The 68,239-nt window shown below is 36.2% G+C and overlaps 3 protein-coding genes and 1 non-coding gene across 8 annotated transcripts in view; all 4 read left to right on the top strand.

Moving 5' to 3' along the window:
• Nucleotides 1-1,478: 1,478 nt before the first annotated feature.
• ZBTB6 (zinc finger and BTB domain containing 6) lies at nt 1,479-6,854 on the top strand. Its single transcript, XM_012771845.2, has 2 exons — nt 1,479-1,594; nt 2,784-6,854. Exon 2 carries the CDS (start codon nt 2,793-2,795, stop codon nt 4,065-4,067), a length of 1,275 nt encoding a protein of 424 aa, XP_012627299.1. The 5' UTR covers nt 1,479-1,594; nt 2,784-2,792; the 3' UTR covers nt 4,068-6,854.
• Nucleotides 6,855-8,414: 1,560 nt separating this feature from the next.
• RC3H2 (ring finger and CCCH-type domains 2) lies at nt 8,415-60,512 on the top strand. Of its 4 annotated transcripts, none has more exons than XM_012771811.3 (21): nt 8,415-8,671; nt 15,428-15,725; nt 18,291-18,408; nt 22,282-22,515; nt 29,643-29,818; nt 33,327-33,527; nt 33,992-34,124; nt 34,243-34,361; nt 35,638-35,750; nt 42,934-43,242; nt 45,776-45,990; nt 46,673-47,106; nt 47,727-47,897; nt 49,716-49,862; nt 50,193-50,406; nt 50,648-50,732; nt 50,999-51,080; nt 51,183-51,317; nt 51,582-51,689; nt 51,792-51,940; nt 52,860-60,512. In XM_012771811.3, the coding sequence occupies exons 2-21, from the start codon at nt 15,495-15,497 to the stop codon at nt 53,053-53,055; spliced, it is 3,570 nt and encodes a 1,189-aa protein (XP_012627265.1). In that variant the 5' UTR covers nt 8,415-8,671; nt 15,428-15,494; the 3' UTR covers nt 53,056-60,512. The 4 variants fall into 4 exon arrangements, with proteins under 4 accessions (XP_012627265.1, XP_012627267.1, XP_012627266.1 ...); XM_012771813.2 differs by having other exon boundaries at nt 51,792-51,921; nt 52,860-53,022; XM_012771812.2 differs by lacking the exon at nt 47,727-47,897 and having other exon boundaries at nt 8,434-8,671.
• On the top strand, nt 33,802-33,912 carry LOC142874741 (small nucleolar RNA SNORD90). Its single transcript, XR_012922375.1, has one exon. It is a non-coding gene; the product is annotated as a small nucleolar RNA SNORD90 (small nucleolar RNA).
• Nucleotides 60,513-67,987: 7,475 nt separating the features above from the next.
• PDCL (phosducin like) overlaps nt 67,988-68,239 on the top strand; it is a 9,861-nt gene continuing 9,609 nt past the window's right edge. The window contains exon 1 of one of the 2 annotated variants that reach the window (XM_012771808.3): nt 67,988-68,239. This exon is cut by the window's right edge and continues 70 nt beyond it. The gene's annotated coding sequence lies outside the window, so the exon portion shown is untranslated. The other variant, XM_012771809.3, reaches the window with a different exon arrangement.

Genomic DNA, 68,239 nt, shown 5'->3' with positions numbered 1-68,239 from the left:
CTTGACTTTTTTCCTTTGCTTATACATATTTGTTAAGATTATATTGCAAAGAGGTCAAGTTACTAATATCAAGTACATTTTATAGAGGAAGATGGCTTTCAAAATTAGTCATATTCCTGTAGAGGAAGAAGATTCTTAAAACCTTAGTCATTCAGCATTTGCATTTTATGGATCCCCAGGATAACTAAAAAAGAGAGAGGACTCTCTTTACCATAGTTTGGTTTTTGAAAAAAATTACTGTGTCACAGTTATTTATTTATTATTTAATTTTAAAGACAAACTCTAAACAAGTGACTCTGAGGTAAATCAGATGTGATTTTAATTTGTTTTAGTTTCTTTATTAGAAGATCTATAAATGGGAGGTGACCAGTGTCACTGCTTCTAACATATTGTCCTAAACAAGCCAGAACATTTTATTTCAGCTCATGAATAGCTGTTCTAAATCTGTTGTATGTTAGACATACTATGAACTACCTCTTCACTTATTATGGGGAAGTTTCCTTAATAAAAGTATGACAATTAAAGCTTTGCTGTCAGTGGTTTATTTCTCACTCTCTCCCCTCCTGCTTTCCTTTTTCAATGGCATGAATATGAATTCAGGAATGCCTTCTTCACTTCTTTTCTTTATAATACGTATTAATCAGGCATGCTGAGCTTGCCTTCAGAAGAAAATATGGATTAACCAGAAATTAGTTGTTTTTAGAGTCAGTTACTTCCAGAACCTGTTGACTGAGGGAGTAGAGCAACTGCTTTAAGAACTGGTTCAGACATCCCTCCATTCTGCAAATACTTGATGCCTACTAAGTGCTAGATTCAGGAATGCAAAGATCAATAAGCTGCTGTCCTAAATAGGTAGGCCTAGATGGGACACAAATAATTTCAATACAGTTGTGATAAATGCAATAATGAAGGCAGGCAAACAGATTACAGTTCCCAAGTGGGAGCCAGCTAATTTAAGGGTCAGTTCAGGATGGCTTCAAGAATGATGTGATTTATAAACGGGGTCTTAAAAGATAAGTGGGAAGGAGATTAGGACGTGTTAGAGGACACAGCTGGGCCAAAGTTTTAAGGGTTGAGTGGATTGAGTGATGCTAGTAGACCCAGAGGTTGGGGCCAGATCTTGATGGGGCACTAGCTAGGTATTCTCAAATGCAGATCGCTATGGTAGTCTCTCCTTTCCTCTGTCACTTCAAAGTTGTGAGTGGTGCCAATAAAGAGAGGACCTGCCCAGTAATAATCGCTAAAGGCTTTCCAACAGTCCCAGCGGAGGGTATTCTGACAGACGTGCCGTAAGCTAACCTCACGCCACGTCTCCAATTCGGATGTTCAGGACGGCTCACAAAGGGGGAATGGCTAGCGCTGAAACTGGGACAGGAGAGACTGGGCTTGCCAGTATTCGGGCGCCTTTCTGTCATTTCAGGTGCGGGGAAAATAAGGAAGGGAGACGTTCTCAAAATGTCCTTCCGGGGCGCCCAGATGGCCCTGGTTAAGAATAAAGCTGGTTGACACCGGATGTGTTTCCTCCCAGGCTAAGTCCATCTTCCGGCCTGGGCCGCCGCTGCCGCGGAAGCCTCCACTCTAGTTTTCTGAGTCGGTAAGTGAATACGAAGGTGATTCGGCAGGGGGGCATGCCTGAGAAAAAGAAGGAGGGCTACTGGGTGCGGGCCGGAGTGGCTAATCTCGTGCTGCAACCACTTGTCCAATAGGGCCCTTGGCCCTTGGCTGGCTTGACTCGGGAAAACCTGTGTGCCGAGCTGGAGGGATATTCCAGGCCACCTGGGATCCGCTTTCGGTTCAACAAATGTTCCCTGAGTTCCTTCGGCTGGTGTGGGCCCCTGTGCTCAGTGCAGGAACACAGATGGATCAGGCACCGTCTCGCGGTGCTCAAGGAGCAACGGACACTCTGGGAGACGGGAGGAGGAGTCATCTATTAGTCTTATTTGATTTGGGCTTAAAGGAGCCAAATCATTAGCTGGAAAAAGGAACTGGAAGCGCGAGTGTGAGAGATGTGGAAAGATGTATGTTCGTTTCTTTTCGTCTGGGCAATGATGAAATTTTTAATATTGAAGAAGTTTCGTGTATAAAAAAGAGACTAGAAGGAGATAAAGCTATAAAGGTAGGTTAGGTCTAAATCGTGATGGATCTCGTATTATTTGCTAAGAACATTAGGCTGTCCTGGAGGTAGAGGAGAACAATGGAGGATTTAAAGCAGCAGAGAGGGGATTTTTGTTTTGATTTTTAAATAACTTTTAAAGGATATCAATTCTGGTGGGACTCTGGAGGGTAGTTTGGAATATAGGAGAGTATGGTATCAAGGGGACCTGTTGGAAATCATTGCAGTGGTCTAGGTGAACAGGAATGAGGACCTGTTGTAGTGGTAAGAGTAGGAAGTTTGGAGGTTACATTAAAGTTTGTAACTGGGGATATTATCTTAAATCTTTGGGGTGATCACTGTGCTTCAAAATTCATAGAGTGTTCTTCATCACAAGCCACACAAATTTAGCCAAAGACACAAGCATAGAAACTATTCACTACAATTCCATGTAACATGTGCTGTAACAAAAATGAAAAATGTGCTGTGAGATCATAGAGAAATTGCGTTATAATTTTCTGGATTTTGAGATGGTGGCATAGGGGTACCATTAGTACCGAGATTAGAATTGGGGTCTTCTTTTTCCCAATTCAGGTTTGGGTTTTTTTTGTTCAGTCATTTGTTTTCAGTATTATGACATGGGAAAGCATTCCCTATCCTTACATTACTGTTTGTGTTTTATTTTGCTTAGATTGTGACCATGGCTGCTGAATCTGATGTTCTGCACTTCCAGTTTGAACAGCAAGGAGATGTGGTCTTGCAGAAAATGAATCTCTTGAGGCAGCAGAATTTATTTTGTGATGTATCAATTTATATTAATGACACTGAGTTCCAAGGGCACAAGGTGATTTTGGCTGCTTGCTCCACTTTTATGAGAGATCAATTTTTACTTACACAGTCAAAACATGTCAGAATCACCATTTTGCAGAGTGCAGAAGTTGGCAGGAAATTGTTACTGTCTTGCTATACTGGAGCACTTGAAGTTAAAAGGAAAGAGCTTTTGAAATATTTGACTGCTGCCAGTTATCTTCAGATGGTTCACATTGTGGAAAAGTGCACAGAAGCTTTGTCAAAGTATCTGGAAATAGATCTTTCTATGAAAAACAACAACCAACACACTGACCTGTGTCAATCCTCTGATCCAGATGTTAAGAATGAAGAAGAAAATTCTGACAAAGACTGTGAGATAATTGAAATTTTGGAAGATAGTCCTGTAAACATAGATTTCCATGTTAAAGAAGAGGAAAGCAATGCTTTACAGTCTACTGTAGAGAACTTGACATCAGAGAGAAAGGAAATGAAGTCACCAGAGCTGTCTACAATAGATATAGGTTTTAAAGACAATGAAATTTGTATTCTCCATGTAGAATCTATCAGTACAGCTGGTGTAGAAAATGGGCAGTTTTCACAGCCTTGTACCTCTTCAAAAGCCAGCATGTATTTCTCTGAAACACAGCATTCATTGATCAATTCTACAGTTGAGAGCAGAGTGACAGAAGTGCCTGGGAATCAAGGTCAGGGCATATTTTCTGAGAATACTGAAGGAAGTTATGGTACAGTGAATGAAATTCAGAATCTGGAGGAAAGTTATTCGCTGAGGCATCAGTGCCCCAGGTGTCCTCGAGGTTTTCTTCATGTTGAAAACTATCTGCGCCACCTTAAGATGCATAAACTGTTCTTGTGCTTACAGTGCGGGAAAACATTCACACAGAAGAAAAATCTCAACCGGCACATTCGAGGACACATGGGCATACGGCCCTTTCAGTGTACTGTGTGCTTGAAGACATTTACTGCTAAAAGCACTCTTCAGGACCACTTGAACATACACAGTGGGGATCGGCCATACAAATGCCATTGTTGTGATATGGATTTCAAGCACAAGTCTGCTCTCAAAAAGCACTTAACTTCTGTCCATGGCAGAAGCAGTGGTGAAAAACTATCTAGGCCTGATCTTAAAAGGCAAAATCTACTATAATTAGAATCACAGACTTGCTATATAAACCTTATGTCATCCTGTTAGGCAAGTCTTTTGTAGAAATCAGCATTTGTAATATTACATTCCCCTCCATCTTTATTTTTGTTCTTGCCTACACATATTCTTTCTGAATTTCTAATGATTCCAAAGTTGTGAGAGGCATGATAAAAAGCTGGTGGGATTCTATCTCATCTCATACGTTATATGTAAGTCCCAGTGGTATAGCTAGAGAAGTAGTGTTCCTCTCTTATACATTCTAGATTCTAGTGATTGAGTATCCAGCAGTGTTTGCAGATTCTGATTTGGAGTCTCTTGATAATTGATTTAAGTGTAAAATCCAGCCATATAGCAACTTCAATGAATTAAGACAATAGGAAGAAAAAATAAATATGAAAACATTATTACCTGTTACTAGTCACTAGAACAAATGGAACTAACAGTATTTTTTTAACTTTTAGCCAACTGCTCTTAGATTCTGAACTAAACACCAAGGTACCTTTTGTTTTAAACTGTAAAAGATCAATTCAGATTCACTTGAGAGTAACAGAATTTCTTTATATTCAGTTAGTATATATTAAAGTATTTTATTTCCAGGTGTTATTAATACACATATTTTAGAAATGATTAATTGGGCCCAAGTTTCTACACTTAATATAGTTGGATTTAATAATTTTGTGGCCAGTAAAATTATACCATTGGCATAAAGCTTGTGAAAAATAGTTTTCTTAGAAATTCTAACTTTACCAAAGATACTTGTTCTACTATTTCCTTTTAAAAGTTTCTCTTTATTTTATTTTTTAGGATGAACATACAGTAAAATTGAAATTTCTTTTTGGTTTATAGTTCTATGAATTTTAACATGTATAGATTTATGTACCATCACTGCAATCAGGATACAGAACAGCTCCATTACCCCCAATGATGCTTTCATGCTGCCCCTTTGTAGTCAACCCATCCTGGCTCTAAACCCTGACAACAGTTCTCCCCCCTATATTTTTATCTTTTCTGGAGTGTCATATAAGTGGAATCTTACAGTATATTCCCTTTTGAGATGCCTTTCTCACCCAGCATAAAAGCCTTTGAGATTCATCCATATTTTGTGTATCAAATAGTTCATTCCCTTTTTAATTTTAAATTGACAATATATATTAGTTGTAGCTATCATTGGATGGATAGTTTAAATATAGGTAGCTCTTAATGTAATCAGTTAAATTTTCCCATTGTCATTAATGCAATTTTCATTCACTTTGTGTTGACAAAAATCTTAACCATCCCTAGAGTTTTATTCTGTATTTCCAGAAAAGTGCCAAAAGCAAAACCATATTTGTATGATTATTTTAATGAGAATAATATTACCATTTCAGATTGTGTTCTGAACCATTGCTCTCTAGTATCCCTGTCTACACGTAATAAAAAGCTTTTGTGTTTTATTGCCGTAACAAAGATTAAAATATATTGCAGGGAAAATCATATTCTCTAAAACACAGGAACTGCTTTTAGTAAAGAAGCCTAACTGGATGCATCTTACTTTCAAGCTGTTCTATTCCTCCTGTACTTACCTTAGCTTTATGTAGAATTTCTACTGTACTTAATTTCTATTGAAGCCCTTCCATATTTTAAAATGTAATATACTTTGTACCATTTATAAGAATTTTGTGAAGAATCACATGTTCATTGTTATAAATGTTAAATATCCTTTTTGTGACACTTTTGTGGGAAAGATATTCTCCATAGAATTTTAACTCTAATGGAGACTTTAAAGAATATCTAGATAATCATATTTGATGAGAAAACCAACTTTATAACCCAGGTCACTAGTTAGTGACATTGGGCAAATCTCTCCTTGAATTTTTAAAAAAATTTATATGTAAAATAACTTTGATCTTGGTCATTTGTAAGATCACTTCCAGGTCTAAAATTCTAATTTTATATTCTTCCTGAGAAAAGAGAAGAGGGGAAAGCAAAAGAAGAGAGTTTTGTGTCTTCATGAACTTTGTTATTTGAATACTCCATTGGAGACAGAATTTTTCTAAAGTATTAATAAATAGTGGGTTTGTTCCCACTGGAAAATATAGTCAGTGCTTAATTTTCTTTCCCACTTGACATAAGATTGGCCATTTGTAGGTGAGAAAATATTTTCTTTTCAGAAATAGTTTACTTGTGATTGAAGTACTTTTCTTATTTCTGCTTCCTAGGATGAAATGGGGGGAGGGGGAATGTGCATAGAAGGAGAGAGTAAAAAAATAGTAATAAACTGATTTTTTTAGGAATTGGTATCTACTATCTTGGATGTTTGAAAAACAGTTTGGTTGAAACCATGTTTAAGTCTTATGTGTGCCTTGTAAGATTGTTGTAAAAATTTTTTTGTGAGCACTTTGAGATTTTTGCTGGGGATAGGGGTGTTTTGTGAAAGTGATGGTTATAATTTATATTATTTATTCCTGTTCAGTAGCACAGAGTGATATCAAAACATTCCTAAGAGAGTATCTGTTTGCATGATGTGTCTGTAAAACTTCATGAAAATGAAATCTTTTTAAAAGTGCAGGTATGACAAAGTAAAGTGTAGAATTTATTCATTTTAAATATTCACTTTTTGTTGTTTGTGTTTCTGATAGGACACAAAAATGCAGTGGTTCAATTTGGCCTCTTAACTTACTGCATTTATGTATAAAAGATCTTGAAAAGGTAGTTGTAAGTTTGTTGTAAGAGAAATTCCTTACCCTTTTACTGGGATGTAACTATCTTACATGTTTACATAAGAAATAATAAACTGGAGGTGGGAATGGAGAGCTTTGTGTTTTGCTTACATCTGTGAATTTTAAAGGATACAGTTTCTCCTGGCTATTCATTTAACCATTCGTCCAGAAAATATTTTCTGAGTCCTTTTAGTACATACCTGTACTAGAATTTAGGTTTATAGACAAAAATTCCTGTCTTGAACTTTATATTGTAATGAAGGGAGAGAAACAGTAAACAAGTAAAAATCAATGCATGTCAAATTTTAAAATGTGTTTGGAGAAAAACAAAGCAGGGATAAGTACTGCCAGGGAAAGGGATGGCTACCTTTGAAAAATGTTATTATCTGATATATATGTGTGTGCATAAAATGTTGGGAACGTTTTTCTTGGATTGGCATCTATTTCATAAAGAGAAGAGAATGAAAGGAATAATAATGCATGTAAAAAGAGTATTTGGCTGGGTGTGTGGCTCATGCCTGTAATCCCAGTAGTTCGGGAAGTTGAAGTGAGAAGATTGCTTGAGCCCAGGAGTTAAGTACTGCAGTGAGTTATGATGGTGCCACTGCACTACAGTCTGGGTGACAGAGTGAGACCCTGACTCAAAAAATAAAAAAATCTTTGATAGGGGTAATAAACTTTTCCCCAAAATCACTGGTCATTTCCTGTCCTCCAGGCAGTAATAAGCATATTTTTAAAAGCTCATTATAGTTTATAAGCAATGTTTCCATATTTCTTCTAATTCATGGTGGGTTTACTTCCATAGATGTTTTTGTTAGGTATGCCAGGAGTTCAATTATAAGTCATGGTCATCTTATCCTGTGTTCTTCAGTTTCTCATGAGTAACAAAGACTACATAGTATCTGCCTTTTAGGATTACTTTGATAAGTAAATATAAACAACACTAAAAAAGAACATTGAAATGAATACCAGCTGACAGGATGCCTCACAAAGTAGTTCATAAATGTTAATTCTCTTATCTCTATTAGCAGTGTGTTTCTTCATCTATACGAACAGAATAATTCCTAACTTAGTTAATTGTGAAAAATCAACAAATATTTGAGATTTTATGCCAGAATTTGTTCCTAAATTTTTATCCTTGCCAACTTCTGAGGAGCTCAGAGTTTTCTCTTTAAGAAATAAATATGTGGAAGTGACTGCCAAATAAATGCTTTCATTTTTTTGTTTTTTTAGTTGAGAGATTACTTGGTATCTATATGGAGAGATTGAAGGATCTGGTCTGCATGTCAATACAGGAGAGTTAAGTAGAATGTGACACAGATGGATCAGTTTCTGCTCAATGGTTATGCTTTTCACGATGGGAGTCAGACACTGGTTCAAACCAGTGTCCAGAAAGCTGGCTAAAGGTGCAGATCGATGAATGTGCAGGGAGTTTCCCATCAACCCTTTCGGCTTGCCTAGTCTGCCTTAAGCACCTCCCACGGTGCTCCGGGGTTCCCCGTCACGTGATAGGGGTGGCTCGGCTTGGTAAAAGGAAAGGAAAGCGCAGTTTAGGTGGCGAGGGCTACTACGCTTCCCTTCCACCTTCAACTCCCGGGCTTGCGTAATCTCGCGTGAGGTGGGGAGTATCTTCTCGCGAGAGCTAGGTCGGGATTCCTCCAGGTCCGCCTCCGTGGTGAGGAGGAGGCGGAGGAGGAGGAGGAGGCGGCGGAGGGAGGAGGAGGAGGAGGCCCCGTCGCGGCCTTCGCCGCCGCCAACGGGGCTGTCCCTGTAGCTCCCGATGGAGTTTGAGGTCGTGAAACCGCCGCCGAGCGCTGCCCCGGCGAGACGAGGCGCCTCCGTCGCCGAGCCGCGCCGTCGCGGGGCTCCCGGGAGTGGCCCTTAGCGACCCCGCCCGGGCCCCCTCAGGTAGGGCGGGGGCGGGCACCATGCAGCTCGGGCCCCAGCCCCGGTGCTTGGTCCTGGCGGTCGGGCGGGAGACCAGTCTGAGTCCGGCGGCCTGTGAGCTGTCGCCGCCGGTGCCAGGAGGGTTGGGAACTGAGGGCCGCACCTGACACTCGGACAGAATCCGGGGCCTGAGGAGGCCCCTCTCTCTGGTAGGGCTTTCTTGATGCGGAGCGACCGGCTCAAATGGCCACCTTCCTCCAACAGTGGCCAGGGGACGCCTCTGACCCTTAAGGAACCCACCCAAGCAAAGGCCGGTCTCCCTTTCCTACACCAGTTAGTAGGAGAGGGTTTGGAAGAGGTCCTGGAAACCAAGTCCTCTTCTAGCTTTCCGCTTTCTGCTTTTTGCTCTGGGGCTTCCCGAGACCCTAGCGTAGAGATGGTGGAGGCGATCTGAGTGGTAAATAGGGACCCAGGCCGAACAATGCCCTGAGAGGGCTTAACCTCTCTGGATGGAGAGATGGCCGAACCTGAGTGGTTGCACAGGGAATGTGATTGGGAGCAATGGCATGAAACACAGCCGGAGAATTCTGCTATGGCTTTCTTTTTGCCCTCTTTCATTTTTTCCTTCTTGGTGAAGCCTCTTGAAGAGACTCTTCCACCATCTTAGAAGTACGGTAGAAAGCATCTTTGTTTCTCGGAGAAGGAGCTGTACTTTTCTCTGTCCTTAGCTTTCAGGATTGGAGAAAATGAGGGTAGCTGTCATTTCCATCCTTCAAATCACCAGGGAAGAGTATAAGATACTAGCGGATACAGCCTTCACACCAAAATAGTCTCAAGTAATCACTGGCATAAAGCAGATCTAATTCAGTGATTCCAGATCTGTTTTATATTTTTTAAGCACCGGAGTTGAGTTCTTTTCTTTTTAATTCCTCTACTCCCTTTCCTAGGTCCCTTTTTAATTTCTACTCTTCCCCCACCTCGCCGTGATTAGAATGACTTTATATCTCAGATAAAGTGCTTAAGTAATCTTTTTTCCATTTTTGTAGTAGCCAAACTTTTAAGTACCAATAGGAACTTTTGATTAACCTGAGAAAGCTAATGTTGCTACACCAAAGTGATATAATTTCACCCAAAAGCAAAGAAACAAATGTAGTTTGCCAGTGCAGCCTTTTTAGTGTTAAACATACAAACTTAGTTAAGGCTTTTTGAAACATTAAGATATTCATGGATTCTCCTGTGTTTACCTTCTTTTGTCTGTCTAAAAAGCTACACCACTGTCCTAACCTCCCATCCCTTTCTTACGTTATTTCCACATTCAATTTTTGAAGAAATAGAGGCCATTACATCCTGTTAAAGACTATTTTTCAGTATTGCCATTTTTGTTGATTAGGAGGTTCATGTTTTCCAAATTTTGGAGTTTGGAAATTGCTAGAAGGACAAAATAATAAGCATATATTCCAGTCATATTTAGAAATAGCAGATGTTATAATTCAAACAGGCTCTTAATTGCAGTCATGTTCATTAGTGGATCCTTTGAGTTCTTGATCTGTTTTTACTGTTGTGTTAACCTGACATGTAAAAAGACTTATGTCCTTTGTTCATGTATTTTCATTGATTCACATTCTGCTTTTGGAATTTGCTATCTTACAGTTTGAAAAAAATCAAGAAAAACTTTTCTTTTGGCAAATCATTTTTCTTTACAATCAAGATTTTATGTTTAAAAAAATGGAACTTCTACATTGTGTGCAATAGCTAAGAATGCTAAATAAACTTATAACAAGGTCGTAATAAGTACTTATTGTTTTGGTTGGTCTGTGTTGAAGTTTCACTTTTTAGTGATAGAACAAGGAAGCATATGGTAAAATAAAGCTAGCTGAAAGTTAAAAATAAATCGACGTTTTGCACTGACTCGCCTGAGTGTTATGAACAGAGTTTTCTAATTTTATGAAAGCCTTCTTAAGCGTCATTGTGATTTTCACCTCAAATTGTTTTTTGTTTTGTTTTGTTTTTTTGAGACAGAGTTACTCTGTTGCCCAGGCTAGAGTGCCATGGCATCAGCCTAGTTTACAGCAACCTCAAACTCCTGGGCTCAGGTGATCCTCCTGCCTCAGCCTCCCGAGTAGCTAGAGCTATAGGCGCACACCACCAGGCCCGGACAGTTTTTTTTTGTTTTTTGTAGAGATGGGATTTTGCTTTTGTTCAGGCTGGTCTGGAACTCCAGAGTTCAAGCAATCATCCCAGAGTGCTAGGATTACAGGTGTGAGCCACCACGCCCGGCCTCACATCAAATTCTTTTTTTTTTTTTTTCATCACAAAGAAAATCAAATGTAGACAACACATCAAATTCTTGATAAAAGTTAGTTTTAAGTATTATTTTATAATCTTAAGTACTCTAGAGTTGCACTGTCCAATACTAGCTAATAGCCAGCCATATGTGGCAGTTGAGGACTTGAAATGTGGCCAGTGTGAAAGGAGATGTGCTTTTTAAGTGTAAAATATACACCAGATTTCAAAGACTTAATACAAAAAAATTTTTTAATATCAGTAATTTTTATATAGCTTGAATTTGTTAAAATGATATTTTGGATAAATTGGTTAAATTAAATATATTACTAAAATTTTACCTATTTTCTTTTAAACATTTTCAAATTTTTATTTAATTGTTTTTTTTAGAGACAGGGTCTGCCTCTGTCACCCAGGCTGCAGCCTTGAACTCCTGCCTTCCAGTGATCCTCCTGCCTCAGGCTCCCAAAGTGCTGGAATTACAGGCATGAACCACCTCTCTGGGCCTCTTTTAATCTTTTTTGACATTACTATCAGAAAATTTAAAATTACATTGTAATGGCTTGGCTCACATTTTATTTCTATTGGACATTACTATTCTAGAGCAGCACTATTCTTCAGGAAATGAATTACCTTAATAAAAGTGGACATAGGAGTACCCAAAACTTTCATAGTATCCTCTTAGAATCAGAATAATCAAAGGGCAAAGGACTTTGGTAATATGAAGGATACAATTATCCATTATCCATTATCATTATCCTATGATTTGATAGGCAGAAATAAGTAATTAAGTTCTGCCTCAAAAATAAGTATTTTTCAAGTATAGCCAAAGAAGCAAAGCTTTATTAGTTATAGTAATTAAAATAGAAAGTTATCCCATTATTGTCCTATTAGAATGTATTGAGAGTTATACTTAGTAAAAGACTGAGTTCAACTCCATATAGAATTTAAAAAGCAAAACTTGAGTTGTATTTATTTCATAACTTCCAGCGGAGTCACATGTAATAGCAGTCTTTAAAATTGTAATTAATATTTGGATGCTGAGTTTTATATAGCTTACATATTATTTCCATTGGTTTTTGTTTGCTTGTTTTTTAGGCTAAGACCCCAATTTTACTTAATTTTAAGTCCCAAACTAATCATTTTTAAGTTTTCTGAATACAGAAGTACTGTTACAGTCTATTTCAGTAGCTTATATTCCTCATATAAGTTAACTAGAATAAAAACTGATTGTTTTAATAAACAGATCTGAGCCCTCTAATGTTTACATTTTTGTAAAGAGAATTATAAAATACTATGCATATATATTTTTAACACAATAGTGAAAGAGGCGGGAACTTTATTCTGGCATTTTAAAATCAGGTGCCATAGTCCTGAACTGTCTGCTTAATATGGTGGACTAATAAGAGAAAATGAAAGTGCTTAGGCTGTTATGAAGTTTGCTTTTAATAAAGCAGTTTGTAATCTGTATCATATAAGAGATGCCTATTACTCTTCCTGTTTTATATGTTAGCACTCATAGCAAGGAACTTAATAGTTTGGAAAATTTAAGGTCCCACCTTTAATTTAGCATTTTTTACTCTGCTTTATCTTATTATCCTTCAATTTTAGTAACTGGTAACTAAAATTAGTTAATGCAAATAATTAGAATGTTTTTAAGTAATCCTTTTAGGTATCTAGAGTTGTAGGCTTTTTAATCTATTTTATCTCAACTTGAAATGTTTTGGTAGTATATTTAGGATGAATACTTCAGTATTAACTCTAAATGTTAACAGCAATTTAGACTTAACGTAGACTCAAATAAGTTACTGTGAAATGTGTAAATCTAGAAGTTTTATAAATTAACATGTAATCTTAATGCCCCATGGTTCATTTATATGCTTTTTAAAATAAAGTATGAAGACAATGGGGTATTTATCATTTTGAGTAGTTACAAAATATTTTCTAGCTAAAAGTTTAATAAGTGCCTTTTCTAAAGGAATGAAAGTTCAATTTTTTCATCACTACATTTTAATGGACTATATATGTTCCTTCCATGTTTTAGGTAAAATTTTATTTTAATGTTTTTATCTTAATTAAGGAATCCAGATTTTATTGGTAATTGTACTGAAGAAAAATATTTTTTAAAAATTCAAAACATTTCTCATATCTCATCATATAAGGGAAGTTTAGTGTATAATTTTGCTGTGAGAAAGTTAGAATCTGATACATAGCAGGATCATAGCTCACTGCAGGAGGAGAATACAACAGAGTTATTGCCAAAATTTTGGCAGAGTTTTTCTATTAAAGGTATTCAATTTCTGATAGAAATTAAACTTCTTAGCATTAATTATGTTAAAACCTCTCATGTTACCTAAAAATACTAGAGGCTGTTATAACATTAAATTATTAAGTGTATTCTGGAATAGTTAGAAACACTTTATATAGTAGGTAAAAATATGAAAGATTAGCATTTTTTCTGTTTAGTTGAAACTTTTCCCCCACTAATGAACTATAAAGCATTTCAAAATGATCTTGGAAAACTAAGGAAAAAGTATTTAACACTAGTATTCTATTATCCAGTGGTATATAATACCCTAACCCACAGCATTATTATTACAAAAGAGGTGGCCATTATGAAAAAATACATAAAGTGTCCTGTTTTGATACATATTTCATCAATTCGAGTTATTAACTAACTAGTTATTAACTAGGGCTCTCTGAATATTTAAGGTAAAAGTCATTCTTCTTCAAAGGCCTTGTATTGTTCTGTAACCTAGAAAATTGAGCATTAAAAGTATTAAATAGTTTGTGGAAATGATATATGTTCACTTGCTTAGTGCTCATCTCTAAAGTTGGAAACAAACTAATTGATTTTTAGATGGATGGCATTAATAGATATGGTAATGTGAGAGTGAAAGGTGTAAAATAGAGTAAATTATAACTTGAAATTTAGTTAGTTTGAGAAAAAGTTTATATAGGGTGCTTTTTATATAGAAAGCGCTGTGATTCATTTTTACCAAGATATTAATATTTTTTAAAATCTTGGTTTTTGTGACTAAAAGCTAATAGAATTCTTTGTATGTTAGGATAATGGCAAACACTTTCAGTTATATACTTTTCTCCTGAATCAGACTCCATTTTTAAACATCTGCTTTCTGTGGAACTAATATATTTGTATTGGTAAACATAAAATATTAATTGTTTATTTGCCCTAAATACCTTGATTTCTCGTACACCAGAGAGCTTTTGTCAGACTAACATAAGTTTGAACTGAAAGATAATTTGTGACATTTAGAGCATTCAAGTTAGTATAGAGCATTCAAGTTAGCATAGTTTTGTTACTAAATATTTTCTTTTACTAAAATTATGGCACAAACATTTTAATCTTAGATATAAAAGAAATTATCTCATAGTTATTTTTCTATGTGCTTTTCCAGGTTTTCATCATATGTATATATAATTATGTTTTATTTGTATTATATTTATTTTATGATTATATATATATATATATATATATATCAATCATTAAATGATATAGTTTTGTCCACTGTATTGTAGTGGACTATGACAAGATGTTTAAGACATTTTACTTTGACACCATATATTGTGGTCAGCATTATTCTTTCATTTATGAACAAACAGCTCTATCATCACAATCTTCTCTTATATGTTGATTTTTAGTACCTCATTTAGCCTCCTAATCAAGTCCTGCCAGGGATTTCCTCTTTCAGATGGCAAGGCTGTTTTCTTCACATTTAACTCACTATGATATTGTCTGAATCAGTAGTTTCCAAAGTTCACTAACGCTTGCCCATATTCTAGTATGTTTTGGGGTAGTGATTATCCAAGGGAAACACTTTTTTAAAAATTTTTTTGGAGACAAGGTCTCACTCTGTTGTCCTGGCTAGAGTTCAGTGATGTGATCATAGCTCACTGCAACCTGAAACTCCTGGGCTCTGATCCCCCTGCCTCAGCCTCCTGAGTAGCTGGGACTACAAGTGTTTTCCACCAGACCTGGCTAACTGTTCTATTTTTTGTAGAGAAAGTTTCTCATTCTTGCTCAGGCTGGTCTCGAACTCTGACCTCAAGCGATCCTCCTTCCTCAGCTTCCCAAAATACTAGGATTACAATCATGCGCCACCCAGTCCAGCCTGGGGGAACATTTAAAAAAAAAAAACAACAGAAAAATGTGAAAGTTAATCTGCTTATTTAATATGATCATTAAGAAAAATACTTAGAAGCTTTGATGATGGTTTTATGAACACCCAATGTAAATACAGTTTAGTTAAAAGGAACACTTTTAGGTTAGGTGTTTCCTTTTTGTTTCTGGGCAAAATTGCAGAAATTTAATTAATTCAGCAAATAGTTTTTTTTGGAAAAAAGACATCTAAAGCATAAAGAATTATTAAGAAGTGTTTTAAGTTCTGAAGCTGTGGTGGTTGACTGTAGGAGTTAACTCTTGAAAGGTGGCTGATGATTATGTGGTTCATTCTTATTTTTGTCCGTTTCCAGCTTACAAAACACTACACAGCAAAATAATGATCTACTAGACTGCTAACCCGAGCATCCAGCTTCCACAATGCCTGTACAGGCAGCGCAATGGACAGAATTTCTGTCCTGTCCAATCTGCTATAATGAATTTGATGAGAATGTGCACAAACCCATCAGTTTAGGTTGTTCACACACTGTTTGCAAGACCTGCTTGAATAAACTTCACCGAAAAGCTTGTCCTTTTGACCAGACTGCCATCAACACTGACATTGATGTGCTTCCTGTCAACTTTGCACTTCTCCAGTTAGTTGGAGCCCAGGTAAGCTTTCAGGATTTTACTTATTTGGTATATGTAGTAACTATTGAACTTAGTTCATTAAGGGATACAAAGCATGTTTAGTGATTGTTGAGGCATAAAAAATAAACATTATTGGCCAGGCGCGGTGGCTCACGCCTGTAATCCTAGCACTCTGGGAGGCCGAGGCGGGCGGATTGCTCGAGGTCAGGAGTTAGAAACCAGCCTGAGCAAGAGTGAGACCCCGTCTCTACTATAAATAGAAAGAAATTAATTGGCCAACTAATATATTTAGAAAAAAATTAGCCGGGCATGGTGGCACATGCCTGTAGTCCCAGCTACTTGGGAGGCTGAGGCAGCAGGATTGCTTGAGCCCAGGAGTTTGAGGTTGCTATGAGCTAGGCAGACGCCACAGCCCTCACTCTAGTCTGGGCAACAAAGCGCAACTCTGCCTCATAAATAAATAAATAAGTAAATAAATAAACAAACAAATATTATCAATGTACCTAATTTTCATAATTGTTTTCTACAGAAGAATGTTTAGATACTGTCATAAATCCTTTTACAAAACCATAAATTACATTATAGTTATATATTTTTATCTTCAAGGCTGTGGTCAAAATTTCTGTACATAAGTGATTTCAATGGAGAATAAATATTTTTATGTAAGTTATACATAAATATTCAGTAGGTGATATGAAAAGAAATGTAATCAAAGCTTTGGCCAGAAATGGGTGTTTTTTGTTTCTCATTTTAGCTTCACTTGACTTTTAGGATAATAATGTAAATGAAAAAATAAGCTCTATTTAGGGATATGTATATGGAAAACCAATTACTAGAGTGTCAGTAATAAATTCTGCACAGTTTTTTAAGCACATGTGCTATATATGAGTATTTCATGTTTATAGTGATTTTATTGAATCAGAGCAAGACTATAGGTTTATAATAACTTCCATTTAATTGGGCCCTACTCTGTGTAAGGTATCACAGTAAGTATTCAGCAACTATTATTACTAATTCTTACCATAGCTCTTCAGGTAGTTATTATCCCCATTTTACAGGTGAGGAAGAAGATGAAATTCTGTACTTCATGCACTACATATTAAAGCAAGAAAGTAAGGACTTTTCTGATTTATTAGAACATTTCAATGAACTAAAATACTTCATTCACTTAGTATCTTGATATTTGAAGTTTTCCTTTTAAAGCACAAAATGCATTTTCAGTGTTTATGATCAAGTTAGAAATCACTATGAAATCAATGTGTAACTAATCAGTAGTGTGTCCTAATTTAATTGGCAGCATATTTAATGGAGTGTAAAATAATGTTGCCTTTTGCAAACAGTGGCATTTTAGATTCAATAAACTACCATAGACTTTTTGTAATAATACAAGCTACCATTTACTTAGCATCTGCTAGATTCAGATATTGTGTTGATATTATTTATAAATGTTATCTCAGTTGGTCCTTAAAATAGCCTACAGGTCTATACAATGTGTCTTTTGTTATCTCTCCAGCCTCATCTCCTACTACTGTCCTTGCTGTGCTTAAGCCACATTACCCTCCTAGCCAGTTCTCAGATATTCTAAGTATATTGCCACTTGAGGGTTTTTGCAGTGATTGTTATTTTTTCCTAGAATGTTTATTACTTCTCCTTTCAAGTCTTTATTCAAAGTCACAGTTCTTAAGGAAGCCTATCCTCACCACTGCAGTTAAAATTGCAACCCTTCTCCATCATTCCCAGTCCCTCTTATCTCTGCTGTATAATTTTTACTGATACCTCCTAACACAGTATATATTTATTTATTTATTAATCTGTTGGCTGCCTCTTCTCTTGACTAGAATGTGAGCTCCACAAGGGCAAGAAATTTTGTCTCTTTTGCTCACTCATAGATCTCTAATACCTAAGATTCCTGGCACATGTTAAGCTTTACATAAAAATAAATATTTGTTGAATTATATCGAACATTTATAATGGCACTGTGAAATATGGGTTTTAATTTTCATTTTGCAGATATGTAAATTATGACTTGGAGCAGTTAAATAATTTATTCAAAATCACTCATAGAAGTGACAGACCTGCAATTTCACTCAAGTTTTGACTTTCAATTTAGTACACTGTTTTATGCTGCTTATATTAAGTAAATAATATAGTAAAAGGTGTTAAGTGCTATGGAAAAAAATCTTTACCTTTTTTCCCCTACATTTTATTTTAAAATTCTTTTAGATTGATAAAAAGTTGCAGAAAATACTATACAGAGAACCTGTATAACTTTTCACAGCTTCCCCTAATGTTAACATCTTTCATATTGTATAGCACAGTTATTCAAACCTAAGAAACTAACATACAGTACTTTAACAACCTGCTTCTTTTTTTCCTTTGTTAATCTGCCCAGCCCTTGCTATTAATAAGTATGATATCCTTGGTTTCTGGAAAGCAGTTTGGCTGGGTGTTTGGCTATAATTTTACTTCAGTGACTTTGATATATTATCTCTTTTATAATTTTATATTCATCAAGATTATTATCAAGTATATAAATAATAGTTGCATAAGCTAGATGAATATATTTCTGCAATTTTTCTTTTTTAGGTACCAGATCATCAGTCAATAAAGTTAAGTAATCTAGGTGAGAATAAACACTATGAAGTTGCAAAGAAATGTGTTGAAGATTTGGCTCTCTATTTAAAACCACTAAGTGGAGGTAAAGGTAAGTTCATAAAACACATTTTTACTTGTGAGTAGGACTTGGGGATACATTTACTTTGAAAGAGTTGATATGGATATCATATTAAATAAGTTTTAGAACATGAATTTACTTGAGAGATATCTTAAAAAATGTATCAAGAGCATTATTTTGTATTATTTTCTGAAAATAACTAATATTGTTATTAATTTAAGTATTCATCAGACCCACTGCATATTGAGATTTATATACAATATTTGAATTCATTGATTAAACTAATAGTACTATAGCAAAATATTGTTTTGATAAGTTCTATTAAGACAATTTCATATATTCATTCCTTAAATTTTATCCAGCACTTAACAGTGGTTAAGGTCACTCTCTTTCATAGAGTTCACAGTCTATCGGAGGAGGTAGATGTACAAGTGTAATAAATTATTTTAAGTACTATGACAAAAGTAGAATATTATTTTGTTTACCATTGCATACCCCATGACTAGCACTTGATAGGTATAATAAATAATTTTTTTTTTTTTTTTTAATTTTTTTTTTTTTTTTTTTTTTTTGAGACAGAGTTTCGCTTTGTTGTCCAGGCTAGAGTGAGTGCCGTGGCGTCAGCCTAGCTCACAGCAACCTCAAACTCCTGGGCTCAAGCGATCCTCCTGCCTCAGCCTCCCGAGTAGCTGGGACTACAGGCATGTGCCACCATGCCCGGCTAATTTTTTTTTTATATATATATCAGTTGGCCAATTAATTTCTTTCTATTTTTTTTTTTTTTTTTTTTTTTTTGAGACAGAGTCTCGCTTTGTTGCCCAGGCTAGAGTGAGTGCCGTGGCGTCAGCCTAGCTCACAGCAACCTCAAACTCCTGGGCTCGAGTGATCCTTCTGCCTCAGCCTCCCGGGTAGCTGGGACTACAGGCATGCGCCACCATGCCCGGCTAATTTTATATATATATATCAGTTGGCCAATTAATTTCTTTCTATTTATAGTAGAGACGGGGTCTCGCTCTTGCTCAGGCTGGTTTCGAACTCCTGACCTTGAGCAATCCGCCCGCCTCTGCCTCCCAAGAGCTAGGATTACAGGCGTGAGCCACAGCGCCCGGCCAATTTCTTTCTATTTATAGTAGAGACGGGGTCTCACTCTTGCTCAGGCTGGTTTTGAACTCCTGACCTTGAGCAATCCGCCCGCCTCGGCCTCCCAAGAGCTAGGATTACAGGCGTGAGCCACAGCGCCCGGCCATAAATAATTTTTGAATGAATGAATCAGTTAAGTATTTTGTTTCTGCTTTATGTTTTGCACTGTTGGTATTTTGGACATAGTGATTTTCTAGAGAAACATATCTTGTCCACCACATACATTCATTCATTCATTTGTTGAACAGATATCTAAGAAACATGGACTAAGTGCCAGACACTATTCTGGTGCTTGAGATATATTATTAAGCTAATCAATCAGATACCTGCCTTCATGGTAGTTATGTTTTAGAAAAGGGAAAAACTATAATAAGCTATAAGTTTAATAAAAAAGCAAATCATATAATGTATTGTAAGTGATGATTGTTGTGAAAAGAAAACAGTACAGTTAATGAGATTAGAGATGTCAGGTTGAGAGAAGAACAGATTGCAATTTTTTTTAAAGTGTTAGGTGAAGGCCTCATTAAGAATGTGGCTTTTAAATTTGAAATGAGGTGAAAGAAATGAGATAATTAACCATGTAGATTCTGGGAAAAGAGTGTTTCAGGCAGAGGGAATATCCAATGTGAAGTACTGAAGACATGCTTAGTGTCTTTAAAGAAAGCAAGAAGAGACTGTGCTGGAGAGCAGTATGAGATACAATGAGATGAAATGGTGAGGCCATGTGATATACAGACTTATAGGCCATTTAAAGACTTGAGCATTAACTCTGAGTGAAATTGGGAAGGTTTTGAACAGAGGAGTGACATGATCTAATATTAAAAGGATTATTCTGGCTGCTCTGTTGAGAATTTGGTATGAAAAGACAAGGGTAGAAACAGGGGGATTGGTTAAGAAGCTGCTGGGACAATGTTAGTAGCAGTGAGGTGGTGAGAAGTGATCATTCTGGATATGTTTTGAAGGTACAGCCAAAAATATTTCCTAAATTAATGGATGTAGGGTATAAGAAAAAGCATAAAGTTACATGTGAATCTGGGTTTTTTTTGGCCTGAGCACCTGGAAAGAGGGGTTGCCACCAACTTAGGGAATACTGCAAGTAGATCAGGTTTAGGTAGGAAAATCTAGCTCAATTTGGTCATGATAAGTTTGAGATGTCTGATATTCACTTGGGTGCTATTGAGTCACCAGTGAATATATGAGTTTTGTGTTAAGGAATGAGGTCTAGCTGTCCACAGCCATACCACCCTGAACACTCCCAATCTTGTCTGATCTCAGAAGCTAAGCAGGGTCAGGTCTGGTTAGTACTTGGTTGGGAGGAAATGAGGTCTGGAAACTGTAACTTTGGGGAATCACTGGCATATAGATGATATTTAAAACAAGGAGACTGGAGGAGATTACCTAAATAGTGAGTGTAGATAAAGAATAGAAAAAGACTGGGTTCTGAGGCCCTCTTAACATTAAGAGATCAGGAGAAGATGAAATTAATAGAGAAGACTAAAAGAATAGAAGGAAGGAAGAAAACCAACAAAAAAACCAAAGAAAGTATTCAAAGGAGTAAATAATAATCATCTATGGTCTAGCTCTCTGGGAGGCTGAGGCAGGTGGCTCGTTTGAGCTCAGGAGTTCGAAACCAACCTGAGCAAGAGCGAGACCCTATTTCTAAATAGAAAGAAATTAATTGGCCAATTAATATATATAGAAAAAATTAGCCAGGCATGGTGGCGCATGCCTGTAGTCCCAGCTACTCGGAAGGCTGAGGCAGAAGGATTGCTTGAGCCCAGGAGTTTGAGGTTGCTGTGAGCTAGGCTGACGCCCCAGCACTCACTCTAGCCTGGGCAAAGTGAGACTCTGTCTCAAAAAAAAAGAAAAGAAAAAAAAAAAAGAAAAAAAAATCATCTATGGTGAGGGTTGTTGGAAGGTCAAATAAAAAAAGGAACTGAGAAGTGTCCATTGATTTAGCACAGTAGAGGTAATTTTTGTCTTGACAAGAGCTGTTTTGTTCAAATGATAGAGGGAAGTACTTGATTGGAGTAGGTTTTAGAGATTGTGAATTATGCAAATAGCATAACAGTTGTAGTTATTGCTTAGTGGTTAATGCAGTCGACTAGGCAATAGTATAGACAGCTCTGCAGGATTTGCTACAAATGGGAGGAAAGAAATGGAACAGAGCTGGTAGGGGAAGATAGATCAATGAAAATATTTATTTATTTATTTTTAAGATGAACAGAATAACAGCATTCTTGTTCTTATTATATACTGATGGAAATGATCAAGTAGAGAGGGAAAAATTGATAATATGGGAGGAGAGAATTGTGGGAGCAGTGTCCTGGAGTGAGTACAAAGGAGTAGGATCTAAGAGCTTACCATGAAGCACTGTTCTAAATGTCTCATGTACAATAAAAAAATAGGGTCATTATTAATCATTACTTTTAGGTTAAACTTTTCATTCAATCCTCTTTAAATTTACCTTTAATTGTTTTAGTAAAGGTGGAGAACAGACTAAATAAATCCAAGATATACTGTCTTTGGACATATACAACCCAGAGAATAGGGTACCTTAATAAAATCTGAATTAACCAAAAAGTAGACTCCAAATTACTAAAGAATAATAATGAACAGAATATATTCATTGTTAAAAAATAAAAGCACCTTACAAGGGACTCATTAGGACTTATAGCTTAATAGTTAAATATAAATAATGAAAATTGACTTGTCCTTTTATTGAAAAAAATTTTAATTTTCTTTGTTTCCCTTTTCCTAAAGGTGTAGCTAGTTTGAACCAGAGTGCACTGAGTCGTCCAATGCAAAGGAAACTGGTGACACTTGTAAACTGTCAACTGGTGGAGCAAGAAGGTCGTGTAAGAGCCATGCGAGCAGCCCGTTCACTTGGAGAAAGAACTGTAACAGAACTGATACTGCAGCACCAGAACCCTCAGCAATTGTCTGCCAATCTATGGGCTGCTGTCAGGGCTCGAGGATGCCAGTTTCTAGGGCCAGGTAAGACACTTCACTATCTTACTTTCTTATTGGCTATCAGGGCTTGAGGATGCCAATTTCTGGAGCAAGGTAAGATTCCTGAGTTGCAACCCATCTTTATTTATACATATAAATCTTGACAGAGTTAATGATAAGTTGTTTTTTGTTAATCGTAATCTATGTGATAGTGCTTTGGTGTTTTAGAACAAATTTCTCATTTTCAAGTGTTGTCAACATCGGTGACATAGCCACAATTTTACACATTAGAAAACTAAGTTAAAAAGAGGCCTAAAATTATACAAGTAATAGGTAAAAGAAAGATAAGTCTTTTCTTTGTTTTTGATCTTAAAAAAAGTAAGAAACTCTTGATTGTTCTTAAAATTTGTTAAAAAATTAAAAACATTAAAGGTAATTAGTGCTATCTGTGTTGTGTTTTCAAAAATCTTTCCCTATATCAAGGTTATAAAGTACTGCCCTGTGTTTTCTTTTAAAAGTGTTATTGTTTTAATTTTCTGATTTACAACTACATTTAAATAAGTGACATTGGGACAACTGGATGGACATGTAGAAAAAGACAAAATTAGATGCATTTCTTATGCCCCATAGCTACATAAATTACAAGCAAGTCAGAAATACTTAAGATTAAAAAATAAATTATACAAGTAATAAAAACATATAAAAAGTGAATTCGTTTATATCCTCTGAAGATGGAATGTTTTTCTAGCTTTGCCTCAATATACAGAAACATTAAGGGAAAAAATGTGATATTTGACTGTGTAATTTTCTGTTTATTTTGTATTGCAAAAAAATTATAAGCAAAGTAAAAAGACAAATGGGAGAAATATTTATAAATTATATAACAAACGTACAGAGAGCTAACATAACAAATACATGAGGTGCTTTTGAAAATTCAGAAGAAAAAGACCTACCCAATAGAAAAATTGACAAAAGATATAAATAGGCAATTGATAGTAAGAAGTAATGAAAATGGCCTCAGACATAGAAAAAGATACTCATTCTTTCTCAAATTAAGATTGGCTAGGTGCAGTAGCTCACGCCTGTAATCCCAGCACTTTGGGAGGCTGAGCCTGGAGGACTGCTAAAGGCCAGGAGTTCAGGACCAACCTAAGCAAGAATGAGAACCCCATCTCTACAAAACATAAAAAGATTACCCAGCTATGCTGGGTCATGCCTGTAGTCCCAGCTACTTGGGAGGCTGAGGCAAGAGTAAGTCTGTCGTTGGAGGTTGCAGTGAACTATGATTGTACCACTACACTTCAGCCTGGGCAACAGAGCGAGACCCTATCTCTTAAAAAAAAATACATATATGTATATATATATATACACACATATATGTATATACACACACATACATTAAAATTATACTGAATTATCATTTCTCACCTGTCAGTTTTGCAGAATCCTGAAGTTCAACATTATATTCTGTTGGCGGGCTGTGCAGAAATAGGTATTTGCATCCAGTAATGATGGGAATGCAAAGTGGTACAAACTTTTTTAAAGAGAAGAATTTGGTAGTGTCTACCAAAATCACCTCTGCATTTACTCTTTGGCCCAGCAATCCCAAGAATCTGTCCCAGAGATATAGCAAAAAGTACAGAATGCATAAAACTATAAAGGACTATTTGTGAAAACCAACATCTGGAAGAAACCTCAATGTCTACAAATATGATACTGGTGTAATGAATTATGGTATATCCTTCCAGTGGAGTACTATGCAATTGTCAAAAGAAATGAAGAGGTATATATTCTGCTAGGGTATAATCTCCAGGTATATTAAAAAAAGTTTTTAAAGGTGCATAATAAACTTTCTAAAATAAACAATGGCAGGAAAGATAAAATACTAGTAACATTATGTAGAGGAGGGAGAAATCAAAGGAAAGCAGACTGAAGCTCACTAACTATATCTTGTGTCGTACTTTGGAGCCATGTAAATATTTATTTTTATTTTTTGAGACAGTGTGTCATTCTGTTGCCAGGGCTAGATTGCCGTGGCATCAACCTAGCTCATAGCAACCTCAAACTCCTGGGCTCAAGCGATCCTTCTCCCTCAGCCTCCTGAGTAGCTAGGACTACAGGCATGTACCACCATGCCCGGCTAATTTTTTTAATATATTTTTAGTTGTCCAATTAATTTGTTTCTATTTTTAGTAGCGATGGGGTCTCGCTCTTGCTCAGGCTGGTTTCAAACTCCTTGAGTGATCTGCCCACCTCAGCCTCCCAGAGTACTAGGATTACAGGCATGAGCCACCACACCTGGCCCATGTAAATGTTTTTTTTTTTTTTTTTTTTTTTTGAGACAGAGTCTCGCTTTGTTGTCCAGGCTAGAGTGAGTGCCGTGGCGTCAGCCTAGCTCACAGCAACCTCAAACTCCTGGGCTCAAGCGATCCTCCTGCCTCAGCCTCCCGAGTAGCTGGGACTACAGGCATGTGCCACCATGCCCGGCTAATTTTTTTTTTTATGTATATCAGTTGGCCAATTAGTTTCTTTCTATTTATAGTAGAGACGGGTCTCGCTCTTGCTCAGGCTGGTTTTGAACTCCTGACCTTGAGCAATCCGCCCGCCTCGGCCTCCCAAGAGCTAGGATTACAGGTGTGAGCCACAGCGCCCGGCCCCATGTAAATGTTTTTAACAAAAGTTTTTAAAATTTAAAAAAAATGATTAAAACAAATTAATATCCAAAAATAAAGCTAAAACATAAGTTGTTAGCCTATCCATACAGGAATGAATTATATCAGGTGACTGCATGTATTTTGACTTTTATATCTCTACAGTGATAGATAGTGAATCCTAAGTAGTCATATTGTTCATAATTCTACTAGTATTGTTATTCTGAAACTCTTTTTTAAAAATTTTATTATTTTTTAATTTCATTTCAATATTTTTTTTCTTTTTTTAACCGCAGATGTGGTAGAAATCTGAAACTCTTAAACAGAGACACAGTAGGATAAAGCAAGTAATTATGTTAATGTCATCAGAAACCAATGTCTTCAGTATTTAAAAGAAGATACAAGTATAAAATCAAAGAATTTAAGTAAAAACTCTTGAGTCTTAAATGTACATTGACAATATTAGCACAGACTTGTTTTTCTCTTTCTAAGAAAATTCCAGTTTCCTAAGTCCACTGAAATCAGCTTAGAAGCAATAAATACCCATAGCACCCAGATTATGGGCTTTAATAAATACCATTTTCCACTAAAAGAAGACAGGGCTCTTTGGATAAATCCTTTTCTCCAGTTCTAGTGTAAGAAAGTAGAAGATGAGCCTGTGAAATCTTGTGCTAGAAAGCAAAAAAAGCTATCAAAGAATACTGGAATTTTGTCAAAAGTACATAGAATTGAACTGGAAGGAGCTCCCACTGGACATAAGTGGGGCAATTTAAACATCATCAAAATGAATGATGACTACAATGGATTGGAATGCAAAATATATAAAAATATATGAGTTCATAGTGATAGTGCAGAAAATATTGGTTATTTTTGGCAATTGCTTGAGCACCAACACATTGTTTTGAAAATTCAATAAAGGTTAGAAAATAATCAAGTGGTTTTTTTCTGCCTTTCTTATACAGAGTATTTCAGGGATAGTTCTGTGTTGAAAGAAGTTTCCTCTTTTAGCAGAATTCCAAATAATGCTGTTAAAATCATTAGATGAAAGATTACTGGGGAAATCTGTAATGGATGGATAAGGCCTGAACCCACTGATCACTCTTAACATTACTAAAAGTGAAACAACTAGGCCTTATGCTGTGTATCTCCTGATACGGAATACACAGAATAAGTAAGTATGCTTGGCAACCAACAAACCTAATTCTGACTCTAAACAAGGCTCTAGTTTACATGAATTAAAGGGGCTAGAGGAACATATTTTAAAATGCTAGAAGCACAGAATTAGCCAACTCTAGAATGTGGGAAACTCTATAGAAAAATGATTGTTTCTTCAAATTAATGGATTTTCTTTTAAATAGGGTGGACAGTGATGGGGAAATGGTATAGTTCTTTTTTTTTTAAGCCTAAAGACATATCAGCCAAAAACAGGGTACAGGGTGTGAACTTTATTTAAATACTTAAACCAACTATAAGAAGTCATTTTTGAGACAATGGGGGAAAATTAACATGGACTGGGTATTAGATCACATTAGGATATTGGCCTGGTGCGGTGGGTGGGTCACGCCTGTAATACCAGTGTTTTGGAAGGCTGAGGCTGGAGAGTTGCTTGAGGCCAGTTCAAGAACAACCTGGGCAATATAGCAAGTCCCTGACTCTGCAAAAAATTTAATAAATTAGCTAGGCATGGTGGTACATGCCTGTGGTCCCAGCTATTGGAGAGAATGATGCAGGAGGATCTCTTGAGCCAAGGAGTTTAGAGCTGCAGTGAGCTATGATCACACCACTGCACTCCAGTCGGGGCAACAGAGTGAAATTAAAATTCTGTCTCAAAAAAAAAAAGAAAGAAAGAAAAAATATATTACTTTTGGTAGGTGTGATAATTTTTTTAAAAAAGCCTTACCTATTAGAAATACATACTGAAGTATTAATGCTTAAAGGTGAAATAATATACTTTCTGGGACTTCAATATACCCCAGCCTAAACAAACTAGAAAAGTAAGAAGTAGATGAAACCTGACTGGCAACAGGTGTGTCATGGGTGTATGTTATCTCTGTTTTTGTGTGTATTTAAAATTTTCCATAATACAAAGTTAAATGTAAAAATACTTTTATAATCCACAGTTGTGTATAATTTAAGAATATTATCTATTGATATTTTCTCATGTTTACTTACCTTAACCAAAGACTAGATATCAAATCTCCTTTGTTCTACAACTCAATTCAAAGACAACCCAATTTAAAAATATGCAAGGAACTTGAATAGACATTTCTCAGAAGAAGAGACACAGATGACCAACAAGCACATGAAAGGATGCTGAATGCCTGTAGTTGTTAGAGAAATACAAAGCAAAACTGCAGTGAGACACCAGTTCACACTCACTCGGTTAGCCATAATTTTTTTTTTTTTTTTTTTGAGACAGAGTCTCGCTTTGTTGTCCAGGCTAGAGTGAGTGCCGTGGCGTCAGCCTAGCTCACAGCAACCTCAAACTCCTGGGCTCAAGCAATCCTTCTGCCTCAGCCTCCCGAGTAGCTGGGACTACAGGCATGAGCTACCATGCCCGGCTAATTTTTTTATATATATATATCAGTTGGCCAATTAGTTTCTTTCTATTTATAGTAGAGACGGGGTCTCGCTCTTGCTCAGGCTGGTTTTGAACTCCTGACCTTGAGCAATCCGCCCGCCTCTGCCTCCCAAGAGCTAGGATTACAGGCGTGAGCCACCGCGCCCGGCGGTTAGCCATAATTTTTAAAAATGGAAAATAACAAATGTTGATGAGAATGTAGAGAATGTGGGCCTATAAAATAGTGTACTGCTGTGGAAAACAATTTGACAGTTCTTCAAAAAGTTAAACAGAATTATTATATGACTCAACATTTTCATTCCTAGGTAGATACCCAAAAGAATATAAAACAGGTATTCAAAAGTAATATTTACACATGAATGTTTATAATAACAGCATTATTCATAATAGTAAAAATTTGGAAATCAACTGATAAACAAAATGTGGTATATCCATAGTTAAACTATTATTCAGCCATAAAAAGGAATGAAGTACTAATACATTCTGCATGCAGATGAACTTGGAAAATACTATGTTAAATGAAAGAAACCAGACAACAGACTATTGGTTGCCAGGCGGCTATGGATATTGAGTGCGAGGAATGACTGCTTAATGGCTATTGGGTTTTGTTTGGTGTTGACAAAAATGTCTTAGAACCAGATAGAGTTGATGGTTGTAGAACACTGTGAATATACTAAATGTCTCTCAGTTGTACACTTTAAAAGGGTCAATTGAATTTTTTGTAAAAAAAATCCTATAGTTCTAGCTCCAGTGATGCTGCTAACTAGGTTGGTTCCCTGGTGTAGTCACTTAACCTCTCTGGGCCTCAATAGCCTAACTTAGCTAGAGAAAGGGATTTTGAATCTAGATGATCTCTCAGCTCTTCATTTCCATTGTTTTGACTAATAACCAGGTGTTTTTAACTTTTACTTTTGAAATAATTTCAAATTTACCGAAAAGTTGCAAGAAAAATGCAGAGAATTCCCTGAATACTCTTTAAACAGATTTCTGATATTTTGCCATATTTGTTAATTATGCTTTCTTTCTCTCTCTGCTCCTTTAACCTTAATACTTCAGTGTGTTTCCTAAAAATAAGGATATTCTCTTATATAACAATAGTACATTAATCAAAGTTTTAAAATTTAACGTTTATACAATACAGTACTACGATCTGTAGTTCATACTCCAATTTTGTCAATTGTTCCAAAAATATCTTATATGGCATTTATTTACTTTGAGTATAAGGTCTAGTACAAGAAGATTACTTATTGTATTTATTTATCATGTCTTCTTTTAATCTTCTCTAATCTGAAACCATTTTTTAGCCTCTCTTTGTCTTCCATGACATTGATAATTTTTAAAGAATAGTCTGTTTATTTTATAGAACTTACTTTAAGTTTATCTGATGTTCCCTCATAATTACATTTAGTTTATAATATATCCCTGGCTGTAAAACAACATAAATGAAATTAATACCTTCTTTGGGTATTGCATTCAGAGGCTAATATCATTTAAAAATTATATACAAAATAGTTCTAATAGGCAAAGTAACATTCTCATGCATAAAATTACTATTTATTGTACACCTACTGTGTGTCCTTTGCATGTTATTGTCAGAGTAGTTCTGTGTATTTTATGAATGCCCTTTTTTACCTTACCATTAGCGTTATGTAGTTTACCATTAAATACCTACAGAAGATATTTTATTTAAGTTCTGTTGACTTGTATTCTAATTGCTTATTTAGTAGAAGGTATATTTTCTTTTGCTTGAATACTTTTTAAATAAACTATATTCATGTATGTGTGATATCCTCTTTTTGTGCTAATTACAGATTGTGGGTAATGGACTACCATAAATTAATACCCAAAGATGCCTATAACAGAATCTTGCAGACAACATGCAGACATAATCTACAAGGTTCCTCATTTATCATGAACTCATGTTCTGTTAATACTTCTAGCTATGCAAGAAGAGGCCTTGAAGCTGGTGTTGCTGGCACTAGAAGATGGTTCTGCCCTCTCAAGGAAAGTTCTGGTACTTTTTGTTGTGCAAAGACTAGAACCAAGATTTCCTCAGGCGTCAAAAACAAGTATTGGTCATGTTGTGCAACTACTGTATCGAGCTTCTTGTTTTAAGGTAAGCAGTGAGCAACTGTCTAAAAATAAGATGCCTATATGTGAGACAGAAGCTTCCTTGAATTCGTATTATCCGGTCTAGAAAGCCCAGAAATGCAGAATGCTTATGAGAGTTGAGAGGAAACTTTTTCTTCCCTACTGCATTGATTGCATCTGTTATACCACCTATAGATAGTGCCCATTTTACTACTTTTTGGCAGAATAAGAGTGTATATATGAAAGTGTCAGTAATAGAATAGAACATAAGAAAATAGTTTGGTAAACTTGATTCTTATCAAATAAAAGTATGAAAGTGGATAATAAAAGTTAACTACAGAAGCCTAATTCATTTACATTTATCATCTTAAAAGGGAGTCAGGAACTACATTGAAAACTTCATAGGAGTAGGTAAACTTTGTAAGCCATTATTTTTGTTATCTCATTCTCCATAGTGATTAAAGCCTTTAATCTGAAAAATGGCCTATATTTTTATCTTAGAGACAACAACAAAGTAGAACATTGAGGAGATTGCCCCACTCTGCATTTAGGTGTTGTTTTTTGTTTGGAAAGGGCAGAGAAGAACCCCAATGTATTTTAAAATGTAGTTTTGTTGTCTAATAGGCCAGTGGGTGGTGACAGGTACTGAAAGCAGGCTGAGTCCTTGAAGTTTCTGTATGTTACAAGAGTGTAGGTTGCTGATTGGGTCTTAAGAAAGGCCCAAAGACTTGGAAATAGAAAATCCCATTACTTTCTATGAAAGTAAAATATCAAAATTTGAAAGCAAAGATTATTTAGATTATTTTGCTGGGTATATAGCCCCAAGAATGAAAATAGTACAGACAGAAAAATGTTTTCTTGGCAGACAGTTGGTTTGCAGTAACAGATAATTGATGATGGAAATGTGTTCAAATGAATTCATTTAACTCTGCTAATGGTTTGAACACTATCTGCCTCATATTCAATAGTGCTTGATCCATGTCCTTAGGGCAACAATTGAAATGAATATCTGATTCCTCAAACATTATGGTTTTAGCTAAGCAGATGAATTACAGAGATCATTTGTCCCCCTGAAGTAATAGACTAGGTTCTCATACTCGGTATCACCAATGTAGTAGGTTTTTTGTTTTTTTTTACTGATTGGTGATTTATGATTGCCATACAGCTATAGCTGCTACTAATATCTGATATTTGAATGACACTAGTTTAGAAAGTAATTTCAATTTTATGCTCTCATTTTATCCTCACTGCCTCATAGTTTAAAATGTTAAAGCATAGTGTTTGGATAAATAAAAGGGTATCATGCCAACATAACTGCCAAAAGGCCTTACTCAGGTGGCATTTGCTTTTAATAAACTGATAATTGTCCGAGGTCTTTTCCTCATCTTTATAGGCTGGGACCTCAATTGTATGGATGCATAAAGTATATTTTTTCCTCAGGATCAGAATTGCCCTAACCAAAGTCATCTGTAACAGGTCATCAGTTTTATTAATTTGTAAAGAGAAATGCAATTCTTAAATGCCTTGTATTCTCATGTTGGTGGATATTTTCCTGTAAAAGAGTATCAAACCTTTGCTTGCTGAGCATGGACTCAGAACAGGGGTTCATCATTCTAATATTTAGTGCAGTAGTTCTCAACTAAAGTTACACATCAGAATTGCATGTGAAGCTTTTAAAAGTATACATTCCTAGGCTCTATCCCCAGGGATCCTGTTTGAGTATATCTGAAATGTGACTTGAGCATTCACATATACTTTTTAATTATATGGTCTTCCAGGGATTATGATTTCAGTAGGCCTGAGATTGTGTTTTCAAAGCTTCACAGATGATTTTGCTGCATGCTATTAGCACCAGACTTGTTTACCACCTATGTCCTTCTTCACTACTCAAACAGATAGATAGATGCTTATGCTGCCTGTGTCACTCTGTGTCCTATGTGGTTCTTTGGGTTTGTTTTCATGTATAGGTTGAATATGCCTCCTTTTGTTTCCTCAGTTTTCCTTTAAGTAGGGTATAGTGGAATATAGATTTTTGTGACTTTTAAGTTATACTTTACTTGCTATTTTTTTATTCTTTTGAGGCAGGGTCTTGCTATGTTGCCCAGACTGATCTTGAACTCCTGGGATCAAGTGATCCTCCCGCCTCAGATTCTCAAGTAGCCGGGACTACAAGCATGTGCCACTGTGCCCAAGTTCTCTACTCTTTCTTAAATCATACCTAAGATTATGTTAATTAAAATTGTCCATGTCCCAAACTCCTCTGTAATGTATTTGTAGATTACTGAAGAGAATTAATTGTGACCTATTCACTTTCAGATGGTAACTTGATTTCCCCATCTTCATAATCTTGGGGGCATATTACTGTTGTCTGATGTGCCAACAACAGCAATAAAAACAACCAGTGAAATGGTCTGGGGATATTTTCTTTTACCAATGAGGAAACTAGGTTTTGAATAGTTAGAGTGACTTGTCCAATCTAAATTTCAGAACCTGTACTAGTATTATATAGTCTTCCAGTGTTATGAATGACTTGTCCAATTTAAGTTTCAGAGCCTTTTACATATTCTGAGTCCTAACCAAGTTTCAGTTACCACTGTAGTCCTTAGCCAATTTTAGTGGTTCAGGAATAAAAGTGTATTATTTATTTTTGAAACCATGTAGCTATATGCCTGCATGTTTGGATTATTAAACCACTTTACTAGGATATGTGAAACTCTGTAACTTTTAAATGTATGGGGTTTCTTTTTTATCACTTAAGTAGAGATTGAAGCTATATAAATACTCTAACGTCTGTGGTGGCAGAAAATTTCTTAATCAACATATGGTAGTGCTGATATATGCCTACCCATTGACTGGATTTCTTATCTCTTTATCTATGCTGTACTGCTACCAAAGTGATGTTTTTTAAAACACAAATCTGATCATGTCATTCCTCTGCTTAAAAGTCTTCAGTGGCTTCACATTCCCTTCAGGATAGTATCCAAATTTTTTACCATAGTATATAAGGCCCTCTATGATTTTTCCCTGGCCTATATTTTAGCCTTTAACTCTATGTGCTCTGTTCTTTCATGTTTCTATTTCTACCACTTGCTTCTCTTTTTAGAATTCTATTCTTCACCCTTCTTTGCCTGGGGAACTCTTGTTTATTCTTTAAGACTCAGTTCATGTAGCTTTCAGCTGGGAGAATCCTTTTCTGAAATCCCTTTCTCATCCTTACCAGTCAGATTTAATTGCCTTTCCTATAAGATACCATAGAGTCTTATAATAGCACTTTTACTGTAATTTTCTGTTTACATGTCTCTTTCCTAACAGCTGTTGAACCCATTGAAGACAAGGACTATGTATTTAGTTATATAAATTCTGTTTTGTTCCTAAAAGGATTTGTGGTGAGGGCATTGTCTTACTACCTTATTCTTGTGGTATCTGATATGTAGAAGGTGTCGTCCTGCCCCCCAAAGAATAAATGAATTGGTTAAGGGGAAGAAGAGCAAACCAGTTCTAATGAATTTTTTTTTTTTCTTTTCATTTTTCAGGTTACCAAAAGGGATGAAGACTCTTCCCTGATGCAGCTAAAGGAAGAATTTCGGAGTTATGAGGCATTACGCAGAGAACATGATGCCCAAATTGTTCATATTGCTATGGAAGCAGGACTCCGTATTTCACCTGAGCAATGGTCTTCACTTTTATATGGTGACTTGGCTCATAAGTCACACATGCAGTCTATCATTGATAAGGTTTGTGAAATTAGAGATGCTAATTTTATAACTCTGCTATTACTTTGAAGAATATTAGGATATTCTAAAGAAACTAGAAACAGTTGGAGATTCCTGTGTTTTTAAATATCAGACTCTTATAAATTATCTTTTATTCTTTTTATTATTTTGATTTTCAACATAAACTAAAGGATGCAATAAGGAAGCAAATACAGGGTATTAGCATAAAAGCAACTAGGCTTACAAAGTCTCCAGCTTGTCTGTGTTCTAGCCCCAGAGAGCTAACATAGTTTGTAAATAAGTTTTCTAAGTGTCTAATGATGAATTTCATAGGGCAGATTCTGAGGTGAAAATGTAATTCATCATTGATACCGCTACTATGGAATCTGAAGACACTTGAAAACCTAGTAAATGTGTTAACTAATTGAAAGCATTTGATTATACATGTGCCATAAAAACCATTCATTCTCTTTTCTGTTTGTTAGCTGCAGTCTCCAGAATCATTTGCAAAGAGTGTCCAGGAATTGACAATTGTTTTGCAAAGAACAGGTGACCCAGCTAACTTAAATAGACTGAGGCCTCATTTAGAGCTTCTTGCAAACATAGACCCTAATCCAGGTATGCAGAAATATGCTCAATTGCTTATACTTTTTTCTACCTTTGAGGTAAGTAACACAAGAGAATTACTGCTAACATTCTTAACCCCTTTCCCCATCCTCTTGGTGGCTTATTTTAGATGCTGTTTCACCAACTTGGGAGCAGCTAGAAAATGCAATGGTAGCTGTTAAAACAGTGGTTCATGGCCTTGTGGACTTCATACAAAATTATAGTAGAAAAGGCCATGAGACACCTCAGGTAAGTACATTTATTACACTTCTGATTGCTGTTATCTCTAGTACAGTTTCATCCTGAATATCTTAAGCTGTTTAGTTGAGCTTCTTATGTGACTCTAGTCTCATAAGTTTTTATTGTCTCTGTTCTTTTGGGAAAAGCTCAGTTTTTAATGTATCTAATAAGCATTTCATAACATAGCAAGAGTTCTGAGGGTGTCTGGAATATGGTGAGTTTACTTCATTATAAAATGTTGAGTCCTTCCAAATATTTTGTCTAATTCATTTCTACTGTGGGAAATTGTGACTTTTTTCTCTATTGCTGTCACCCAAATGAATTTTTGTTTGTAAATGTACGGAATTTCAATTTTCAAGATATTTTCAATGTACTTTAGAAGTTAAGATATTAATATAATCCTTTATTTTATAATAATAACTTCCATTTATTAGTTACTATAGACCAGTCCCTATGTGCAGTATTTTTACATATATTATTTCTAGTCATCACAGACATTTGCAAGGTAATTGCTGGTCCTAAGCTGAAATTTAAAGAGGTTAAATAACATATCTAAGGTTATGCTGTCAGTAAATGACAGAGCTAGGATCCAACCTACTCCAAAGTCTGAGATCTTTCTATATTCTTCTATCCTTATTCTATTAGAGGACATTATAATTTCAAATATTAACTGGAAGATGAATGCTTTTATCTTATTAGGGTCATAAAAATATGAATAACATCTTAGATTTTAATGCAAATTATAGCAGTCATAATGAGTTTTTAATATTCTGCATCATTGTTTGTGTGAACTTGAATAGCTTAAGCCTAAGAATAGAGTTGTACCCTCAAGTTGACAGTTAGACAAATGAATTAGTAATTTTTCATTTTCAGGGAAAATTGTATTTTACCTTTCCTGGGAAAGTGAGTAGACAAAGCTTATGACTTTTTTTTTTTTAAATGTTTTTTATAATTGTTTGTTTGATTTTGGTATCAGACTTTTTGAGGCAGCAATAAATTGATGAGAAAATCTTTTTGTGGGCATTCTGTTGACTAACAAATAAATGGGCATAACATTTGAACTGGTTTCAGATAATCTTCAGAAGGATTCTCTAAAATGCCAACTCAGGGTTATGCTGCATAACTCACAACAGGAAACAATGGAATGGTAGTTGTTTCAGCACAAGAATTACTTGTCTAATGTGAAAAAGAATTAAAGGTATAATCATAAAGTTCTGAAGTCCCAAGAGTGAATAACAACTAGAATCTTCACATTTCCACACATTGAATGTTTTACTTTTTGTAGCCTCAGCCAAACAGCAAGTACAAAACTAGCATGTGCCGAGATCTGCGACAGCAAGGAGGATGTCCACGAGGAACAAATTGTACATTTGCCCATTCTCAGGAAGAGCTTGAAAAGTAAGTTTTGAGAATCCTTTTCATATGGATTTAATTTTTGGTTATTACAGGAGTGTCATATACAGTCCTAAAGTTTGTGATGAGTTTCAAAATTGGAAGTAAGTTCACGTCGTAGAGTTCTTTAAATTGCAAAATAATCTTTTCTTTTGAAACCATAAGAAGATTAATCTAGGTGCAAGATTAACATGATAAGTGAGTTAGAACCTTATTCAAGGGTCATATTTTGAGACATTTTATAGCTAGAACCCATGTTTCTGCTCAGCACCTGTGCAGAATGAAAATACTCCTATATTCAGTCTTATTTGCTCAGGTTCATTTAAATATCACTGTAGAGTTTCAGGCAAAATAGTAACTGGAAAAAAAGACTTTTGGTCTTTTTTTAAATTAATTTTTTTTAAAAAATAGATCCTGGGTCTTACTTTGTTTCCCAGGGCTGTCTTGAACTCCTGGGCTTAAGTGATCTTCCTGTCTTGGTCTCCCGATGTGTTGGGATTATAGGCATGAGCCACCATGCCTGATTGCTTTTGGTGTTTTTGACATTCTTTTTTCTGTGTCATATTTTGTCTTTCTCTTCTCCTGTGGGTAATCCCTTTTTCTGTATCCATTTACCCCAGACATAAAAGATGTATTATAATATGTATTATCCAAGTTTTGTTTTGTTTTTGAACCAAAACTTTCATTATCAAGACTTCACCAAAAATTCATACCAGCCTTTCTACTGAATAACTGACCTGTGTATCAACTCTTGCTGGGCATCTTAAACTCAAACTGAGCTGATTTTCTCCTCCCATACCTCCTTTTTGACCTTCCATTCTACTCTCCCCTTGTACTCTGTTTAGCCATCCAGCCAGTTATATATGCTATGTTATAGGAATCTTCTTTGTCAGCTGTCCTTCCTTTAGCTTTTCCTGTGTATTCAGTACTCATGTTCTGGCAATTCAGCTTCCTATCTATTTCACAACTCTCTCTTCTTTTTTCCATCCTTCTAGTCCAAGCTGTCATCCCTTTTTCTTGATCCACAGTTGCCTCCTAACTAGTTGTCTTACATCTCCTGTTGCCCACCCCTTCTCCCATTATTTCTTACAAAACAGAGAGAAGTCTTTTAAAAGCACAGATCTACTTATGTCACTCCTCTGTACCTAAGCATTTGATAGTTTCTCATTGCCTTGTAGATAAAGATATAAAATCTGTGTGGTGGCCTGTAAGACCCTGTGTCTAACCTGTTTCTGCCTTCCTAATGTCATCTCACAACACTCTCTAATTATACTCTATACTTAAAGCCACACTGAACTTCATTCAATTCCAGGAATGTACCATGCTCCTTCCCATTCAGGTCTTTTACATAATGCTGTTCCTTCTAGCCTTGCCTTTGAGACCTTTCCTTTGTACAGCTCATCCTTCACTTTTCCAGAGAAATCCCCTCCCAACACTTCAAACTAGCCAGCTTCTTCTTTTGTCACACTTATCACAATTATAATTAATTAAGGGTCTGTTTTAGAAGTTGCCTAACTTTTCTGTAAAGTCCAGATAGTAAATATTTTAGGCTTTGTGGATTATGCAATCTCTGTTACAGCCACTCATTTCTGCCACTGTAGCAAAAAAGCAGCCATAGACAAATGTGTAAAATGGGCATGGCTGTAAACTTTATTTACAGAAACAATTTATAAAATCTATGGACCCTGATCTGTTTATTAAATGTTTGTTTACCTTAAGTGTAAGCTCTGTGGACTATATCTGTCTTGTTTGTTGTTAATCCCCTTTTCCTTGGTGGCTGGCACTGGGCCCTGCACATAATGAACCCTACAGCAGCAATAGTGTGATAGAAGATATATGTGTGTGCAGCAAAAAGAGTAGAAACATGCTTTTCTTCTCAATTTTTTCATCTGCTTGAAGAGCCTAGAGAGGCTACAGGAGTCCTAAGAAAAAAAGATGGTGTTTATACCCAGTATAATGCTACATCAAGATAAATTTTGAGACTCTACGAGGTATATTCAGCTTGTCCATACCTGAAATAGAGCTTTTTTAGAGGACCTTGCTCAGGAGCAATTAGACTAAAATCAGAGAAGAAACTGGTTTCGTTGCCATTCCACACTCAACTGGTACCCTAGCTGAAAAATCCTCTCCCTTATGTCTTAAAGCTGGCTTCTTATCTGTAGTACTACCTACTGCAGAACTTTATTGTAGTAGCAAAGAAATAGAAATAACAATAGCCGAATTAATTAATTACATTTTGTGCCTGGTACCATTTCAGTGTTTCACATGTTAACTCAATGTATCCATTTTACTGCTTCAGTGACTTTTTTTTTTTTGATAGAATCTCGCACTCTTGCCCAGGATAAAGTACAATGACATCATCATAGTTCACTGCAGCCTCAAACTCCTGGGCTCAAGCCATCCTCCCACCTCAGCCTCTTGAGTAGCTGGGATCACAGACACACCACACCACTCCTATTTTTTGTTAATATTTTTTGTAGAGACAGGGTCTCACTTTCTTGTACAGGCTGGTCTCAAACTGCAGGCCTCAAGCAGTCCTCCCACCTTGGCCTTCAGTGGCCTTTTACCTAGTATCTCCCTATGTCTCAACCTGTCTTTTCCATTTCCACTTAGATTTTTTTTCCAAAATATGTGTCTAAGTATGTCTATCTTCTTTAAAATCTTAATTAGTTCCTCAGTACATCTTAAAGGTACATTCTGTTAATCACTGTGTAAGTTTTTTTTTTTTTTGGAGACTGGGTCTTGCTCTGTTGCCTGGACTAAAGTTGGTGTCATCATAGCTCACTGCAACCTCAAACTCCTGGGCTCAAGCAGTCCTCCTGCCTCAGCCTCCCACGTAATTAGGACTACTGGCATGTACTACCGCACCTGGCTAATTTTTCTATATTTTGTAGAGATGGCATCTCATATTTCTCAGGCTGGTCTGAATCTCCGGGCCTCCCAAAGTGCCAGGATTACAGGCATGAGCCATTGCACTGCCATGTATAAGTTTCTTGTACTTTTCCCTTGCATATGTTGTTTACTCCATATCATGTTTTTTTCTCTCTTCTCTATCTGGGGGGTATTTCTAATCATACGCAGGTATTGTCTTCCTTCTGTGGACTTCCCTGACTTCCTAAGGCACTCTTACTTGCTTCCTTCACTGTGTTGCCATTGTAGTTTTACACGGTAATTATAACTGGTGGTTACAAGATTATAGTATCACAATTGCTTTTTTACATGTGCATTTTTACTGGACTGCATTTATCCCATGGATTATTCACCTCTGTATTTCCTGCACCTAGAAAATACCTGATAATGTAAACTCAATATGTTTGTGTTGAAAAAACAAATACTCTTTAGTTTTTGTTTCTTATTTCCAACCAGCTTTACACTCTCTATTGCTTTTAAAACAAACAAATGGGTAATGCAAGGGATTAGAGAAGTAGATGATGTCACTGTCCTCTTGGTTTAAAAAACACACGTTGCTATCTCACTCTGAGCTTTTAAGGATAGGCCCTCAGTTCACGTAACACACCAGAAACTCAGCAATTGTTTGTTCAACTTAAATAAATTAATTTTACCCATGTTTGCTTTCTCTGCTATACACCCCCAACCATTTAAAATGTACATGCCCAACAGTCTCTACTCAGCATAAATATTTATTTATTACATATAAATATAGAATGAATAATATATGCAGAATAAATATTATGTAAATATTTATATGGGTATATTTTAGAACTAGGATGTTGGGATGACATTCCTAAGAATTGCTACATTCTGGGGAGTGTCAAAAGCCTGGGATCAACCAGCTCAACAAATATTTATAAAAGATTATTATGTGCTTAGGTACTTCCCAAGATGCTTCTCATGGAGCAAGAGGAACAGTAAACATGTAAATAAGCAAATTCACTGGTTTGGTGGGCCATGGCAAGAAATTTGGATTTTATTCTGGTTGTAACAGGAAGCCATTGTAGGGGTTTTTTTTTTTTAGTTTTTTTGTTTGTTTGTTTGTTTGTTTTTTGTGAGACAGACTCTTACTCTGTTTCCCGGGCTAGAGTGCCTTAGCATCAGCCTAGCTCACAGCAACCTCAAACTCCTGGGCTCAAGCAATCCTTCTACCTCAGCTTCCCAAGTAGCTGGGACTACAGGCATGCACCACCATGCCCGGCTAAAGTTTTTCTACATATTTTTAGTTGGCCAATTAATTTCTTTCTATTTTTTAGTAGAGAACGGGGTCTTGCTCTTGCTCAGGCTGGTTTTGAACTCCTGACCATGAGCGAGCCATCCGCCTCGGCCTCCCAAAGTGCTAGGATTATAGGCGTGAGCCACTGCGCCTGGCCCATTGTAGGGTTTTATGCATATTGAACGATGATATTTTAATTTTATGAGGCATGTCAGAAGGCCAGTTAAATGGCCACAGTGGTCCAGGTGCAAGATTGGTAGCTTGGTCCTAGGACTATAGCAATCGAAATGATGAAAGATAGTCATTTTTAGAACATATTTTGGAAGTAAAGCAGACAAGATGAACAGGTTGAATGTGGACCATAAAGAAAAGAAAGGAATTAAGGATGACTCCAAGGTTTGGAGGCTGCATAACTGAGTGATGTCTATTACTGAGATGGGAAATGCTTTGGGACAGAAAATCAGTTCTCTTGGCCACATGAAATATACTCCACATTCATGCAACAAATATTAATTGGATACCTAATATGCAGGAAGCACTGTATTATTTGCTAAATATAGAGAGGTGCATAGAAAGGTAAAACCCTTGTCTCATGGCACTTACATTGCAGTAGAGACAGACGTAAAGCAAATAAATAGAAAGGAAAACAATATATGGTAGTGATTGGTGCTATATAAAAAAAAATAAAGTAATGAGAAAGAATGATTGGGGAAGGGGAGGTCTTTTAGATAGCATAGTCCAGGCAAGGCTTTCAGATGATGTAACATTTAAGCAGATACCTGAATGAAGTGAAGGTATGCACAAGAGAAAAGGAGATAATTACATGAGTGAAGTTTTTAAGGAAGGCACATAGGCTTGTGAAGTGGGGCACAGGTGGAGAGATTGGCCTTAGTTAGGAACAGGAACTCTTTGTCCCTCCTCTTAGGAGGATTGTGTGGTTACAGATGTAGGAAGGTTAGCGGAATTAGTGGTGGAAAGTAATTCTCTGGTTTCATTTCTTTTCTCTGTTAAGAGGGAGTATCATCAGATGTGGAGAGGCTGTGAGAGTGGAGGGGGAAAGGATGTTAGCCAGTGGGAAAATGAATGTGATTAAGAAGTGTATTAATGAATTGCTTGGCCATTGTTCTAAAGGTAATCTAGACAGCATGGTTGCATAGTTTTTCTCTAGCTACCTTTAGTTGCTTGGGAGCAGGCACAAATAAATGCGGAATTGGATTGTGGTTTTACCAAATGAGTTCTACAAGAGGTTGTGGGCCAAGGGAGTTAAAGGGAGGGATTAATGGTAGATAGTGAATTGCAGGATGGGGAAGAAGGGAGTGAATACTTGAGCGACCTCATGGATGATTTAAAAAGAATTGAGAAAGCCAGGTACAATGGTGTATGCACCTGTAGTACCAGTTCCTTGGGAGGCTGAGGCTCACCAATTGCTTGAGCCCAGGAGTTTGAGTCCAGCCTGGGCAAAATAGCAAGAACCCATCTCTTTAAAAAAAAAAAAAAAAAGAAAGAAAGAAAAAAGAAAAAGAGGTAATTGGCTTTTTCAAGTGCGAGGTCCATATTCTAAGTCCAAGCCTTTAGCTGCCCAGATACTAGGAGTCCAATGTGTATCCCTACTTGCCACTTTACCTCACTTGGTTAAGGTTTTACTTCTCCTGACTCCTGTCTTTTGAGAAGCTCACAGTCAAAACTTTATTTTTTGCTTGCTAGAGCAACCTTAAGGATATTTGAGATTTGTTCTTTGAGAAAGGAAAACAGGGAGCAGCTGGACATTTCGAATAAGAATTTCAAAGAAAAGAATGAGTAGATTTCATAGAGCAAATTGAGGAAAGTACGAGGATCTTTGGGCCCTTTCGTGCCACCAAATTGCCTTCATAAAATATAGGTCTGTAAAGATACACACCTATTATTTACCTATAATAATTAAAAATAAAAATTTTTTTTAAAAATACAGGTCCACTCATGCCCCTCCTTCTTAAAGAAGTAATCAGTGGCTCCATTGTCCACAAGATGCCATGGGTATAAACTGGCCATCAGCTTTTTTTTTTGTTTTTTTTAAACTTTATGTTCTATTACTCCACTTTCAGCCAGTTTGATCTGGGAGTACTTGTCTTTTATTGAGCTTCACCTTCCTCTGTTAGTGTGTGTATGTGTGAAAAGGAGAACAAGAGAAGGATTGAATGATGAAGCTGTTTTGTAGATACTGGAAAATTAAAAGGGAAACTATAGTAAACTGGGTATTGTTTATGACCCCAAATGTATGTAATCTTCTTTCTGTTCATGTAACTTAATTTTTCACCACTTTAAAATACTGGAGGTAATGTTTACAAGGAAGGACTACATTATAATGAAATTTTTGATATACAAGTACAAACAAATTGTCTTAAATGGAGTCCCAAGATCAAATTGCTTTATATATTAGAGTATTATATCTGATGATAACCATAAATAAAAGTCAAAACTTAGTATGAGAAAAGTCTTTAATTCAAATGCACTTTAGGCATAAGCTAATCTGAAAAATATAATACAAAATTTCTATATTTTGTGTGTAATGTTTAAGTTTTGGTTTTCTTAATTTTTAAAAACACATATGTAATGCTTTAACAGTTCGGTAACAACAGAGAATGCTTCAACTCTTGCGTACCTTTTCTCTTCATTCTGTGTTCCCAACTAAATTTGGTGCTGGTTCCTGTCATTTTAACATAGTGTACTTTATAATCCAGTTATATAAAATTATCAAATGATCCCTTCCCACTCTCTCAAAAGGATTTTTTGAATATGTGTGTATTTTGCTTGGTATATTATATCCTTATGTATACATGTATATTATATACATATGTGAATGGAATGTATATTTTCATGTGGTGTCTGTCACAGTAGAATTAGATGTAGATTGTATTTGATTATTTAGCTGAAGAAGCTATTTTAGAGCTGTTTCTACCTTTTTAAATCCTTTCCTATTGTCTTTTTTTCTTCAGAGTAAGATTTAGTGAAATATTCACCAATATGTTCATTTTTTTAAAACAGGTATCGATTAAGGAACAAAAAGATCAATGCCACTGTAAGAACGTTTCCTCTTCTAAATAAAGTTGGTGTAAACAACACTGTCACAACCACAGCCGGAAATGTCATTTCTGTCATAGGAAGTACTGAAACAACGGGAAAAACTGTTCCAAGTACAAACGGAATTTCAAATGCAGAAAACAGTGTTTCCCAGCTAATCTCACGTAGTACTGACAGTACCTTAAGAGCTCTGGAGACTGTGAAGAAAGTGGGGAAGGTTGGCACTAATGGTCAGAATGCTACTGGGCCCTCTGCAGATTCTATAACTGAAAGGTAGGTATTAGGCAAAAATGGTTAATATTAATTCTTTATCCTTTTTAGAAATGCCTGAGTATTTTTATTTATCCCAAGGAATAGCAGTTAATCAGAATTTTTATGCACAATGTTTCATGTAGTAGAAGAAACACTAAATACCAAAAAATGTTCGTTCTAGTCCTGGCTCTACAACTGAATAGTTCTGTAAAGTTGGAAGGTCATTTCAACTCTGGGTTTGGTTTTCCTCAACTGTATACTGAAGAGGTTAAACCAGAATTGGGTTTTTTGATACCTTACTTCCTTTAACTTTAGTATTGATTCCATAGAGGTGCTAGAAAAAAACTAATAGAGACCTGAGCAAGTGAGATGCTCAGCCTCTAGCCCTGTTTCAGTCAGAGCACTTCTGCTTTATTTATATTCTGTAATTATGTATAGTAGTTAAGAGGGGAATCTTGGAGCCAAACTCTTTGGGCTCAAGTTCTGCTTATTGTTTCTTAGCTGTGTGATCTTGGGCCAGTTGCTTAACTGTGTTCCTCAGTTTACACATCCATAAAGTTACAGTTACAATAATACTTCATATGTTGGCTGTGAAGACTAAATGAGTTAACTCTGCAATATGCTTTGAACAATGCCTACCAGATAGTAAGCACTCAGTAAATACTTGTTTTATTACTATTGTTATTATTACCACCATTGCTGTTGTGATTGGATACCAGCATAAGATTTCATTTGGCAAAGGGTTTTGGTGCCTTAAGAAAAAAGTTTTAAAGCTTTCAGATGATCTGAAAAGCTATTTCTGACTCTAAAATCCCATGTTTTGGTATTCTTTTGTAGGTTAAAATCTGAGTTAAAGCATGTTAAGATTTTGTTGCCTACAAATAGTCTGTCAGTATCTGTTGTATGCCTGCTAGGAAAAAAGCATTGTTGTGCTAGACACAAAGTACACTGGTAGTGGTTTCATGTAATAATAATGGGTAGATAAGCAGTAATATTTGCTCCTTCTGCAGTGAGCATATGATGGGGGAAATTATTTATTAAAGGACCCCTAAATCTTTCCTGGGAGAGATTTTAGAAAATATGTATCAGAGAACATTATCTAGCGAACACATGTTTTTTATGCACTCATTCTGACCTGTGTTTTTGTCACTGTTGGAAGTACATGAGACATACAAGGTATCTCTGCCTGTAAGGAATTTATGATAATGTAGTTGTGGAAATAGCATTCACACAAATGAAGCAATATTGGAATTGGATTATAGGACAGGAAAATCTTATATTGCTGGGAAAAATACAGGAGATTTCAGAAAAGAAAACAGTATAACATGGATTAAGTTTGTAGATAATTATATGGAATATTGAGGAAACCAGCCTTTTAGATTTGAAGCTTTATGTTAAGGACTGGCATAAATAAGATTAGATAGATAGGTTGGCACCAGATTATGGAGACCTTATGTTACAGATGTTTAGGAAATGAGTTTTTGAAGGGTTTTGGCAAGGTAATGTTGTAAAACTATTTTATATCCATACAATGGAATATTATTCAGCTATAAAGAATGAAGTGCTATTACATGCTACAATATGGATGGATCTTGAAAACATTGTGCTAAGTGAAAGAAGGCAGACACAGAAGGCCACATGTTGTATAATTTCATTTATGTAGAATGTTCAGAATAGGCAAATCCATAGAGACAGAAAGTAGATTAATAGTTTCTAGGAGCTTAGGGTGGGAGCAGGAATGGAGAGTGCATGCTAATGGGTACAAGTTTCCCTTGAGAGTGGTGAAAATGTTTCAGGATTAAAGAGTGGTGATAATTAGACAACCTTATGATTATACCAATAACCACTGATTGTACACTTTGAACGGGTGAATTGTATTATCTCAGTATTTTTAATGGACTAGGGTAACAACTTTAAAAATAATCTACATAAATTATTTATTCAAATACTTAAAGAAATCTACATACTTTATTTATTCATCAGATATTACAGATCATCTAATATGTGCCAAACATCAAGCCAATTGGTGTAGCTAATGAAAATGAGCCATGGGGGATACAGTGGCTCATGCCTTTAATCCCAGCACTTTGGGGGCATGAAGTGGGAGGATTGCTTGAGGCCAGGAGTTGCAGACCAGCCCAGGCAACATAGTGAGACCCCATCTCTAGGAAAAAAAAAAAAAGCTGGATAAGGTGGCATGCACCTGTAGTCTTAGTGGCTCAGGTGGGAGGATCTCTTGATCCTAGGAGTTTGAGGTTGCAATGAGCTATGATGACGCCACTGCACTCTAGCCAGGTGATAGAGCAAGACTGTCTCAACGACAAAGAAAGCATGGGTAAAAGAGTCATGTTAATGCCTGGGAATTGTTTTCATTTCCTGTTGTCCCCACCAGAATGTGAGATCTCTTACCATTATCATTTTCTATTAGTGTTTTCACTATATAATTTTATTAAAAATTGTTTTTTAAGAAGACATTTGGTTATCTTTTTTTTTTTTCTACACCACTGTGATTTGGGATGGTTATCCTTTGTTGTTTGTTAAACTCTCTCTCCAGTAAAATTGGTTCTCCACCCAAGACTCCTGTAAGTAATGTAGCGGCTACCTCAGCTGGACCCTCTAATGTTGCAACAGAGCTGAATTCTGTGCCTCAAAAATCCAGCCCATTTCTAACTAGAGTACCAGTATATCCTCAGCATTCTGAAAACATTCAGTATTTTCAAGATCCAAGGACTCAGATACCCTTTGAAGTCCCACAGTATCCACAGACAGGTAAATAATTTTATATAATTGTGTAATTAAGAAAAAAAGAAGCTGTAATCTGACATGTGTTTCCCTTAGATAAATGAGTGAATCATTTATATCTGTCTAGAGTGTCCACATTAAAAAATTAATCCTTTGGAGTATGTTACCCATATGTTTTCTCCTGCCCTAAGAATCTGGTTCTAGATACTAATAGTTATCAGATTGTCATTCCTATGAATCAAATAAGGTTCATGAATGAGCTTCAGGGAATACTGAAAATCCCCTGAAATAGTATGTAAAATGTTTTGTTTATGTATGCTTATGTACAATTTTGGAATGACAGTGAACAACTTACATAGATTTTGAAAGAGGTCTTTAACCTCTGCTCCCAAAAAGGGTAATAAGAATCAATGGTGTAATCATTTAATCCAAAACCTGTGGCAATAGATGCTCTAGAAGGAAATTTACCAGCCATCTATTAATAGCTATGTCATGTGTTTTTAAAAACCAGTTTAACAAAGTGTTGAATGTTAATGATTTTCATATAGTAGTATCTTGAAAATACATAGCTGCTTTGTAAAGCAGGGTAACTGAAGTAAAATTCAAAGCTTATATTTTCCCACATTAAAGGCTACCTTAGATTTAAACCATTATAAAATGTTGGATTTTACTAAGATTACATTAAATATTCCTTTTTCCAATTTTCAAGGATACTACCCACCACCTCCAACGGTACCAGCTGGTGTGGCTCCCTGTGTTCCTCGATTTGTGAGGTCCAATAATGTTCCAGAGTCCTCCCTCCCACCTGCTTCCATGCCATATGCCGATCATTACAGTACATTTTCCCCTCGAGATCGAATGAATTCCTCTCCTTACCAGCCTCCTCCTCCGCAGCCGTATGGACCAGTTCCTCCAGTACCTTCTGGGATGTATGCTCCTGTGTATGACAGTAGGCGCATCTGGCGCCCACCTATGTACCAACGAGATGACATTATTAGAAGCAATTCTTTACCTCCAATGGATGTGATGCACTCGTCTGTCTATCAGACATCTTTGCGAGAAAGATATAATTCATTAGATGGATATTATTCAGTGGCTTGTCAGCCACCAAGTGAGCCAAGGACAACTGTGCCTTTACCAAGGGTAAGTGATGGTGGAAATAGGAATGCTACTATAGTGTAGTCGTTAGTGAGTCATTAGTGAGTAGTTAGTGTAGTAGTTAAGAGTCAATGTGTGGAGTTAAACCACCCAAGTATACCTTCTAGCTCCTCCACTTACAGTTGTGTCACCCAGGGAAGTTACTTGACCTCATGTGCCTCAGTTTTTTCATCTATTTGATGGCAATAACAGTAGTACCTACCCTCAAGGCTGTTGTGAGAATTAAATTAGAAAAACAAAACTTTTGGAACTAGGCCTGATACATATGAATGCTCAATAAATGTCATATTTGGATAGAAACTGTTGGGAAGGTAAAAATAAATCTCAGAATTACAAGGACAAGGCTTCTTTTCAGTATCTCCACATTTATACAAATGACTTCCCTAAACCAGAAAAGTGAGTGCTCAGATTTTACTTCTAACATCACTTGAATAAATATTAACCTTTTTGTTTAAGTGTGTGGAGAATAGACTAGGTGACTTTCCCTCCTGTGTTTTTTTTATCCCCAAAATATCATAAACTGTTTACATTATTTTCACAGAGCATAGTTAAATTTATTCACCACTCCCTAGCTGATTAAGATTGTTTCTTTTATCCTCCATTAGGAACCTTGTGGTCATTTGAAGACCAGTTGCGAGGAGCAGATAAGAAGAAAGCCAGATCAGTGGGCACAGTACCACACTCAGAAAGCACCTCTTGTCTCTTCAACTCTTCCTGTGGCAACACAGTCACCAACACCACCTTCTCCTCTATTCAGTGTAGACTTTCGCACGGATGTAAGAAAGGTTTTAATCACTTGATCTTGCAGGGATAGTTTAAAGAGTTAACTTCAAATTTCTCATTCAAACCAGGGTTAGTTATTTTGGATATTTTGCAGTGGTTTCCTGCTCACTAGGTGTTGTGAGACTCTGAAGACCATCATCATATATCTTTCAGTCCTTTATCAACCAAGAATTAAAAATCTTTCCAGCAGTACAGTTATTTTTATAGCCTTTATTAATAATAAGCTTTATATCTGCCATTTATTGAGCACCTACTCATGCCAGGCACTGTACCAAGCATTTACATTAAGCTATTTTATTTAATTCTCACAAAAACCTTAGGACACAGGTATTATCCGTACTTTACAGGTTAGGAATCCAACTCAGAAGTTATGTAATTAGCCCAAGATAATTCAGCCTGTAAGCAGCTGGGATTTGAATCCTGGGCTCAAGCATTTCTTCCCTACTTCACAAGAGGTACAGAAATGCCAACTAATTATTCATGCTGTTTACATCACTGCTAATTATTGTTCTTGGCATTACAAAACAAGTTTTTGTACCAGAATGATTTTAATTTAATCTGGTGTTTTTAGTATTGTTATATTTAGAGAAAACCATTAATTTCTTTTTAAAGTTTCTTCTAATTTATTCCCCACCCCCAGAGGATCTGATACAAAAATTTTTCAGTCTTTTTTATTATAAACAATTTCAAACATATGGCAGCCACAGTGTCTCATACCTATAATCCAAACAACTCAGGAGGCTGAGTCAGGAGGATTGCTTGATGCCTAGAGTTCCAAACCAGCCTGAGCAACATAGCAAGACCCTGTCTCTAAAAAAAAAATTTCAGACATATACAAATGTAGAGTGAATAGTATAATAAACTCTACCTATTGCCAAGCTTTCACAATTATCAACTCAGCCAATCTTATTTTATTTGTATCCCCTTTTCTGCTGGTTTATTTTGAAATAATCCTAGGCATTATTTTTTTTAATCCATAAATCTTTTAATAAAGCATTGACTTTTTAAACTAGATCCAAATTTGTCTTATCAAACTTCTTCGAAGCAGGTAAACATCTTGACAACAGTGACAGAGCTGCCACTTGCTTGATAGAAAAGTGTATTTTCATTTTTTATATAATATATTTTAGGAAATGAGTATTTTTCTGAGATTAAGATCTGCTATCAGCTTGCAGTTTGTCTTGGGGCAAGTTATTTAACCTTTTTGGCCTTAAGTTTTCTTATCTGAATAATTAATAAAGTAGATTTAATGATTATTACAACTTTAGTATTCTGATCCTATAGTATTCCTACAGTTCCTTTAAAATGTATTCACTTCCTCTTCTAGCTCCAGACCCTTCTTTGAATTCCTTTGGCTCTTTATTTAATACTACATGGTTTATCAGTCATGTTCCCTTATTTGCAGGTGTTGTTCTTTTGTCAAGGAAATTATAAACTCCTTTAGGACATGGACTGTGATCTCTGTGTCTGTGTGCACATCTGTGTATTTGTTTTCTTTTGCTTTTTTTCTCTTCATTTTTTTTTTAGAGCACCCATACTATGTTAGTGACATGCTATAAATGTTTGTTGATTCCTTTTGATAGTATCAGCCAAGTGTTCCTTATGAGCACTTTAAAGGAAAAAGGGAAAAGAGAAGGCATGCCATTTTCTAATGTAAAAATACTATTTGTTGCTTATAACAGTTTTTATATTAAAAGAGTATAATTGTTCACTATGAAGTTCTCTGGATTCTATAATAGTCACTTTATATTAGTTACAAGCTTATAAATTTAAGTTTCTTACTAATTGGCTTACTTTTTTTTAAAAACCAGTTCTCTGAGAATGTGAGTGGTACAAAATTTGAAGAAGATCATCTTTCCCATTATTCTCCCTGGTCCTGTGGCACCATAGGTTCCTGTATAAATGCCATCGATTCAGAGCCCAAAGATGTAATTGCTAATTCAAATGCTGTGTTAATGGTATGATTTTGCTGGGTTTGGGACTTGGTGGGGAGAGATAATGCATGTTGACTCAAGTTTTAGAATGAATGCTTTCATCTTTTTACTGTTGCTATATAACTCATCTGTAATCAGCTGCATTATATTTAGATAAGTCTGAAATATATTGCATTAAATATTTAAATTATTTAAGTATAGTTTAGTGGTTTAATAATAGTGTTGGATTATCATTGACATTAGAGCTAGTGTTAAATTTATCAGAAAACCTAATAACATGTTTCTTGATAGCATATACTTACTACTGAAGTAATAGTCAACAGTCCTTTTATTGATTTTTTTTGGTTTATGCAGGACCTGGACAGTGGAGATGTTAAGAGAAGAGTACATTTATTTGAAACTCAGAGAAGGACAAAAGAGGAAGACCCAATAATTCCCTTTAGTGATGGACCCATCATCTCAAAGTGGGGTGCGATTTCCAGATCTTCCCGTACAGGTTACCATACTACAGATCCTGTCCAGGCCACTGCTTCCCAAGGAAGTGCGACTAAGCCCATCAGTGTATCAGGTAATCCGTTTCATCCCTAGTCTGATATATTCTAGGCACTGTGCTTTTTAATCCCCAATCTGTATAATAGAGTACTTTTCCTTCCATTTAACAACTCTACTAAACTCAGAATTAAATGGTTTAACCAGCATCATATGGCTAGTAGGATAAATTGCAGATTTTTTTTTGAAAAGTATACATGCATATCTACCTACTGGTTTTTTCACTTTTGCAAACATTGTTTCTTTCTATGTTTCTCTAGATTACGTCCCTTACGTCAATGCTGTTGATTCAAGGTGGAGTTCATATGGCAGTGAGGCCACATCATCAGCACACTATATTGAACGGTAATGTTTTTCTTAATTCTTTAGGATTTTCCATTCTTAGACTTGTATGTATCCTCAGAGAGCAAATCCCACCCCCATTTGTTGATGAAATGTGCTTTGCTAGTCTCAGCTGTATAACAAATTTCTGAAAAATATTTTTATGTTTACATTTGGAATGATGACTGAAGCTTACAGGGTTGATCTGTTACATAAAACATATAGTCATTATTGCTTTAGTTGCTTCATTTATTTTTCTTTTATTACAATAAATGTATTTCTCTTTAAAGGGACAGATTCATTGTTACTGATTTATCTGGTCATAGAAAGCATTCCAGTACTGGAGACCTTTTAAGCATTGAACTTCAGCAGGTAGGTTCTAGGTAACTTAGCTTTTAATTTATAAAAAAATAGAATGACATTTGAAAACTATGGTAGGAAGTTTACTTTTTTTCCCACTTTCTCGTTATATAGGCCAAGAGTAACTCATTACTTCTTCAGAGGGAGGCCAATGCTCTGGCCATGCAACAGAAGTGGAATTCCCTGGATGAAGGCCGTCACCTTACCTTAAATCTTCTAAGCAAGGAAATTGAACTGAGAAATGGAGAGGTAAAAAAACTGAACCTCTCAGCTTCATGCATAATGTATTTGTTTTCTTCAAGCTGCACCTTGGTTTATACCGGTCTTTGTGCATTTTAGTGTGCCTTTTTCTGGTGGATGATTGATCACCATTAAAACTTACAGTAGAAATAAAATTATAGTCTGAGATTTCCTAAATAATTCTTTAATTATACCATTGAGGTATCCATTTTAACTTAAAAGGGGAAGCCCCAGATTTCACAGGTAGAAGATCAGTATTTTTGTTGTTTACAGAGTGATTATATAGAAGATTCAACAGATACTAAGCCTGATAGGGATATTGAATTAGAGCTTTCAGCACTTGATACTGATGAACCTGATGGACAAAGCGATCAAATCGAAGTAAGTACCACAATTAGATAATTAGGAAATTTTGTTCCTTTGAAAACTAAAAAAAGTATAAAATACTTTTCATACTGAAGAATTAAAATTTTGTTTTCCTAGGAGATCCTGGACATACAACTTGGAATCAGTTCTCAAAATGATCAGTTGCTGAATGGAACAGCAGTGGAAAATGGGCATCCAGTCCAACAGCACCAAAAGGAGCCACTAAAGCAGAAAAAACAGAGTTTAGGTGAAGACCATGTGATTCTGTGAGTGTTAGACAGAAAATTCATAACCAGTGGACTTAGGGCATGAATACTTAAAGAGAAATAGAGGCTGTGTTAAATTCATTTTTGGCTTTGTGCTGTGAGGAAGACCTTATAGGGCAATGATTTGGTCAGTCCAGATTTTTAGGGGAAAAGAGATAAAAGTGAACTAACAAAGTAGTCCATTTCAGTAGCCTGAAACTTGCATTTTTTGGGGATAAAGTCTGTGCTCCAGTATCAGGTTATACTTCTTCAGTCTGGTAGCCAAACTTAAAAGAATTACAACTTAGATTAAGGTTTCTTTTTAACAAAAATCATGTTAAGTCTGGGCTTAGTGGCTCGTAATCCTAGTACGTCTGGAGGCTGAGGCAGGAGGATCATTTGAGGCCAGGAGTTCAAGACCAACTTGGGCAACACTGTGAGACCCCATCTCTACAAAAAAAAATAATGTAAAAAATTAGGTGTGGTGGCACACATCTTTAGTCCTAGGTTGTCAATGTTTGGCAACCTCATTTTGCCAGCTACTCAGAAGGCTAAGGCAGGAGGATCTCTTGAGCCCAGGAGTGTGAGGCTGCGGTGAGCTGTGAATGTGCCACTGCACTCCAGCCTGGGCAACACAGCAAAAAATAAAGCATGTGTTAAGGTTTTTTTGGCTATAATAATACCGTTTTGTATAATTACTGCCAAAAGTATGGGCTTAATCTTGAACTTGATAGTTTATATGGCCATAAATGACCAGTATTTTAATTCCTTATTATAATTTTTGAAAAATGAGATTTTTTTTAAGTGACTTGTGATGCTTTTAGTGTTTTTGCCTGGGGCTCATAAAGCTTGATAAAATTTTCATTAAGCATGATGTATGGTTGCTCTTTAAAGTTTTCACTTAAGACTAATTTGTTTTCAATATCATTTATTTTTTCAGGGAGGAACAAAAAACAATTCTGCCGGTAACTTCTTGCTTTAGCCAACCACTCCCAGTGTCTATTAGCAATGCAAGTTGCCTCCCCATCACCACATCTGTCAGTGTTGGCAACCTCATTTTGAAAACTCATGTTATGTCTGAAGATAAAAATGACTTTTTAAAACCTGTTGCAAATGGGAAGATGGTTAACAGCTGAAAGAAGGTTCATCTTTCAAATTTGTGACCATACCATGGAAGCATTTACACTAGCTTTTTATATATATAATATATATTATATAATGTATATTTTTTTTAAAAAAAAGATATTACCGGGGGCATCCATTTCCTGTGGACTCTTTGATACTTCAAGCCCTCTGGCATTAGCATTATGAAAAAAAAAAAGAAAATTTACTTTACTAGGGTAATACGTTCACTTTCCAGAAGTGATTGGAATTTGGACAACATTTAACTTAAGCTTCAAGCAGCTTTTTATGAGTTTGTAGCAATCCGGTGCAGTAACTGAGCCATTTCCTATTTTAAATGGCTTCTATAGAAAATTAACAACTCAGTTATTAAACTAGCAGGATCCTACAATGATACATCTAGTGAAAGTAGACTTAATTAACTTATTTATTTCTATTTTATGTTTCACTGAGAGAAGTTTCCATCTCATTCCAGCTGCTTTATTTATCTTTTTCATGGGACTTTGCATGGATTTTTTTTCTTTTTTTTCTTTTGAAGAGTGGAGTTAGACATTCTTACCATAGAATTTTACAGGGTTATATACTAGCTTTCTTTACTGCATTATATGTAGGAGTGTGGTGCAGTGCTTTTATCTGTAGCATTTAATTTTTTTTTTTTAATTTTCCATTTTTCAAGGATAGTTTCTGCTTTGTTAATATTTATACACAGGCTACTTGTTGAAGTAATTAATTAAAAATATAACCAAGTGCCTAAGTCTTTCAGCTGATGTACTAGATATTAAATTCTCCTAAGTTATGCAGAATCGTTTTTACAATTTTGATAAATTATGCACTAATGTAATGGCAGTTTTTTAAAATGCAGATTTAAGCCTGTACATTATTGAATCTGATGACTTGGCAAAAGAATCAGGTGCTTTCAGCTTTCTTGAGAAAACCCTGTATGTAGCGTTTGCACTGACTAACAAGATGGTATTGCTGGGTTTTTAACTTAAACTAATTAATTTGGGTGTTCTTTGCATTATCTTGGTTAAATATTGTTTATTGTTACTTCATGTTGGGGTTTAATTTTTCTTGTTTTTTGACTGTTAGGTTGATAAGACTATGAACCATGTAATAGTAGAACATTGACTAACATTTATTCATACTTAAAAACATGAATAATTTCTGCCCTGCTAAAATGTGACTGAAATGGTTTTTGACTTGGTGTCTGAAAGTATGCAGTACGTTCAACTAGCTATGCCTCAGACTTGTGGAAGATACTTTATTGAAACCTAAATTTCAGTCAACATTTGAAAACAAAAGCTGGGCATTCTTTCCTGGTGATCTTACCTATAGTTTGTCTTTTTGTTTTTCCTCTGTTTCTTTAAGATTAGTTTGAGTTTTATTATTTTTTTTAATTAACTTCTGTGAAGTTGTTTACTCTGAAAATTGTACTGGAATATTTTAAGCCAAGCTGATCTTTCACCAGGTGTACTGTATGTAAGGGCTTTTCCTGCTAGCAAGGCTTAAACAGGATCATGTTATTGGTCGTCTGAGCTATTTAGTTGTTTTACAAAACCACAGCATTGTATCAGATAAGATTTTGATAAAAAGTTTTGTGCACATTTCCAGGGGCGGGAGGGTTGACATTTCCCTGAAATTTCTTGATCAGAATGAGTAAATACTGGTGTTTGATACCTGTCTTAATGAACATGCTCATAAGGTGACTGATAAGTTGTAAATATACCTGAGAAACAAAAGGGGTAGTTTTGATATTCTGGTGTCAGTATGGAAGATCTTACACATTTATTTAATACTCAAATGTATGAAGATGTTTGTTTGTAGCATAATAGCACAGTAGCCTTGACTTAATTTCCTTTGGTTAGTACTGTACTTTTCTGCCATGGCCAGTGCTCCCCATCCCTACAAAGACATTTTTATTTATTTCACTCTGTAACCTGAAATGAATAGGAACAAGAGTTGTAAACCATGTTACATTAACTTATTTCAGACATTATAAATTAGCCTAGGATATTACAGGAATATGATTGTTATATAATTTATATCAGAACCTTTCTATAAATATGTGCTTATTACATTCGAAATGCTTCCAATGTACTTTATTTGCTGTTTGTAATTCCACAAAGGATATGCAAACCATTCTATTTCATGGATATTTAATAGTGAGATCTTCCATGTTGAAGGTAATGTATTTTTTTTTAAGATTTTAAAATTGCTATTTTGTTACAAAATAGAGACCTATTAACAGTTTGAGAGCTCCTTATGTGCCCTCAGGGAAAGAACCCTCTGTGCAACAGAACTACACAAAACATCTTCAGCACGTTCTGAGGGTGAATATATACTACATAAATTGATCTTGTGTATTTAACCTTATCTTTTTAATTTTAAAATTGAAATTTTGAAACTTGGTTGTGCTCTGCTGGAGGGGGTTGGGATAAACTGCTTAGATGTTTGCCTACTTGTCCAGTGAAATTACATTTGCATCAGTATATGTATATACCTGCCAACCTTATTGGTATGTCTCACAACATTTATATTAAAATAATACTTGTCTTGCAGCAGGTGATCCCGTAAAACAATAACTCCCTGTTCTTAAAAACTTACTCTCTTTCTCACTAACAACATAGGAATTGTTTCTGTGTTGTGATTATTCTGGATTGCATCCATTCTCTATGTAACAATGGCCACCTTCTGTCTGTCATGGTGGGTTTAATGTGAAGTAAAGCCATTGGTTCTCTGCCCCTTTAGAAGAAAGCAGTTCATCTGATCCTTCTTCAGAATGGTACCTACTGATGTCATAGAAGAAAATGTTATAAATCAGACCTAGGATGTGCATTTGACCCTTTTCTTTGAAGACATTGTGATATACACATGTCTGGAATCAAAGGCTATAAAGCAACAGGAGAGGAAATTTATAATGTTGGTAACTAAACTACGTATATTGCCTATGGTCTAATCAGAAAAAAGTAGTCTGAGGTATAGAAAGCAGGAAAGTGGTGGTTATTTTTTTTTTTCATTTTTTTGTGTTTTTGTTTTTTAGTTTCTAAGTCCTATTCTGAAGTCTGTGCCACCCCATTCAGTTACTGTGGATGTAGCATCAGCAATTCTTTTTTGTAGTCTCATTTTATTTTAGGAATTCTGAGAAAGTTACTTATGTATGTATTTCTTTAATTGGTACCTGAACAAAGCAGATTCCCTTGCCTTTGCTGCCATGACTTACTTTCAATGCCATGTGATGAACCGGTGTCATACATGAAAAGTTGTGTGTTGTAATTTTCAAAAGAAGGTAGTCATTAGGCCAGTGGCACTGATTTTTTTCCCCAATAGCTATTTACTCTAGTAAGAGAATAATAAAAGAAACCTCCCATACTAGAACTGAAATTTATCATTTGTATGGATCTAGTCACTTTCACTCAGATTTTAAGTCAAGGCTAAGTACATAAAGCACATCCCAATTTTATATGCTGCCTTGAGAAAATTACAGGATGCAAAGCAATTTGTAGGAATTTAAAATAGGATCATTTAAACATTTGAAAAAATTGTTTTAAAACCATCTAGCTTGCTTTTGGATTTTAAATGTTAAAGCCCATGTTGTCTTGTTAACAGGGGTGGTATTTATAACAATCAGATTCAGCATGTGATTTAAACTTTGAGTCTGAGCATTTCTTCCCCAGCTTCTTTGAGTCATTTTCTGAGCAGACTGTTACCAGTATTGATAACTAAATCATTAAAGGGAAAAGTTGCATTGCAACTATGTATTGGTTTCCTGGAAGAACTTTTCTTGTGTTTTAGTGAATGAAGAGCGATGATGGGATCACTTACTGTAACTCCTACATAAGGACACCTTCTGCAAGCAGAACACAAATGAACATGCTCAAGGAGTATCCCATTTTCTGGATAAATTGAACAAGAAACTCCTTTATACTAGCCCTTTCTTTGTATCCCTTTGCTGGCAAGGGAATACAAGGAGTAATGGCCACAGATCAGAACACCCCACATTTAAGTGGAGTCTTATTTTTACTCCAAGAGCAGTTAATCCCCCAAGTCTGAAATTGGCAATTTTTCTTTTTTTAAAATAAAAATTTAAAAATATCCCCAAACCAGTGGAACACAGACACTGGCTGCACTTAGTACTGCCAAAATCCAAGGTCATTTGCACATATTCCATCAACCTGTCAAGAATTAGGCCTCACTTTATAACCCAAGGCATGGAAGTGCATGCATTCTCTTAGCTGGGCAAACAATTATACTGTAGTTGTGATACAACACATGTGGCTTTTATTCGTACTGCACATATCCACTGTACAGCCACTTGGGAGTATCGTGGTTAGCTTGCAGCAACTGCTGTCTGCATTTATACTGTTTATTGCATATTCTTTTCCCTGGAAGTGAAAGAGAAATGTTTTTCTTGTTGCATTGATTACATTTTATAAATTTGCTTAGCTGGAAAGTTTGGGAAAAGAGGCCTGTTTGTCAATTGTACAACCGATTGTGAAGCTCTAGTGTGAATATTTTTACGTCTGTATTAGACATTTTCTTTGCAAATCTATTGTTCGATTGAAATGTAAATGAAATTAAAGATGGTGTACACCCATCATGTAAAAAAGCAGGCACCATCTCTAAGATGGATTTAATGCTCATTTTTAAGGCATATACTCAGCTTCTATTTAAAACTATAATTTAAAATAATTCTGTACAATGAAATGGGGAATATATATGGGAATAAATTCTATTCCATTTATTTCAATTTGAATTTCCAAATTGTAATGTTTCCCTTTGTGCTATAGGAATAGGATTAAATGGGGAAAGGCTAGGACTTTTAAGGCCTGTATTTGGGGGGAGGGCAAAGATGGAACAATGAGGGTTGTGATGATAGTGAATAGCAAAGAGTGAATTCTGTGTGTTTTTGCTGTAGCACTGAAGTGAAGAGATATTAGCTTTGGCTGTTCACAAAATAGAGCATCATGATTTTCAGTGTTTGAGAGAAAATTGATGGAAAAAGTTTGCAGTACTCGACATGTATTTGCATGCACAAAATAAAATTATTTGTCCACCTTAACAGTTGTTTGTTTAGTGTCAATATTAAGTTAATGGTATTATTTTAGTTATCTTTATTTTCTTGGTATATTGCTGGCTTAACAAAGCTATCAGGACTTTCCCTAAGTTGGAATTTAAATGATTACCTGGCACATCCATGTATCATTGGGAAGGATCAGAAAAAAAATTATATACCCAAGGAGATTGAAATATTCCTTAATTCTGTCAGTCACTTTATTCATTCAATATAGAGCACTTTCTGTGTGGGAGATGAGGACGGAGTTTACTGTCTAGTGGGGAGAATAGGACAGATACATAAGTAACTTACAAAGCAATGTATCATCGAGGTATTAAGATAGTTCTGTGGGCCTCAGAATATGAACAGAGAATGGTCTGAGTGGATCTAGACAGCATTTTAATTGGGCATTGAGTGGTTTTATTCATTCACTCAGTTGATATATTTAAGCTCCTATTTGTGCTGGTAATTAAGGTTAAAGGTCAATAAAATATAAGCCCCTTCTCTAGAAGCTCATAGTGTGGAAAATGGGAAAGACAAATTCAAATAATTTTGTGAGCTATCTTCTCAAACTCTTGAGGCCAAGGTATCCTGCTTCAGCCTCCCAGAGTGCTAGGATTACAGGCTTGAGCCACTGCACCTGGCTCAGTGAGCTCTAATGTAGGATATATGAAAACTCCAAAAGGGAAATTATGTAGCTGGTAATAGGGGTGATCCAGAGAAAGAATTCCTCTGTGAAATGACCTCTGGCTAGAATTTGTAGGCTGAATAACATTTCTCCAAGCAAAGATTTAGGGAGGAATTACCCTGAGCTCCTACTCTACCTTTACAACAACCACTCAATCTTAATAACCATCCTTCACTGTGGATATAGCCTATATATTTTTTCCTTTTAGAGACAGGGTCTTGCTATGTTGCCTAGACTGGAGGGTAGTGGCTATTCACAGGTGCAATCATAGCTCACTGCAGCCTTAAACTCCTGGCCTCAAATGATCCTCCTGCCTCAGATTCCTGAGTAGCTAGAACTATAGGTTGCAGCACTATACCTGGCTCTATAACTCTTTTATATTTGAGATGTTACATAACTTGCCCAAGGTCTACTACAAATTGGTGGAGTCAAAAATTCTGATTCATGTCCGCCCTCTTTCTGCCTCCCAAAGAGATGGTTGGTGGCGTTTGGAACCTATTTTAGTCCTGTTACAATGAAGAGTTGTTTAAAGAACAGTGAGTGATTCACTGAGAAATAATATAGCCAACTCTTAGAGCACTTAATATGTTCCAGACACAGTTCTAAATGCAAATACGTGCATTATAACCTAGGAATATAAATCTGGGTTATAGAGCCAGACATGGTGGCTCATGCCTGTAATCTCAGCACTTTGGGAGGCTGAGGCAGAAGGATCGCTTAAGCCCAGGAGTTTTGAGGTTGCAGTGAGCTATGATGACACCACTTTAGCCTGGGTGACAAAGTACTGAGACCTTGTCTCCAAAAAAAAAAAAAAAAAACCTGGTATGGTTCATGCCTTTAGTCCCAGCTACCTGGGAGGCTGAGGTGGGAAGATCAGTTGAACCTAGAAGTTTGAGGCTGCAGTGAGCTATGATTGCTCCTGCGAATAGCCATTGCTTTCCAGCCTGGCCAAGCAAAACCCTGCCTCTTAAAAAAAAGAATCAACCTCTATGAGAATCAGATGAAGAGTAAGGGGGCTGCCATTTAAAATAGATATTTAAACCCAAGATTCTAAATAAGATCAACTGAAATATTTTTTAAACCTTATATTTTGAAATAATTATGGATTCACAGGAAGTTGCAAAAATAGAGGACTGTGTACTGTTCACACACTTTCTCCGATAGTAGCATTTCACATAACTTTAGTATAATATCAAAACAAGGAAATTGACATTCTTACAATCCACAGACTTACTCAGGTTTCACCAGTTTCACATGCACATTATTTACGTGTATGTGTGTGTGTGTAGTTCTATGCAATTCTCTCGTGTAGATTTGTGGAACCACCATTATTACCAAGGTAACAGAACTGTTCCATCTCCTCAGTGATCCCTTGCACTACCCCTTTATCTTCCCATCCAGTTTTCTCTCTTGCCCTCATTCTCCTATCTCTAAACTCTGGCAACCACTAATCTGTTTTCCATCTCTGTATTTTTGTCATTTTGAGAACATTATGTAACTGAAATTATACCTATGTAAACTTTTGAGATTGGCTTTTTTTTTTTTTTTTACTCAGCATAATTCTCTTGAGATCCATCCAAATGGTTGCATGTATTAATAGTTTCTTTTTCTTTCATATTCCTGAGTAGTATGGATGTACCACGGTCTGTTTAACCATTAACCCATTGAAGAGCATTTGGGTTGTTTCAAAATCTTGGCTATTACAAATAAAGCTGCTATGAACACATGTATACATGTTTTTGTATGTACATACGTTTTTATTTCTGAAGTACTTTTTGAGCAAATAAATTGGTATACTTTGTCTACCTCTGAAGTAAATTAATAAGTTAGACTATAAGGTCTTAACTTAGACAAATTCCTTAAAAATACAATTTATCAAATTGGATACAAGATGAAAAGGAAAATTGGGATAACACTTGTATTAGTTATTGTTATAACAAATTACCTCATAACCAATTATCCCAAATTTGGTGGCTTAACACAACAACATTTATTATCTCACAGTTTCTGTAGGTCAAGAATCTGGATGTGACTTAGATAGGTCCTCTGCTTCAGGGTCTCTCACAGTCTGCAGTCTAGGTTTTGGCTGGCACTTGTAGTCATCTCGGAGAGAGAACTAGAAGGAAGTCACAATCTTTTATAACCTAATCTTGGAAGCAGTATCCCATCACTTTTGTGGTATTCTAATCCTTAGAAGCAGGCCACTAGGTCAAGTCTACACTCAAGGGAAAGGGATTACACAGGGTATGAACACCAGGAGGTGGGGATCTTTGGAGGCTGTATCAGTCTGTCCAATCAGGAGATAGAAAATGCAGAGTGGGTTATATGGGAGAAAGTTTACCATAAAGAATCATTAAACTCTAATAAATGAATATAAGATAAAAGGAAATTTCATATGGTACACTATGGCTTAGGGAGAATACCTAAGGATGGACAAACTTGGAAAGGGGTCCCTTCCCATGGCTGGGGTTCAGACCTCCTTGGAGCATGTGTAGTTCAGCCAGTGGCCCAGGCCAGAACTAGTTGCTGGCAAACAGCTACTCTCCCGGGAGCAGGAGAGGTTTACAGGATCCTGGAGAGAGAATTGGCACCATTGTTGAGAGGGGAACTTGGGAGGCTGGTGGGGCAGGAAGACCTAAGAACACCAATTTTCGTTTGAGATGACCACAGGAAAATTACTGCTAGGCTAGACTGAGGTTTCAGTGTCACCAAAGGGACCACATGTGCTGGACACATGGCTGGGGAAGAACTCTACTGGATGTCTTTACATCCATATTGCTGATCTACCACACAGCTGAGGGAAACAGTGGAAGCGCTTCTCTTCTTGCAGTGCCCCTGCAGTGCCCTGTACCGGGAAACCTGTATACCCGACCAAATTAACAAAATAAAGGTTATATTCTATTATTATTAAGGTTTCTTAAAATGTAATGGAGGTCCATTTTGATGGCTTATAAGGTTAAATATATATATATAATAAGAAAAACTAATATTTCTAAAAAAAAGTTTTGCTCTAAATTTTAAGTGTGTGCTATTTAAAGAAAAATATTGCTACTAAAAGTGTTATTACTAAAGCTATGAAAGCAAAGACATTTACTGATTTTCTCAGATGCCTTAATCAGAACTTTGTTGCTTAAAGACGATTCAACATCTAAAGAAAATGTCTCTTAGAATTAAAGCCCATACTAAAGATACCACTTTTAAAATTTAACAGAGAGAGAGAGAGAGAGAGAGAGATGTATCTGACTATCATATAAGGAAATAATCCTTATCCTTACTGGTTTTATCTTCATTAATACAAAAAAGTTGTTTAATCTGATTTTTAAATAAAAAAAACAATTACAATAAACTGAACCTCCCTCCCCCAAAGAAAGAAAGATAGGGAGGGGAGGGGTAAGAGGAGGTTGTAGGAAAGGAAGAAGGAAAGGGAAGGGAGAAGAAAAGAAGAAAATAAAAGACAAAACAGACTGATTATGTCAAGCAGTCCTCATACTGTTGGTGTCATTCAAAACCATTTCTGTCAGATGCAAGCTGACCAGATAAAGGAAAAAAAAAGTCAAAATCATCTCTAGATACCAGGTGTGGTGGCTCAGGCTTGTAATCCCAGCACTTAGAGAGGCTGAGGTGGAAGGATCACTTGAGGCCAGGAGTTTGAGCCCAGCCTGGGCAACATAGAAAAACCCTGTCTACAAAAAATAAAAAATTAAAAAAAAAACAAACCATCTCTAGACCCTTAAAACTTGTATAACAAAAAATAATCCAAGTAACAAGGACAAATTTGTTCAAAATTTACAAAAATATTGGTGGAAAAATTTTACATCAGAAACTCAATGGAAGACCATATCTTGTTTTATCTCTAACAATTATAATTTAGAAAAACTATAAGAGTAGAGCAAGCCTTGGGACTCATGCTTCAAGGCATTTAATTATTCATATATGAATTTCATTCAATTATTTCAAAACTTTAAATATGTTTAATAATAGCCTGTAAATCTGGTTGGACTAAGATTTTACCTTGCTAAAAGGCAAATGCTTTAACAGTTTCAAAACAGTTTATGGATTTGTTTTCTACACAAGGGAATACCTTTAATATGCTCTACTGATAAACAACCCAACAAAAACCTTGCAGTACAGGTACAATACTTTTAAATCTATGAATTACACATTATACTGTCATTAAACAGAAACTTCATTGTTCACATCATCAGAAAATTCTGATGATAAAAATGAGTGGTCCTGTTGGATATTGTTAGATAGCTAACTCATGTACACAGTCATATTCCTGACAGATACAAGCTACATTACCAAAAAGGACATCACTGAATATATCCCTCTATAACATACAACCAGAAGTCTGAATATATTAAAAGAGACCAATTGACCAATCTTAAAACTGTGCATAAAGAAAAATATCATGTATTCCTAACCACACAAAAGAATTATTCTTTAAGCTCTAGGACATAGAGTTATGAATACATACTTCCCAGCAGAAATATGCTTAAGATCATACAATCTTGATATCCAGTCCCACTGACTAACCCTGAGACCTACTAAATGGTCTCCAAAAGAGAAAGTCTTTCCTCCTCCTAAGACTCTATAAATCATAAAAGAAAATCTGGGACAGAAACTTCTAGTTTTCACCCAGAATATAGAAAACCAGAAAGAACGTTGTTCTCACCTTTACAATGAGAAAGAACTAGGCTAATTTCAACTAATACTTTCTTTTCTGAACCCATCTGTATTAGTTTTCTTTTGCTACCATAACAAATGCTCACAAACTTAACATAAATTTATTTCTGAACTACAGTTCCTGTAGTTCAGAAGTTTGGGCACAGCATGATTCAACTGGGTTTTCTGATTAGGGCTGAAATCAAGGTGTTGGCAGGACTCATTTCTTTCTAGAGGCTTTGCTAAGTACAGGTTAGCAGGGCAGGGTAAAGTCCCTGGAAGCTGCAGGAACTAGAGGGGTGGGGGATCTATGCCCTTTTGCAGCTTCTTTCTCTCTCTGCAGAAACCCCACCAGGTGTTCATAGAAAAGATCAGAAAATAGCCTCAGAAATATTATGGTGCTAACTTGAGAGTGGGGAATAGCAGGCTTGTCCACTTTCAAGCACAGAAACTATTTACCTCAGTCCCTACGTCCTACACAAGATGTTCCAGTTTTCAACCAAAAAATTACAAAGTATATGAAAGGAATAAATAAAAGCTCCCAAGGACAAAGAAGTTACTAGAAAAAGATTTCCCCCATCCCCAATGTGGGTGGGCCTTATTCAATTAGTGAAGGCCTAGAATAAAATAAAAAGAGAATTTCCTCTCTGCCTGACTCTTAGAGCTGGGACACTAGAGTTCTCCTGCCTTTGGACTTAGACTGGAACTACACCATTGGTTCTCTTCAGTCTCCAGGTTATCTATCTATCTATCTATCTATCTATCTATCTATCTATCTATCTATCTATCTATCTATCTATCTATCTATCTATCTCACCATTGGTTCTCTTCAGTCTCCAGGTTATCTATCTATCTATCTATCTATCTATCTATCTATCTATCTATCTATCTATCTATCCATCCATCCATCCATCCATCCATCCATCCATCCATCCATCCATCCATCCATCGATCCATCTTCTATTAGTTCTGTTTATCTGGAAAACTCTGACTAATACAGTGGGAAACAGTGAAAATTCTGAAGAGGGAAATGGCACAGAATTGGCTCAGTCAAGGTAGATGTTTTAACAATTATACAGAGAAAACTTGATCCATATAGTTCATGGTTAAATTTTCAAGGTTTTATCACAAATACATGAAGAATTAACATTGTTTTCTTTAATGTCTTGAGACTCTACTGACCACTTTGCAGCCTGACAGCTAGTCAGTTTTCCTCTAGAAAAATGAACAAGACTTACCATGGTTTCTCAACATCTCACTTTTCCTTCTTCTTTTATAAATCCAGTTTTTTAAAAAAATCTTATTTGACATTTACCGATTTACTTTTTCCATGATATAAGTAAACTTATTTCCATATAATTAACTGCCTCCATGTTTATTCTTTGACAAGAGTGAGTATATTTGACAAAGAAGAGAGGCTGGGCATGGTGGTTGATGCCTGTAATTCCATCAATTTGGGAGGCTGAGGTGGGAGGATCACTTGAGGCCAGGAGTTTGAGTCTAGCCTGAGTAACATACCAAGATGCCATCTCTAAGATTAGCCAAGCATGGAGGTGCATACCTGTAGTCCCAGGTTCAGGAGGCTGAGGCAGGAGGATTGCTTGAGCCTAGGAATTTGAGGCTGCAGTGAGCTATGATTGTGCCATTGCTCTCCAGCCTTGGTGACAGATCAAGACCCTGTCTCTGAATGAATGAATGAATGAATAAATAACAGAAGGTGCCAAAAGACTGAACCTGGAGCATCCACTATTTAGAGGTGAGGAAACAGGTCACTGAGGATGTCAGTGAGGTTGGAGGAAATTAGGAGAAGGCAGTACCCTGAAAACCAAGAAAAAGTTTATAGAAGGAGCAGTGACAACTGTCAAATGCTATCTAGTGGTTCAGTAAGAGCAGTGTTGTGACTTGACCACAGATTGGGCAACTTGGAAGTCACTGGTTATCTTCACAAACATGGTTTCAGTGACTGGTGGGAACAAAAGCCTACTTGAAGTGGGATGAGGAGGAAATAGAGGAGAGGATACAAGAACTGTTTTGGGTGTTGCTGTAAAGAGGATCATAGAAATGAGATGTAGCTGGAGAGAAAGGGGAGGGAAGAAGTGACAGTTTACATTTAAAAAAAAATTTAATTTTTGGAACAGAATAGACAATACCTTCAGATGTTTAAAAATTACATATACAAAAAGTTTCCCTCCCATTCCTGGTTCAGGTTTACGCTGCAAAGATAACTGTCTTTGTATATGCTTCAATGCTTTCTTTTTGCATATACAAAAATTTGTCCCCACTTTTTATGCAAAAGACATGATAATACTTTTCTCTACCTTGCTTTTTAAAAATTTTAAACAGAACAATATATTCATGCAAGTATACCTATAGGATGAACCCAGAAGTGGAATTACTGGATTAAAGGGTATGTATTTTTGTAATACTGATAGATATTTCTCAAATGCCATCCATAAGAGTTGAATCAATTTACACTCCCACCAGCAATTTCTTTCTCCACAGTCTCACTATTATCAAATTTTTGGATCTTTATTAATCTGAAAGGTGGGAAAACCTTAGGATTTATTTTTATTTTTTTGAGACAGAGTCTCACTGTGTTGTCCAGGCTAGAGTGCCATGGTGTCAGCCTACCTCACAGCAACCTCAAACTCCTGGGCTCAAGCAATCCTGCTTCAGCTTCCCAAGTAGCTGAGACTACAGGGGTGCACCACCATGCCCAACTAATTTTTTCTATATATTTTTAGTTGTCCAGCTAATTTCTTTCTATTTTTAGTAGACAAGGGGTCTCACTCTTGCCCAAGCTGGTCTCGAACTCCTGAGCTCAAAAGATCTGCCTGCCTTAGCCTCCCAGAGTGCTAGGATTACAGGCATGAGCCACCACGCCCAGCCAGGATTTTTTTTAAAGATGAGAACTATGAAAGCATATTAGTATACCATAGAAAGAAAATTCATTTAACAGGCGCAGATGCAGGTGCTACATTTTGGGATGGAACCAAATGCAAGCTGCTTTTGATTGCCTTCATTTTTTAGGGGAAATAAGAGTTGAGGTCAGTTAAGCCAGAGGAGAGGAGGGAGTGTTGAAAATTTGAGAGAAGAGAGATAAATTACTTCTCTTAAGAAAGTGGGAGAGTAGCCTGAGTATTGAAATGTAGATTTTTGGACAGCACTGAAGGCCCCCTTGAGGATTACAGCCCTAAATTTAAAGTGAATGATGAGGGACAAGGAACCACCATAGATGAGGAAGACTCCTATTTTAGGGAGACTTGAGTAAAAACAAATCATTTATCAAGCATTCATTTAACAAATGTTTATGAGGAATGCAGAGGCATTCTTGTTGACTGCCATTTGTGTCACTTAAAGCAGATTAAGAGCATATTCTTATCTACTCTTCACACAAAGCTAATTAAGTTATTGACTTTGCAAACAAAAATATAAAGTCACCATGGGAGCTCTTTAAATAAATTGTTCTTAAAATGAGGGGGGAGTGTTTTCTAACTCCTTTAATAGCCTCAACAAACAGCTTCTCAGAAAAATATGCACATATACAAATTTGCAGACAATTTCAGGTTGTCCTAGAACCACAAATTAAGAAACCTTCCCCCAAATTAAGAGCCCTATTTTAAACAGTGTGTCGTTCTAGAATATTTTATATGGTTCAATTTGCACAAACCTTTTAATGAGCAACTTTATGGTTGCGTATTGGACACCCAGCAAGGGCTTCGAATTTAAAATCATTTTAAGTTTTGAAAAAGTGGCAAAAATAGACGATAAAGTATGTCTCAGGAAAAAATAAAAGTTGCAAAAGTAGGATAGCGTTCCCCTATTATACTCTTCATTAAGAATCGCCAAAGGTTAACATCTTACATAATGGTAATACAATTGCCAAAACTGTTGATACAATACCATTCGTTAATATTGGTTAAGAGATTTTTCTCAAATTTCGTCAGCTGTCCCATTCATGTCCTTTTTCTGTGCCAGTATCCAAATCAGGATTTCACATTGCCTTTAGATGTAATGGACCTGGCTTTTTTTTTTTTTTTCCTTAAAGAGATGGAGTCTCGCGTAGGCTGGAGTGCAGTGGCCATTCACGGAGCGATCTCACTACTGATCAGCATGGAGTTCCAGAGTTTTGACCTGCTCGGTTTCTGATCTGGGCTGGTTCATCCCTCCTCAGGCAACTTGGTGGGCCCCTGCTCTGCGGAGGTCACCACACTGACGTCCAACTTAGTGCGGACAACCCGTGCACATAGCGCACTAAAGCCTAGAACTCTGGGGCTCAAGCTATCCTCACACCTCAGTCTCCCCAGTAGTTGGATTACAGGCGCGCGCCACTACGCTCGGCTTTTATATTCTTTTTAAAAATTGTAATGCAAGCCACGTGCTTAAAGGATGTGTGTTCTTGGGCAAATTACTTAACGTTTCCGAGTCAGTTTTCCATCTTAATAGACGTGATATGATGGAGAACCAATAAAAAAAACACGTTTGGAATGACTTTGGAAGTTTGGAAATAAATAAATTTTTCTTATTGGTTGAAACTGGGCATACATAGCTCACTTTTTCGTCGCCTAAACCAAAACAAAACAAAACAAAAAGAAGCGTATTAATGTTGTCGAGGTGTTTTGTCCCAAAGTAGGACCTGTAGCTCCTCCCACTTCCGCCGTGAGAAGCCGCTTCGAATTGGACAGCGGGTGTCCGCCATGACTCAGGAAGCCTGCCTGATTGGTCCGCGCAGTCGGGACTCCGGCGGCTTTTCTCTGTAGCTCTCAGGGCGCTGGTCCACTTCTCTTCCTCT

The sequence above is a fragment of the Microcebus murinus genome, chromosome 12, assembly GCF_040939455.1.
Source record: "Microcebus murinus isolate Inina chromosome 12, M.murinus_Inina_mat1.0, whole genome shotgun sequence".
NCBI lineage: Eukaryota > Metazoa > Chordata > Mammalia > Primates > Cheirogaleidae > Microcebus > Microcebus murinus.
This window is presented reverse-complemented; position numbering and strand designations above follow the sequence as displayed.

Excerpts from the sequence above, each read along its gene's own strand:
- ZBTB6 (XM_012771845.2), top strand. The coding sequence starts at position 2,793 with ATGGCTGCTGAATCTGATGTTCTGCACTTCCAGTTTGAACAGCAAGGA.
- RC3H2 (XM_012771811.3), top strand. The coding sequence starts at position 15,495 with ATGCCTGTACAGGCAGCGCAATGGACAGAATTTCTGTCCTGTCCAATC. Across the intron at positions 15,726-18,290 it reads TCCAGTTAGTTGGAGCCCAG|GTACCAGATCATCAGTCAAT; the intron begins GTAAGCTTTCAG and ends TTTCTTTTTTAG. Across the intron at positions 51,941-52,859 it reads GGTGAAGACCATGTGATTCT|GGAGGAACAAAAAACAATTC; the intron begins GTGAGTGTTAGA and ends TTATTTTTTCAG.